The sequence below is a fragment of the Lissotriton helveticus genome, chromosome 1_1 (genome assembly GCF_964261635.1).
Source record: "Lissotriton helveticus chromosome 1_1, aLisHel1.1, whole genome shotgun sequence".
NCBI lineage: Eukaryota > Metazoa > Chordata > Amphibia > Caudata > Salamandridae > Lissotriton > Lissotriton helveticus.
The window spans coordinates 1,609,224,747-1,609,296,835 of record NC_136057.1 but is presented as its reverse complement, the minus strand read 5'-3'; the positions used below and the strand labels follow the sequence as shown (position 1 = coordinate 1,609,296,835).

Below are 72,089 nucleotides of genomic sequence, written 5' to 3'. Positions count from 1 at the left end.
AGGTAGACTCGCGCCTCGTTTTTGTTGGATGTAAATAGATGCAGCCAAGGATCATTTTTTGCTTTGAATTCCCCTTTGCCTGGCTCTCAATCTCCATGCTGATAAAGACATGGTCGCCGTCCCCGCTATGGAGCATTTCAATCTTCGTAGTCAGGGAGTTCTTCACGGCAATCAGCACTCCCCCGGATGCGTGGCCACCCACCTTGGAAGGAGTGGCAATGGATTCTATTACAGTGAAGTCTTCCCAGATGGATTTTCCAGGGCCAGGTTTCTTGTAGCAACAAGGGGTGGTGATGGACAGAGTTTCTAAATTAAGCAGAATACTCTCACCCAGTCAAGAGATCAGGGCTAGATCCAACACCGTTTTTAGCTCACTGCACCATCCCAGTTCAGAACCTGGCTATATGCAAATTAGTCTGTTCCTGTCCCAGTGCATGATGGGAACAGGGCAAACCAAACTACCAAGCCAATTCTTACACTGGGAAGGAAACAAGCTTCCGGGGACCGGTTTCTGGCATTTCAGCCGTCGTCGGCCCGGCTTGCTTGAATCCTGATGGTGCAATGAGCAAGGGACTCACATCTGAGTATACCCTTCCACGCTTAGGGTGGACAAAATATTTAACAACAAGGGGTGGTGATGGACAGAGTTTCTAAATTAAGCAGAATACTCTCACCCAGTCAAGAGATCAGGGCTAGATCCACTGGGTAGGAGTGTTCTGATTAACTCAGATACTCTGTCCATCACCACCCCCTTTTTGAAATTAGGTTTCTTGTAGGGCAAAGATTTTGTGGGTCTTCAACAGACCTGAAGTTAATCGCTCTGTTTTCTCCTGTGTGAGGCCCCGAATATTCCAAGAGCATATGTTTAAATGATTGACCGTCTCATGGTTAGGTTTGTGGCCATACACAGGTATCGGTGCACTACCTAGCACCTGAGAGAGCCAGGACCAGTCTTCCGATTTATGAGATTTTAATATGCATTTTCGTGGGCCGCCAGCTGTAGAGGCGATTACTTGCAGTGGGTTCTCAGTCCATGAAACTGTTTTCGGCTCTTGCCGGAAGCCCCGCAGCATCGAGGATGACTGGGATGTATACTTTGCTTGTTTTTGTTCCGGTCTGGTATTGGCAGACATAGCTATGTCAGAGAGATTTTTTTAAAAGGACGGGTAGTTGGTGTTTATATAAGGGCTAGCCTGGATGCCCCATTCGTTCAGTTGTTTTTTGTTCTTCATTAGCGTGGCCCCACGTTCTGGATTGAAGAAGGTTACCAGTGTGGACTCGTTTCTTTGTCCTAAGACAGGGTCTATGAAGGACACTGTCTCAATATCCGTTGAGTTCACACTTTCTAGACCCGGCAAGTGCAGGCAAAGTCTGAGGATATTGCCTCTATTTAAGATATCCCATTTTCCCTGGGATTCATACTCCGGATAGAGCAATATTTTTCTATGCTATTGTTGTCCAAGGCAAGGGTCTTGAGGCAGAGAAACCGGGTTGATGCTAGGAGCGTCAGAGACAATGCCCGGGGGCTCTGTGTTAGCTTGTGCGCTTGATTTGATCATTAGAGGGCGGGGCATTCTTAGTGGCTCGCCGCACATTGGGGTTCTTAAGGGCTGGGCATTTTACTGTCAGAACTATCTGCATTTGCCTTAACTTCGGGCTGGTTTTGTTCCTCTCCCAGGCAAGTCGATGGGGAGGCGCCCGCAACTATTCCTTCTTTTGGACTTAGGTCCTTGATAGCGGGTTTGTGTACTGCGGCAATTGTAAGCAAGGAACTATTGTCAAAGGGTTTTGTAAGGCCATCATTTTGCTTTGGGCAATTACCGGGAGGCTTGTGATCTACAGTGGCTGTGCACAATTCGGTGGGGTTTCCAAATTTTCTTTTTTTTCTTTTTGAGAGGTTGCCAATTTTTCTGCCTTATTGATCAGCTCAATTGGGGACTTGCCCACTTTCGTTCCAAGCCATTGTGTTAGTGCGTTGCCCTTTTTTTTTGCTTTGTTTAGTTTCTTCAATTTCTTCTTATGAATAGGTAGGTGCTTGCTTTTTGGTCGTTGTCGGCCTTGGTAGCAGGTGTATGGTGATTTGATAGGGTAAGGGGATGTGCTTCAGTATTGGGGTGCGAGGTTATTTTTGTGGCATTCGGTGTTTGTGAACATAGATTGCCAGCAGAGACCGGAGGCTCAAAGGGGAGCTGTTCAGAAGGAGTGTTACCAATTGGTGATGTACCTAAAGTACATGGTGTTGAATTTAGGGAGAGAACAGCAGGCTGTGGGTCTGATTAGCAGGCCCACAGCCACAATAAGTCGAAAACCAGTGAAGCAAAAAGCAAAAATTGGGGTGACCATAGGAAAGCAGACCCTACTCTCCTACATAACCCCTCCCCCCAAACGCAGGGATATTAAACTTAACCTTGACCAGATAAGTCTTTATGTTCTAAGTGGAAATACCTGGAGAGACCATCTGCATTGCCATGGTCAGTCCTTGGTCTGTGCTCCACTGTAAAGTCGATCCCCTGTAGGGAAATGGACCACCTGAGCAGTTTGGGATTTTTACCCTTCATCTGATTTAGCCACAAGAGGGGCTTATGGTCTGTCTGAATCTTGAAGTGAGTGCCAAACAAGTATGGTCTCAACTTCTTCAGGGCCCAAACCACAGCAAAGGCCTCCCTCTCAATAGCTGACCAACGTTTCTCTCTAGGGGTCAGCCTTCTGCTAATAAAAGCAATGGTCTGGTTTTGACCATCTACATTAAGTTGTGAAAGCACAGCTCCCACCCCCAACTCAAAAGCATCTGTTTGGACAATGAACTCTTTGGAGTAGTCAGGACTCTTCAGGATAGGTGCAGAGCACATGGCCTTCTTCAGGCCGTCAAATGCCTTTTGACAGCTAACTGTCCACTGAACCTTTTTTGGCATCTTCTTGGATGTCAGATCATTTAATGGTGTCACAATGGACCCATAATTCTTTAAAAAATGTCTGTAGTACCCAGTCAGGCCCAAGAAAGCTCTGACCTGTGTCTGGGTAGTTGGAGGAGCCCAGTCCTGTATGGTCTGGATCTTACTCTCCAGTGGTTGAACCTGACCCCCACCTACAAGGTGGCCCAGGTACACAACCTTACTCTGCCCTATCTGGCACTTTGTGGCCTTGATAGTTAGGCCTGCCTTTTGCAGGGCCTCTAAAACCTTCTTCAGGTGGATTAGGTGATCCTCCCAGGTGGAGCTGAAGACAGCAATATCATCAAGATAAGCTGCACAAAAGTCATCCAACCCAGCAAGGACTTCGTTCACCAACCTTTGGAAAGTGGCAGGTGCATTCTTCAAACCAAAGGGCATCACCACAAACTGATAATGACCTCAAGGGGTTGAGAAAGCTGTTTTGGCCTTAGACTCCTCAGTTAGCCTGATTTGCCAATAGCCAGCTGTCAGATCAAATGTGCTCAGAAATTTGGCAGAAGCCAATTTATCTATGAGCTCATCTGCTCTTGGAATAGGGTGAGCATCTGTTCTAGTGACAGCATTGAGACCTCTATAGTCCACACAGAACCTCATTTGTCTCTTTCCATCTTTGGTATGAGGTTTTGGCACAAGGACTACTGGGCTGGCCCAGGGGCTCTCTGATGGCTCAATCACTCCAAGCTCAGGCATTTTCTGCACCTCAGTCTTTATACAATCCCTGACATGGTCAGGTTGCCTGTAGATTTTATTCTTCACAGGCAGACTGTCACCAGTGTCCACCTCATGGGTGCATCAGTTAGTTTGACTGGGTGTTAATGAAAACATATGTCTGTGAGCCTGCAGAACCCGTCTGCAGTCCCATTGCTGCTGGTCAGAGAGGCTGCCTGCCAAGGCTACTCCATCCACTGAACCATCTTCAGGGTTTTGGGATAACAGGTCTGGGAGAGGGTCACTCTCTTCCTCCTGGTCCCCATCTGTTGCCATGAGCAAGCCCATGTTTGCCCTGTCCACATATGCCTTCAATCTATTGACATGGAGCACCCTGTGGGGGCTCCTAGGGGTGCCAAGGTACACCAAGTAGGTGACCTCTCCCTTTTTCTCAAGTATGGTGTGGGGTCCAGACCATTTGTCTTGGAGAGCTGCTGGGGCCACTGCCTCCAACACCCACACCTTCTATCCTGGCTGGTACTCAGTCAGCACAGCCTTTTGGTCATGCCAAGCTTTCTGTAATTCTTGACTGGCCTCAAGGTTTTTGGTAGCCTTCTCCATGTATTCAGCCATCCTGGAGCGGAGACCAAGTACATAGTCCACTATATCAAGTTTAGGCTTTTTGAGAGGTAACTCCCATCCTTCCTTCACAAGACACAGGGGACCCCTTACAGGGTGTCCAAACAAAAGCTCAAAAGGGCTGTAGCCAACCCCCTTTTGTGGGACCTCTCTGTAAGCAAAGAGTAGGCAGGGTAAAAGGATGTCCCATCTTCGCCTAAGCTTTTCAGGTAACCCTTTTATCATCCCTTTCAGGGTCTTGTTGAACCTTTCAACAAGCCCATTGTACTGTAGATGGTAGGGTGTGGTGAACTTATAGTTCACTCCACACTCTTTCCACATTGCTTTCAAATATCCAGACATGAAGTTGGTACCTCTGTCTGAAAGTACCTCCTTTGGAAAGCCCACTCTGGATAAGACTCCAAGTAGGGCCCTTGCCACAACAGGAGCTGTTGTGGTCCTCAGGGGAATTGCCTCTGGATACCTGGTGGCATGATCCACTACCACCAGTATCAATCTGTGCCCAGATGCTGTTTGGGGATCCATTGGTCCAACAATGTCTATCCCAACTCTATCAAAGGGCACCCCCACCACAGGTAGTGGTATCAGGGGGGCCTTTGTAGTTCCACCTGACTTGCCACTGGCTTGGCAGGTGTCACAGGAGCGACAAAACTCCTCGGTATCTTCTGACATGTGAGGCCAGTGAAAGTGAGGGACAAGCCTGTCCCAAGTCTTGTTCTGGCCTAAGTGTCCTGCTAGGGGAATTTCATGTGCCAAGGTTAGAAGGAAGCCCCTAAATTGCAGAGGTATGACCAACCTCCTGGTAGCACCAGGCTTGGGGTCTCTACCCTCTGAATAAAGGAGCCCATCATCCCAATATACTGTATGGGTACCTTGAGCATTCCCGGCAGCCTCAGCAGCAGCTTGCTGTCTGAAGGGTTCAAGAGAAGGACAAGTTAACTGAGACTGCCCCAGATCTGCCCTTGAGGGTCCCCCTGTCCCCAGAAACTCAACCTGATCAGGTTCAAGTTCTTCCAGGACAGTCTCCTTTTGGATCACAGAATCATCCTCCTGAGAGGGCTGATCCTCAACCTGGGGCAAGGTGGAAGGCACTGCCTTAACCCTCTTGCTCTTCCTCTTGGGTTGTGCTTGGTCTATAGTTTCAAGATCCAGCACAGGTTCAGGTAGGCACCTCTTTGCCTGGGACCTGGTTACAGCAAGGACATGTGCTGAAATACCTAACATCTCTGCATGAGTCCTATACTCCACTTCTGACCATACTGAGTCCTCTAGATCATTGCCCAAAAGACAATCCACTGGGAGGTCTGCACTTACCAGAACTCTTTTGAGGCCAGTTACCCCTCCCCAGGAGAAATTAACAACTGCCACACTATGTATAGTAGTGACATTGCTAGCATTGGTCACTAGGTAATTATCACCCAGTACAATTTGGTCAGGGTCCACAAAGTTAGGTGTCACCATAGTGGTACTGGCACAAGTGTCCCTGTAGGCCTGAGCCAGCTTGTCATTAATCAAAGGCGTCTGCCTGTACTTACCCAAAGTATTGGGACTCATAGTAGTGGACATGGCCATGTCCACATCACAGATCAGAACAGCCTGTGTGGGGATCCTGACTAGGCCAGAATCCACCTCAGTACCCAGGGTTAACCCCACTATAGCCTTGGGCTGTGCACTACCACTGCTGACTGTACTAGGCGGTGCAGGTGCCTTAGGGGCTGCAGTGGTAGGGCCTGTACCTTTCTTAGTGCACTCACTACCCCAGTGAGAAACTGATTTACAGGTATTGCACCAAGGTTTCTTTGGCCCATCATTCTTCTTCTTTTTCTTTCCAGTTTGGGACCCCCCCTCATTAGAAGTATTTGGGGGGCCTGAAGAAGACTTCTGGTCCTTTTGTTTTTGATCTGCACCCTTCTGGTCTGCCTTTTTCTGATCACCTCCATGGTTCTGGGGTTTCTGCTTAACCCTGGTTCTGACCCGTTTGTCTGCCTTCTTTCCTAATTCTTGGGGAGAGGTCAGATCTGAGTCAATCAGGTGTTGATGCAACAACTGGTTCTGGCAAATATTAAGGATCTGTTCTCTCATTATTAGATTGTACAATCCTGTATAGTCTGTAACTTTACTTCCCAGCAACCAACCTTCCAGAGCCTTAGTGGCACAATCAACAAAATCAGTCCAGTCCTGAGTCTGAGCTTTTTGGGTATCTCTGAACAGCAACCTGTATTGCTCAGTGGTTAGGCCAAACCCATCAATAAGAGCACTCTTCGAGACAGTGTAGTTTTTAGCATCCCCAGGACTAACTGTGAGGAGCTTATCTCTCCCTTTCTCAGAAAAGGAGAGCCACAAGATTGCTGCCCACTGATCTTGGGGGACCTGCTGTACCATGCAGGCCCTCTCCAGTGCAGTCATCCATTTGTGGATGTCATCCCCATCTCTGTCGTGGGGCACAATCTTACTCAGGTTCTTATGATCACAGGACCTGTCTTTATCCTTAGGGATATTGCTGCCACCAGTGGAATCTAATCCACTCAATTTTTGTTCCCTTGCTAAAGCAAGTTTAGCTTGGGCTGGGGCTATCTCTTCTCTCTCTATCTGGAGTTGGACAGCTTTCATCCTAGCCTTATGCTCTTTTCTCTGAGGGGACGTCATTCCCCTTTGAGAAGCCCTTGAGGCATTAGAAATGTTAGATTCCCTGGAAAGGGATCTCTCTCTTCTATTGTCAGGGAGTATTCTACTATTAGGTCTGGAAAGGTGGTTCACCTCTCCATTCCCAGGTAAGCTTAGGTTAGCCTGGCTAAGCCCTCTGACCTGGACCTGGCTATCCCCCTGATTATCCGAATCTAGATCTCCATCTACCTCCTCCTCATCTACTTCTGGGGAGATGGTTTCAGGGTCTATGGGGGTTTCTCCTTCTCCTGTAGCACCTGAGGGGCCTGGAACAGACTTCTCGAGATCAGCTGTCTCTAGGACATTTATCAGGATTGGGATGGTAGGGTTGTGACCCTTTTTCAGCCCCCTTGCAGTGCACAAGGCACTCAAGTCTCTGAAGCTGAGTTTTTCATAGCTGGAAGGTGCCTTGGGGAGGTTACCTGTCACAGGTAGAGAACTGGACTGTTCACCTGTGCCAGACATGACTAGTGAGGTGTGGATGTATGCACCTACCTACGTGTTTACCTACTAGAACCTTGCTAGTGAGTTGTAGTCAGGGTGCGCTAAGCCCTTTGGTCTACAACTACTAAGTTCAGTAGAACTTAAGTATTTTAGCTTTGTTTATATGTACCTATGGTACTTAATGTGATCTTTCAAATGATATCAAATATTACAATTGGTAAAACAACAGCAAGCTCAAATCCCAACCGCTGCACACCAATGTGAGAAGTTGACCTGATGTATGATGTTCACTATTCTAGTGATCACTTTGTATCAGTCCAAACAACCCTTATGGTGGGTGGTTGTAAGTCAACCTTATAGACAAGCTATCCTAGGGGTAGCATGGACTAAGCAGTCTTAGGCTTAACTCAAGAGGGCATGTGAAGCCTGCTGTTTTACCATATGCAATCCTTTTAATACCAAATGTAAGGACACCACACAAGTTATATATTATAAAAATATATGTATTTATTACTAGAATAATCCTCTGTACTCTTTATGAGGACAGAGGCACAAGCGTTTAAACAAAAGCCCAGTTAAAGATACAAAAGTTGCACAGTTATGGATAGGCCCGGTGGCCACTTAAACCATATACTAAATAAGTGGTATAAGAACCACGTCACAAACAATGGTAAGGCCTGGGGCCTTGGGAATCGCTGGGACTACACTGGACTAACTGTGGTTAGGACGGGAGCAGCCCGCGGGATTCTGGTGCAGTGCCTAAAGCACACGCAGGCACCAATGCAAAGTCAATGGTGCAGAAAAAATTACAATGTTACTGTTTTGGAAGTCTTCCGACTGGACTAGAACTTAGCCACTTTAAACTAGGACACTAGAGGTGTAAACCACTACAGGAGCACTGGTGTTTGATCGTTACCTCACCCACAGGAAGCGGGTGCATAGGTGCCAAAGTGTGTCGGGTTTCGCCGTGGAGTTCTATGGAGCCTGGAGAAGAAGATGCTGCAGGCAGCCAGGAGAGAAGAGTCCGGTTGGATCCAAGGGTGGATCGAAGATGTAGAGTACCTGAAAGCAGAGGGGACAGAGTCTGGGTCACTAGCCAGTGACCAGGATGGAACCAGGAAGGAACCAGGCGATGTCGGGCTCAATCAGGTGGTTGTCGAGAAGCTTGTCTCCGCTGCCACATAGACTCGGGGGCATCGACGATGACCAGGAGTGGAACACGAGCTGTCCCACGAAGGCTCTCACTTTCGGCGGTGTCGGCTTCCGGATCAGAGTCAACAGGCCTTGGCAAATGCAACCCATGCAGGATTTGAAGATCGCTTCTTACTCGGACCAGCAAGGTCAGAGATGCTGCTCCTTTTCAGGGGAGCGAGGGCCAGTCCGGAGCAACCAGACCAGCAGAGTAAATTTGAAGTTTCGTCGTCGTGGAGGCCACTAGCCAACAGGCAAGTGACTGGACAGACGCGTCGAGCAGAAAAATGCAAAAGGGCCCCACGCAGCACTCGGCGAGTGTGGAGGGGTGATCTTCGGTGCACAAGCTGCTCAGGGCTGGGGCTTCTCTGTCCCCAATGCACAGCTTCGAGGGTGCCTCGAGAGCTGCACAGGAAGCACTTCGCAATCTTTTCAAGATGGCCGGTCCCACGTCTCACGTTGCCTTCACGGGTCTCAGCTTTGCTGTGGCTGTGGATCGAGCTGTTGGATGTCTGGGAATCCGGTTCTTGTCAATCTCTGTCGCTCGAGCTCCGGCGGGAGCTGCAACAAAGCAAACTGTTGGGCGCTTGATGGTGCCTGTTTGCACAGGGTGGTCACTCCTTGACCACAAGGGAGATTCTTCAGTCTTCTACGTCAAGTAGGATGTCGAAGGGTCCAGAGTTATGTATCAAAGTTTCAGTCAGGATTATCTAAAGTCTATGGACACAGCTCCTACCTTTATTCCAAATCAAGGGCTGGATTACCTGCTAGGTCCCTCCTATGGGTAGGACCCAGGAAGGGGGTGGTTACACCTCTTTCCCTTTGTCCAGTTTCGCGCCAGAGCTGGGGCTGGAGTGCCCCAGCACCGGTTTGAACTGGGCTATGCATGGGGAGCCTTGTGCGCCCCAGGCAGTGTCTAGTTTCACTCGCCCTGCCTGCCTCAATCCACTATCTCCTGTCTGGGGTGGTGTAACACCTCCCTGTGACAGGATACCATTTGTCCAGGCCTTCCCTGCCAGAGTTTCGGTCAGCAGCAGGAGGCCAGACTTGTGTCTGTGGCAGCAGCACCCATTTTGTGATGCTGAGGCTCTGGTTAGTTGTAACCGCGTTTACTGTTACCCACATGTCTTACCCCTCTAGAAGGGTGGAATGCTACCCCCGTCGACAGAACTGGCGAGGGGGTAGTATTCCAAAGCGTATGACACCTTACACGATATGTTTTGATAAAGCCAAACCAAAGTTAGCAATAACCTCGAGGATTATAATGCACTTAAGAGTATATGGTATGGCAATATCCCAGAACAGCTATAAGGACATGGTTCCGAAAGCTGCAGTCAGGCTCAGCTCATGCTAGAGCACCATCTCACATAAAACCAAGCACCCTGCCTGCAGGATTGTTAAGGCCTGCCATAGGAGTGACTTATAGGTGTATATGTGTCCAGATATAGGTTTAGATATAGGTATACTATATCTAAGCAAGGGGTGATTACACGACCTTGCCCCAGCTGAGTGATCAGCCAGTTGTGTCTGTTTGGATGGCCAGCCAGGGGTGGCAAAAGATATGCTGCAGCCCCTGGTGGGCCTTGGATGCACCTATGCCCTGGGTACCTATAGTACACTGTACAGGGGCTCATAAGGTGACCCAATACCCAATTGGTGATGTACCTAAATTACATGGTGTTGAATTTAGAGAGAGAACAGCAGGCTGTGGGTCTGATTAGCAGGCCCACAGCCACATTAAGTCGAAAACCAGTGAAGCAAAAAGCAAAAATTGGGGTGACCATAGGAAAGCAGACCCTACTCTCCTACACATGTTCTCCTAATCATTGCCTTAAATGCTTCCCAAAGTGTACCTGCCTAATTTTCCAGACAGAAAGCTCAATGGCCTACCACACCCCTTTCCTAAAAACTGGATCCAGCAGCGACGTCGGCTGAAGTCACCATTGAAAAGGTTGGGTGTGTTGTGTAGGGGATGCTCACATCCAATATCACAGGGGAAGGATCTGGTAGATGCACCACCCTGTTAGCCCAGGTAGTAGCTGATCCGGACACCAGCCAGTAGTCCAATCTGGACAATGATTTATGTACAGATGAAATGTGCGTGCCCTCTCCTGTCGTCGGATTTCGTGGCCTCCAGATATCAATGAGCTTATGGGTGTGCGTGATGTCATGCATGAATTGTGCTGCCCGTGTTCCCTGCCAGGAGGGCTCCGCACTTCGATCAATGCTAGGGTCTGAGTATGTATTCAGATCGCACCCCCCTCCCCCAGTACCATTTCTGGTTGAAGGAAATTTACCCTCCAGTCTACGATAAAATTCAGGATCATCAACATTTGGGCCATATGTTGTAATAATTTTAAGGTTCATGCCACAGAAGTTCCCCTGTATAAGTGTAAACCGGCCCAAGTCATCTGATTGAGTGAAAATGAGCCTGAAGTGAGTGCCCATTTTCACTAAAATCATGGCCCCCCGGGCATATGATGAGTATGATGATGCTGCCTTTACCACTGCCCGTTTTTCTCCCACCCTCCCCTCTCCAACTCTAGTGAGGTGGGTCTCCTGCAATAGGGCCAATTGTATCTGATGTCTGTCTAAATAAGCCAACACCTGGCTGATTTTTTCGGGATTATTCAGCCGCTTGAGATTCCATGTCATAAGCCTAACTTCACCTACCATTTACATGTTGTATAGATGTAAATGGTAGGCTCAACTAGTTGTACCTGTATAACCAGTGTGTCTACCTGTCAGCGATGTACCATGCTTAAACATACATTCAACAACCCAACAACCCCCCTCCCACTTTAGCATCCTAAACATGCCAAAGACACATCCAAGAAAAAACATAAACAGCATTGAAACCAGATTGGGGTATACCCGCATGGAGCGACCAGATGCTCGTACTCCCACCCGCGGCGCGGGTGTGGCCGGAATGACAGTTTTTTGGGAACATCCTAGTACAATGTTTAGCTTACATTAACATCAATAGGGAATACAATTGCTGTTAGAAATGGGGGTCTCTAGTTGGCAATGGATTGCACCTTTGTCCAAATAGGGACCCTTGCTTCTGTCAGGGTAAGGGACTACACTTCTAAAATAACCCCTACTCACCCCCTTGGTAGCTTGCCACGAGCAGACAGGCTTATCTCAGAGGCAGTGTGTAAAGCATTTGTGAACACATACAGTTATACAGTGAAACACTACAAAAGGACACCACACCAGTTAAAAAAAATAAGTAATCTTTACTAGACTTAACACAAGACCAAACAACAAAAATACACAATACTGTAATCAAAAATAAGACTTTAAAATGGTAGAAATAGCTTAGTTCAATGTAGATGGTAAAAGCAACACTTTACTCTAAAAGTACATTGGATGCTTCACGCAAAACAAACAAAAGGGTTGCAGGGAAGTTGATGCGTTGTTCCTTACACTCAGCGGAGTGGATGCGTTGGTTCCTTACTGCAGCGCCGGGGAGGTGATGCGTCGCTTCCTTACTGCGTGGGGAGTTGATGGATCGTTTCTTACTTCGGCCAAGTGACGATGCGACAAGATGGCGCCTCGATGCCATGTGACGATCCAGTGCGATGCGACAAAATGCCGTCTTGGATGCGATGCGACAACAGGGATGCGATGCGTGCATGCCGGCCGGCCGTGCGGCGAAATCGATGATCTTTGGAGTCGCGACAGGCCCTGCGACGTTGACTACTGCTGCGGCGGCATGCTTCTCCGGTGATGCACCACGCTTTGTCTGCGATGCGACGGCGAACAGCTGCAGCGGCGGCACGCTTCTTCGGCGATGCGACGGCAACTGCTGCGGCGGCGAAACGCTTCTCCTTGTTGCGTTGCGCTTCCACCTCCTAGCGAAACGAAGACACTAGAGGCACCCAGAACAACAGCAGGCACCTCTCTGCAGGTAGAATTCCCAGCAAGGGAATTCAGGGGAACTGGTGGTGAAGTCTTGTATCCCTGAGACTTCAAGCAGGAGGCAAGCATACTTCAAGCCGTTGGAGATTCTTCTTCAAGATGATGAAAGTTCACAACATTCCTTTTCACCTTTCCTTGGCAAATAAGTAACCACTGCAGGCCAACCCCAGAAATAGCACAGCACAGGGGCAGTCTCCTCCTTCAGCTTCTTTGGTTCTTCTCCTTGGCAAAGGGTTTGTCTTGATCCCCAGAAGTGATCTAAAGTTCTGGGGTCTGGGCCCCTATATTTATACTGCAAAATCCTTTGTACTCTGAAGGCAGAGGGTGTCAGTGCTCAGCCAAAACCAGTTGTGTCCTCCTGGGTGTGGCTTCCTGGCAGGAGGTGGAGACAGCATTGTTTGAGAGCAGACCTGGCCCAGGTAGCTGATAGGAAATCTCCTACCCCTACTCTCTATTCTATGAGGGCTCAGGTCAGTGAAAGGAAATATCCCACTACTCTCTATTCAATGCAAGTCATATTCAGGCCCAGCCCTAACCCATCAGACTGCTGGAGCCAAGACCCTCTCCAGCCCCCTGTCACTCACAAACCAGACATGAAATACACAAACCTAGCAGAGACAACTGGATGGTTAGGCAAGAAAATACCTACTTTCTAAAAGTGGTATTTTCAAACACAGAATGTAAAAATCACCCTCACTAAAAGATGTATTTTAACATTCTGATTTCAGGCATACTAAACTTTAATTTCTACCTTGTTCCCTGAGTCAGTTAGGATTATAAGATGTTATAATCAAACTGTCCATTCTGGCCTATGGGAACAGGTAGTCTTCCAATAGTGAAAAACGAAATTGGCTTTAATTCACTATCAGGACATGCCACACACATCAGGGCATGTCCGACCTTTTACATACAATGCATCCTGCCTTTGGGCCTAACTTAGGGGTAACTAATATGTAGAAAAGGGAAGGTTTGGGGACTGGAAAGTGTGTGAACTTGCCAAGTCGACATGGCAGTCCCTGACTGCACCCAGGCTCTGCAATGGCAGGCCCGAGCCACACTTTACAAGCTACTTCTGTGGGTGGCACAACCAGTGCTGCAAGCCCACCAGCAGCATTTTATTTACAGGCCCTGGGTATACATGGTGCCCTGTATTAGGGTCTGAAAAGTAAATCAAATAGCCAATCATGGAGTCACTAATCCATTATAATAATTTACAATAGGGAGTACTTGCACTTTGGCACTGAATAGCAGTGGAAAGTGCCCAAAGCATCTAGACCAGCAAAAACATAGCAAAAACACAGGAGGCAACAGCAAAAAATGGAAGGGAGACCCAGGCCAATGGTGCAAGGTTTAACAATTGCTCAATCACGCAGCTTGATCCATACCCTTAACTTTACGCAACATGTACATGACAAAGTACAGTGCCCCAATAACAACAGCATCATGCCACCACTTCATTTAATACCACCCACCGATATTTTGATCAAACAACATGCCTACCACAATTTCTTATGGTACCATGTGGCTTACAATTCCACCATTAACCATATTACTTTCACTACAGGAACAGGTCAGAGGGCTACCCGATGACCTAAGATCCTAATCAACACAATTCAGACACATTCTACATTCCACCATTCATGTATGTCCTGAGATGTGGTTCTATGTCCACCAACATAGACATCCATATCTTCACATGTGAACAGAGACCACATTGCCAACTACCTGATGCATTTCAAATGCATCCGTCCAGCAGTCAAGACTCAGAATGCAAAGGGAGGGTGATCACCTTGGGCTCTTCTGCTTAGATTGCACCTGCTTCAAAAAATCTAAAGCTGCTCTCTGTGTTGTAAAGAATTTCATCTTGCCCTCATGCGTAACCCGCAGACACGTGTGATACAGCATCGCATAAGGAATTTCTAACTTGCAGTTTCTTCTTGACAGGTGCAAACTGAAACGCTACAGTGAAATCCAGAGAAAAAGATACTAAATTTCCTTGATAGCTAGTGTTCTGCTTCTCCCTCGCCAGTCGTAGAACAGCATCACGATCCCGATAATTCAAAAGTCAGGCTATGATAGGCCGTGGCGGGGCACCTGGTGGTGGTTTAGGAGCCAATGATCTATGCGCCCTCTCAATAATGAGCACTTGTGAGAGATTCTCTGCACCAAACATATCTTTGAGCATTAATTCTGTGTCGTCTGCGAAGCGGCCTAAATTGGTGCTTTCTGGGACCCTTATTATTCACAGGTTGTTGCGCTGGGAGCGCGTCTCCAAATCTTCATTCTTCGCTCCTATAACCTCAAAAATCTTCCCTATATTGTGGCATTTGCCCACTGTGGCAGGTGACTCGAGCTAAACCGAGGAAATGAGCTGTCCATGACGTTTAAGCACGCCTCCTGTTTGTCCAGCTTGGCAGCCATACTGTCCATCCTGAGAGTAAGGGTGCCTATTTTTCTCTCTATGTCCGCAGACTCTGCTGCATCGCCAGCTAATGGATTCCAATGATGATGTACTCGATTGCCCCACCTCCAGCTCAGTATCTGAATGGACCATTGCAGGGCGCGACGATCTGCGAGATTCAAAGGACAGTTTAGACTGTTGTTTATCCATCTTGCGGATCTTTGCCATTCCTGTAGAGCAACCCGACAGCGGAGGGAAGGGGCACTTCACACAGCTGACCAGTGGCTGCAACGTCACCACGCACCCCCAGACCCCAGCTCACAAATTGTGGTGCCCACACGTGGGCACTCCGCCAAAGGTAACCAGGAATGTTCATACTCGAGGCTGTGCCCTGATGCGAGCTGCCACACACACAGGGAGCTAGGTTCCTTGCTAGCGTGCTAGGCCTCGTGCTGCCACTACTCCCTTTCACGTGCCCTTGCCACACACTGATAGCGCCGGTATGGGGGAGAATCACACTGTCATATCCTGTGTGGCTCAGGCGTTCCGCAATCTGTGATGGCCTTACCTCGCAACCAGACCAGCAGCAGAGCTACCCTGCACCGTGAGAGTTTGCCGCTAAGTTCAGATGAATTCCACTCCGAAGCAGGCTCACAACGTGTTTCACTGCAGTCGTGCACCACTGGGCTAGCGCAGGACACGCACTGGGGGGCCCAACTGACTCCTACCTTCTCTCCGATGACATGGGCTTCCCGTTGCCTCTCTTCCACCAACAGTGGCACCTTGACCGCGGGGGCCGCCTCACAGATCACCCTGGATGCGACTCTCGTTCAATACTGCCAGGCAGGAGCGCGCCCCCGGGCACATGCTGCACACGAATATGTAGGCCTCAGTCCTTCCCCCAACCGTGCCTGGCCCGCCTCACAGCCGGTTGGGCACTGGAAGCACGATCCACGCCGCCAGCGGGGCCTGGCTCTTGTCCCAAGCCGCCATCTTGTTGTAGTGCAGGCCGCAATCCCGCACGCCTCGACTGCTTAATTTCCTGCTTGCAGCTGTCATTACCGGTCCAAACAGGCGTCCTTTATTTTCCCCTACATGCCTCTACGTAACGCAGTTGTTTATTCTCACAGATGGGTGCCCATAATGCCGATAAGTGCTAGATTCTTTATTCAGGCCGGCAAAGCAGCACTAAAGTGCGGCCATCTTGCCGTGGGCTCTCTAGCGCCCCCTATATATGATTCTATGTATGTGCCAGACCAAAACATATGCAATGGGTCTGTCTTTTGCGACTATTAGCTCGAGCACCTGTCTGGCACACCTGCAAACATTTTGTGGAGTCATTTAGGTGTCAAATATGATCCATGCAATTTGTTAAACAGAATAATTGGAAATCTTGTGTTCCTTGAGCCCCTTGCCAGATAACCTATTGCGTTCGGCCATTCTCCATCGGTTGGCTTCCCCCCCACATGCCTCGCCCACTCCCTTCTCAGAGTTGACAGTGTCTTCTTGGCCATCTCTAGCATCAGTGAATATAACTATCACCGTACTCACTAAATATTCTGCAAGGTGAGTTTTTAACCTCAGCAAAGTAAGAAGTCTATATTTCTACTGTAAACTATGGATCAAATGTAGTTCATCTACTCTCAGTATTCAACCCAGTGTCTCTATTCTCGCACAATCCCATGCCGCCCAGCCTGTGTTTAGCTTATACCTCTAACTCAGGCAGGTCCCACAGGGGCAGCTCAGAAGCAATGCTACTTTTGTGTGGGTTTCTGAAAGCATTCTGTGCCAGTGGCTCCTCTCATCTGCCTACCATGGGACTTGTATCTACACTGGGGACTACACAGGTGCATCAGCATTTCATTCTTTCCATTTGCTCCATGTTCATCTCCCCCTCACAACCATAGAGACGCACTGAACTTGCACCACCAAATCGTATATCTCAAAATTAGCAGCGCTTATCCCCTCTACAAGCCCAGTCAGTTGCATTTTATGTAGCAAAGTTCTGTCTCTTACCCCGATGTAAATGATTGACTAATACACTGTTTCCCTATCCAAAGATTCTCACTTGCAGACACACAGGTAGCCTGGCAAAAACATAAAGAAGGAATGGCAGTATGATCATTTTGGCTATAGCCAGCAGGAGCATTTTCCAGAATTCTACCGACTCACTTCTGTTGCCCACAATCTTACATATGTCTACTCCTGTTAGTCCTGAGTCATTATGATGTATTTGGACACCTAGCTAATAGAGCATGACAACTTCCCAGACCAGCAAAAACTCAAGGAGTACGGCTATCTCAGAGTGTTTATAAACCTCCAGTGGCAGTCGCTATTTACCGAGGAAGGGGGGGGGCAGGGGGAGGAGGGGTTGTAAATGAAAAAAATAACACTTACCTTCAGACCGGCCATCTGGCCGGCCCCGCCTCTCAGTCCGCTCGCCGCAGTCTCGGAAGCAGGAATCAGGAAACGCCCAGGCTCCTGAAAAATAATGTTCCTGGGTATAGATGATGGATATAATCATCAATTGTGCTCTCTCGCCATTTCATGGAAACACAGACATTTTATAATTAGTTAGCCTACCTGTGCTACCTCAGGAAACTGTAATTTGGGGGAAATTTAGCTAAACAGGGACTCAAAGCTCAGCACGTAGCACAACATCACAATCTGTGGCAACAAAGATTTATGCATATCTCACTGAAGGGGCAGATGACTTTCCCCGTGTTCCAAGACCAGTTTCACTCCTACAAACACTTGCACCCAATCTTCTTACAGCGCGATGGGGAGTGGTCTTGTAGTGCTCGCCAGAAAACTTCAATTACTCAAATCTGCAACTATTTGAATTACTGCATGCCTGCTCTGCTTGCCCGCGTGGAAAATGCCCTCGCTTAAAATGCCCTCGCACGTTATATTGGGCCTTCCCAGCATGCAACGGGAGGAGTGCATCAGAAGAAAAGAAGGACTTGAGCGGTGCAGCCCCAGAGTGTGCCTGGAGCTGGCGCGTGCACGTCGCTGCTTGCTGGCAGCAGGAGGACGGCTGTAAATCAGGAGTGATGTGTGCGTGACAGCTGGAGAGAGGCCAGGTGAATAAATGTTAAACACCAGTAATGGCGAGAGAGGGACAGGGATTATAAACTATAGCTTTTTTTATGATATTTTCCCTCTTGTTTACTGTTCTGCACTGTAAACCCCAGCAGATGAAGTGCTAGAAGAGCACAGAGGGGAGGCGAGGATATTGGTAGCCGCGAGGGAGCGGGTGTGCGGGGACTTCGATGGCTGTCGCAGCCTGTAACGGCCTTTTACTTCACTAGAATTGATTTCGGGGGTGGATTTTGCCAGAAATGCCACATACTTTGTCTTCTGAGATTAAAAACAGTTACTGTTGGAATTGGTGATAAAACTGCCAGCCAAAGATTCTCTTTTATGCTCCCTAGGCCTTGGTCCTTTCTGTGTAGCAGTGCTAGAATTTCTTATGGGGTTGCTCCAGATATTGAGCAGGAGGTAGGTAATGTTAGATGGTCAAGGCAAGAGTAGGTGCCTTTGGAGAATTTTGTGTCTACAAATACTAAACTTCAAGGGTGCATTGTGGTAGATGAGCACTACGGTGTTGTAGGTGGGTAGTTTAGGGGCTATGGGGGTCATTGGCATCATAATAGAGAGTGATCTGTTAATTCTGCTTTTGCTCTTCGTAAGAAGTGCTGCGGATCAGGACACAGACCTGGCTTTGGCATGTCGTGCTCGAGACTCGGAGGCAAAAGCTTCACCTTAAGTTGAAGTGCTAGAGAGCAGAGCTCTTCTCTTTGTGGCGGCCTCTTGCACTTTTAGGGGCAGGTGTATCAAGCGTTTTTTTGTCGCAAACGCTGCGAATCGCAAAATAGCAGCGTTTGCGACCAAAAAAACGGGAAAATTCGATGTATTAAAAAAATCGCATCGCAAAATTAAGGAATCGCAAAATTCGCGATTCCTTAATATTGCGCTACCAATTAAGGAATCACAAAAAGCAATTCCTTAAATGGTATGTAAGAAAGAAGAAAGTTTAGCGATTTCACTCTAAGAAATCGCAAATTACCACCAACTTGTAGTTGGTGGTAATTTGCGAATTCTTCTACAAATGCACTTTTTGCAATTTGTAAAGGTGGCATGTGACGCTCATACATGCCCTTAGGGCATGTAAGTACGCCATATGCGCACACATGTCAATTTCAGGGGGGGTGCAGCAGGGTGTCCTCAAGACACCCTTCCACCCTTGAAATTATTCTCAATTTGCGATTAGCAAATTGCGAATCGCAAATTGAGAATAATTTCACATTCATTCCTATGGGCCTCCTGGCCCATAGAAATGAATGGGAAATTATTCCTTCTAATCGCAATTAAGGAATTTTAAGAAATCGCAAAAAAAATAGCGAATTTTTACATACATACCATTTTGCAATTCTCAAATAGCGATTCCTTAAAAATCGCTATTTGAGAATCGCAGAAGGGTATCTTGATACATCTGGCCCTTGGTGTTCCTGCTGCTACCGATCCTATGCTACGTTGCTTCAGCTACTCCATCTGCGTCCCTGAGTTTTTTGTATGTTTAATAGTGGTCGCAAAGTCTCTGCAGGTGGTTAGAGCATTGTCATGGAGGAACCTTGCTAAACTGCCTTAAGCTGCAAAAGTGCGATCCATAAGGATTTTCTGAAAACCACCTTGAACACCGCTGAGTTTTTTTTTTTATTTAGAAGTTTTGGATGATGCTACATGCCACATAGGCTTCTTCAGAACCATGAAACAGAAAAGCAAAAACATGAAAATGAGACGTCTCGGGCACAGGAGAGAGTCCAGCTTGGTGTGTAGAATGAAAGGAAAAATGGCATTCTTTGGGCATTTCCCCATCATGAAGTGGGAAGTAGATGAATGCCTGTTTGAAAATCTTCATTCGGTCGAGACGGTATATCCCACGAAATGCATCACACCAATATATGTGGAAAAGATCATTTTAATGAGCCAGGTGCACAGCACAATATCAATACAATACAATGCCCGTTGCCTTACAGACTATTAATGTCTCACTAACATGTTTAAACCTGAACAATACACACTCCCTCTCTTAAGGCCCTCCCTTGAATAGAACATTTACAACAACTCCCCCCAACCTTGCCTCATACCTCCTCCCTCTAGGTCCAGATACAGCCATTGTATCATATCCGAAGTCATTCAAAATTCGCAACCCCTCACCCGAAACCCTTCCATGAGCTGATCCGCCTGCTCAGCAGCGTTAGCAACCTTGTTGTGACCTGTAAACTGTCACCATACCTGCTCATCTTCCGCCAATTGCTGCAGCTGCTCATCAGTAAAAATTACAAAAAGAACCCTTGCAGATCTGACTTGCCTCAGCACACCTTGACCACACACACCCGCCTAAACGTATTCAGGTGAGGGAGGGCCTACACAACGAAACCTGTCCTATCCAATTGATTGCTGTTGTCACCTCGAACAAAATGGTGACAACGTTTATCCCCAGTGACAAATGTGCCCTTACACCCATCTTACCCCAGACCCTGAACCATTTGACAGCCCTACTACCATTCCCGAAAAGCTACCTTGTCACCTGCCCACCAGACCCCTATCAGGTGAGATGGCATATCCTAAGAAAATCATAATTCCAATGTATGTGGAACAGGATCCTTTAATGAGGCAGGTGTAAATCGGAATATTATGGCTGTAGCTTTACAGTCTAACAATGCCTCACTAACATGTTTAAACCTAAGCAATACACTCCTACTCCCTTAAGGCTCACACTTGAAAATTTCCAACAACTCAAATAACTCCCTCAACAGTTCTCCCAACCATGCTTTATGACTCCTTTCTCTTAGCCCCACAACTATAATTGCTTCATATCTGAAGTCATAAACTCCCAACCACTCACCCTAAACCCTCACCCGAGCTGATTCACCAAACCAGCAGTGTAAGCAACCTTTTTGTGGTATACAAACCATCACCATATATGCCACGCATGCATGCAGGCGTTTTTGTACCCCGCAAAACAGACACTCATCTCTGCAACGGTTTCCCCCCCCCAACAAACTAGCTAACGTCAATCTAATCTGCATCAGATATAACTCCATCCACGTTAAAGAGAGATGTGCCCCGTCATCCCTAAATAAATGCTAGCCTTCAAAAAAAGTCAGAATACTCCAGTTTCGATATGCCCTCAGGAAGATAAAAATTGGACATATCCCTGAAAGGCTTCCTGTTTGCCGTGCCAACTGCCGCTGATTCCCTTGTCCCTCTACAGTTCTTTTGTGCCACTAAAGCCATCCAAACCAATGTCATTCTGGACCACAACCCCTAGAACTACTCTTTCAAATCTCTCTTCATGCTATTTATGAGAGCCTATTACTTTCATTGAACCAGATCATTCTGCCCTAAATGGATCAGAAGAACATCCTGACAACCCTGACCTTTGAACAAATCTGCCAAATATGTGAGCAATTCCCCCAACGAACCCCCTTTACCCCACCCCACCCCTTAAACTGAAACAGAAGGTCATTAAAAAGAGCTGGATACCAAAAGATCTCAGTTATGCCTGATAGACTGCCCACTTAATGAAAGAATGCCTGCAGATTGACACTATTTACTGTCGTGCTGGGCCAGGAACTCAACCTGTAACGAAACAACACAAAAACAGACTTAATAGCAAGCTACAACAAAACCAACTTAGGTCACACATAACAGCTGTAGCTCCTGACCTCCTTCTGCCTAACGCATTCTCCACCCCTACTTGCTGACGTGCCCCTGCTACTGTAAAATAATGTGTGCCAAACTCCATCCGTGGGAAACTCAGCCTCTGTAGTTTACTGTGCAAGACAAAAAGCAACTGAGCACTCAGTCCTTGTCCCCCTAACATGTTCAAATATCCACTCATCTTCCCCAGACACTTTCTGACGAATTCTCTCCACCACCCATCTGGGCACACATCTCTCAAGATGTTTTTTTCCAAAAACTACAACTTTCCCTCTACCTCTTTGGTCTGTCTTTGACTTCCTTATGAAGATCGCAGTCCTTGCACTAATCACATTTACATAATTTCTCTGTAAACTACTGTAGTGTAGTTCCTATTTTCCCAATAGGCTCTGCGCATTGGAATAATATCTTCAATAGTATAGACGTAGGACAGAGGTTAACTAGGTCTTCTACTGACGATATTAGACTTAAGTTTTGTGTGCCAGCTAGCTCAGAGTTCACTAGAAACTTTCTCGAATAGGCGAGGAGGATTTTAACCTCCCTGGATAGACAAGAAGGGATTTAGTTTCTGACAACCATAGAACATGACAACTTTGCTCTCCCTGATCAAGAGTATATCTCTAGAGTCATGTGAAAACAAAAGACAGCTATTTTACTCAGTCAATACGTGCATACTTAGTTTCACCAGATTGTAGAGAAAAGAAGAGACGGGCGTTTTCAATAAAAGGTGTTATTTATTGATCAGTCTCTTTTCTCATACAAGAGAAAGGAATCGCTACAATTGCAATACTTAGGGTTAAGTAGAATGCATATAGTAAAAGCAGGATTATAAAATAATACTGTAAAAGCATTGATATGGTTTCTTAGCCATATGATACTTTAAAATGGATAAAAGATATACATACATATATATATATTGACTAATCGTACTCAACTGGTGCTTCTAACTACGCCTACCCCGGTGTACCTGACCTAAGCCTAATACATGGGAGGGAGTAAGTAAGTAGCAGTTTAAGTTAAGTTTGTTTTGCCAAGAATCTCACTCAAGAATTCTCTGTAAGGGCTTAGTCAGTTCAGTACCTGGGATTTAGAAGGCAGGAGGGCTGGTATCTCTTTCTCAGGACTCGGTATCCCAGTCACCCGCGAAGGTGGGCTGGAAACGCTGGAGGCTGGATTTCTCGGCAAGAGAAAAGACAGCGTCTTCCTCAGCGCGTCAAAAGGGGAGGGGTAGCGTCCGTGGGCTCTCGCATCAGCTGGGCTCTCCGGCAAGTAGTCACTGCTCCAGGTTCATCACCACCGTGTCTTTGCTTAGGGCAGCGTTGGTATATTTATACCTGAGAGGTGCTGGGTTTGACGTAAGGATGGACATAAGACGTCAATAAAGATGTCACTAAGAACTGATCGTTCTTGCAGTGCTTTACAGGAGTTCTCGGACTAAATGAAAACATAGCAGGCGGGGATTTCCCAGGTTGCTGGAGGCTTGGATTTGTTTAAGAACTCTGTGTGCTTTCTAGGGGGCTGGAGGAATAGTTCTTGCTTAATGTGACAGCATGCGCTATGACTAATTTATGAAACGGGTTTCTGTGCCGTTGTATGGATATTAGTGATTTATAACCGGACAAGGGTCAGGAATAGGAGTATCGATACAGGTCCCTAGATAAACATACTACACCCACTCCACGAATTCATGTCCATATTTACTAACCTAAGCAATAGGAAACATAACTAATAGTGCATGTGTATACCGGACCACCCCAAAATACATTTTTTGCATTTGAAAAATGGCATATGCGAAATACATGAAAATGAGTATAGGTACTGTATGCATTCAAGCAGTGTAATCAGTCAAGAAAAGGATGCACATTTATATCAGCATGAATGATTTGCGAAAATAACACATGAAATGGCTCTTAATACAGAAAAAAAAGTGTGAGACCACTTCATCACATATAAATACAATTATTTGTAAATATGCTAGAGGCTGAGGTAATGTATTGTCTCTAGAGTTCCTAAAAATAGAAGCTCTGTTCTCTAAGAATAGTTCTACTTTAAGCAGAAGATAAGTGCCAAAAAAAAGGTAAATATTTTGGATTTGGGAAAAAAGTTTTTTCGTTTCCAGGGGAAGAAGAAAAAATAGTTCCAAATTGTCTCAGTAGCTTTGTTTTTTAAAGCTGAAGGCCAAATTCAGAGTTCAGGGAACGCTGTGTGCTCGTTTGCTTAAAGTTATTCTTTCTGTTCGGGTGAAAACATCATATCAGACAGACTTTCAAAAAAACAGTTTACTGCCTCAGGTGAAAGTTTGACCAAGTTGGAGAATGTCGCTATCATGCAGGCGTGCGCATGATCGCTTTCAATGATGGTTTGATCAGCATTGCTTACAGAAGGTCGTACCTGGTTGATGCTGCTCTCATCTTGTACTTCACTACCCTTTAATCGTAGTGGTGAAGTTTCCACGAATGCCGTCATCAGGATAGGTAACCGCTGGGGACAACACGATGCATGGGCCTTTACTGGACCCAACAAAGTATCCGTATCCAATGGTACTTCTGATTGTAGTGTAAGACAGGTGTCCAACACGCATTCTTCGCCGCATAGCATACATCTTAACACAGGTAGGACACAATTCTGCCATATGGGTCTGAATGAAAGAAACCAGGTCATATTCAGATCTCTTAGCCGGGCTAATCCAAGGACGTTAGTTATGCGGTCCCGATAGCGTATAGCTAGGATCGTTTCTTCCATTGTTGCTGGAGTCTTGTCTGTGACATGGCTTGCCATAACGAAGCAGGAGTAGCAAAAATAAGATGCCTGCTACGAGTCCCAACCGGAGTGGAAGTCCGCCAAAGACAGAATGGACAAAATTGGGAAAAATACCCAGGACTGCTTTGAATGGTGTTAATAGTCCCGAAAAAACAGTCTTAAATACACTCGCGATACCATTCGTATCAGAAATATTTAAGATTTCGTTTAGCATTTCTGCGAAGTGTAGGGGGCAATTTGTTGATAATAATGTGTGTATCTCTGCAGTTGTCCTTGCAACTTGGAGATCATACGTTTCTTTTGATGACGTCAAGTGTACTGGCGTCTGTAGGAGCACAGTCTTCATTCTGCTTAAAGTATCAATTCGAATAGAAGAGATTTTTAAACTTGCCCAAATTTTTCCCTCCCTGTCTGGAGTGTCATTCGGAAACAATACTCGCTCACAGCAAGTGACCATGGAACTCACGCTTACTAGAAAAGGTTTTCCTGGCAGCAAGCCACAACATCTGTGATCCACAATTAGAATGTAGCTCCCGTTAGAAAGCCGTCTAAAGAATGGCTCTATTCGCGTAGCAGGTGTGCCGAGCTGGTGACATGAAAGGTTATTTGAAGTCCCCTCACAGGCCCCATGTAAACTTATACCCTGACACAGAAGTATACCACTTAGTGATTTTTCACAATTATTACCACTAAGAAATACACTCTGTCCTTTTTTACTATAACATGTGTGTGTATAAGGTAGGTTCCATGTTGACTTAATGTATCCTTTACCCGACCTTTCATACTGGCCTGCCTGTATATATTTTTGGCAGTATCGAAATTGGAAAGTTGTTATCGGAATAGTTATGATTCCGTGTATTATCCATTCAATGACAGGTCGTTCTGACATTGTCAATGGTAATCTCTCAAGTTTTTCAATGCTCAGAATTGTATACTCTGCACCCTTTTGTGCCAAGCTGATTTGTGTATCAGTAAGGTTAAAGATAGTGAATAATGACGTTGTGTTGATTAAATGCCAAGGCACGTAGCCTGAACGCAGATTTTGTAACGTCCAGCCAAGCTGTACAATAGAACGCAATTGGGACTGACCGTGTTGCAACATCAGTAAGTCTTGCTCTATTATATCGATTGCAGATGATACAATACTGTCCAGTGAATATATTCTGGAAGACAGAGTCATTAACCCATTGTCCACAACAGAAAGTGATTTTTCCAAATTAACACGGTCAATTTCCCGTATTTTCTCTGCTGTCTCAATTTGAGTTTCTTTCCAAGCTTCGTTGTAAGCTGCATATATAGAGGCCGCTATGAAACGTTTTTGACGCTGTTTGCGTGGTCCCATAATGAAATCACGCAAGTCAGCACCTTCTTTAAGTAAAGTCAAGTGTTGCTTAATTTCAACCAGTGTGGATGTTTGTAGCCATTCGAGGCAGAGTTTTCCTACACTGTAAGTTGTTACAATCCCTGGATGTTGTCTCTGGGAGTATCTAGGGTCTGGCCTGGTCAATTTGAACCCCTGTATTTTGTTCAGGAATCTATCTTGACAGTTATTTGTGTCTGTGGGCCAGATCAACCATTTTTTCCAATCAGGATGTGTTCTGTTTTGGTTTAAAATATGGGATACGTCTATCTCAACATCTGTAGTGCTATTACTCTCATGTGTTGGCTTTGGAATAGACGGCTTGTTTTAAGTCTTTAATTTTGGCTAGGCCAAGACAGGTTGTCTGTTGAATTGTATCATTCAAAAACATAATTTGTTCTGGGATCATACAGGCTCTAAATAATGATTCTAAACCTTGGACCTGCCAATCTTTTGTGCCCCAGATTATTTTCGTTTCAATATTATTGTTCCAGAAATCAAAACCAAATGTCTTCATTTTTTCCAAAAATGTCTCTGAATAGATTAATTTTGTGTTTGTAAGCATTGTTTTCATTCCTGTCTTATTTAACATTCTGAAATAAAATGTTTCTGCATTACTTGTGTTAAACCCTGAGAAGTATGAAAATTTATCATAAAATGTTTTTGAACTGCCTTTTGGTGGAGTTGCACAATGTTCCCATTGATTATAATTAAAAACATTTCTAGGTTGAGCAGATTTATGCAGATAATGGTTACCATAGTGGTTGTAACAGTACATCTGGTCATAATTAGATGAACCTTGTAAATAATCATGTTCTGTAAATTTAGCTGACATCACTAGGTCTGACATCATATCTTTAATACTTTCAAAGTCCCAATCATCCGAGAAAGTGCTCGGTTTTACAAAGTCACTTAATGAAACTTTAAATTGATGAGGATACTTCAAGAGCTCGACCGAGCCATAGATTTCGTAATCTGTTTTGTCCCATGCTACCCCACCGGGTTTGGATTGGCTGTGAAGTTTACTGAAGAAAGTTCTCTTTTCTCGATGTGTGAAGACTTGTGTGGTTTCAGGACCAAGTTGATATTCTGACTTGCTGTATCCATTGTAACATATTTTTCCTCAATGAAATGTCCCAAGCTTAGTACCATGATGAGCCAAAGTATGAGGACAAATACACCTTGTGCCACCCAAAATTCAATCCATGGAGAAATCAGTTAGGTTTCTTGTCTTCAAAAGTCTTCGATGTTGTTGGCTGTTCCTCAGGTTCGCTCGGATCCTCAGAAAAATCATCGAAGTTGATGAAGTAGCCTGATGCAGTTCTGTCAATTGTTTCAATTGCTTCTGGATTTATTTTTGCTTTTGGAATTTGCTTTGTTTCATTAGCATAGTCAGTGGTTACATCATTGTAGATTGGTGTTTCTTGATGCATTATTGTGATTTGGGTTTCAAGAGGTTTAAGTTCCATGGCTTTGTTGCATAGTCCTTGTTGATTCACTGTAGGTTTATCAAATGTGATTAGTCTCTCAGTTTGAACCTCTGTGTTTGTAGCAAACTTTGGTGTTCTGCTACTTCTTGGGAGTCCACTTGGCCTACTACTTATTATCGGCCACATGATTGTGGTTTAACCAGGTCGATGGATACAACTCGGTTCTCCTTTTTACCAGTAAGGGGCGGTAATACAACTGATCTTGTCCCGTTAATAGCCAAGACAGGTACTGCTTTTCTGTAAGAAGGCCCAAATTCCTTCTTTACCGCGATCTTCTCTCTGACTAGATCCCCGATTTTTGGAATCCAGACAGACCTTGCTGGGACAGGTGGTTTCTCTTCAGTGGTTGTTGGCTGTTGTTTCAACTTTATGTTGCTCAGGTCTTTTCTTTTTTCGTTTAAGTCCTGTAAAATAGCCAAACGATCTTTGATATCAAAGTATTTTTCTTTTACCACTGAAGTTTGACTATCGAGGTCCTGGATTAACATTCTAGTCCTGAACAATAGTTCGTACGGACTGAGACCTCTCAGAGAATTTCTTGGCAGATTATTAAGACTACGTTGGACATTTATTAAATGTTTGACCCACCCAGCCCCCGAACCTAATACCTTTACCATTATAGATTGCTCTATGCCTTGGTTTTTTCTTTACACCATCCCGTTTCCCTCAAGAATGAAGTGATAAGAGTCCCGCAATGCAATGCCCATGCTGGCTATGCCCCCCTATAAGCTCGAGAGCTAAAAGCAGGACACTGGTCAGAATGTAGCATGCCCCTTGCGTATATGCCATTATAGACTCTCAAATCTTTTTATAACAGTTTAGACGTCAGCCGAGAGCTGGGGTCTACATTTTAAGTGAAGATAGTCTCTATATGTTAATGTGATGCATTATTCATACTGGGTGTTTTTATATTTATTGCTTAATCCCATTTTGAGCGAAATGCCATGGTAGTACACCGTCTCGGTCGCCACTGCGATCTCTGTTGCAGTCTGGGCAGTTTTTCGCAAAACTGTGATGTTGCAGGCTCATTCCTGGCCACCAGTATATTGATTGTAATTCTTATAGAGAATCCTTAAGCTTAAGGTGTCTAAGACCCTCACCCATATGTGCGCCTGCTATTAACAAGACTCTCCTGTTCGTGTTTGGAATTACTCTATCCCCCACTCCAGGGATTTGAGCAAAAGGAACGGAGTTTGCATCGATTATGTATGTATAATTGAGTGGATAGTTGATGGGTAGTGCTGAGCAGTCGCCTTTTGATGACGTTTTCACCGCCAACATTGTTTCCCCGTCAATGTATTTTTCCGAACGCTTTTTTGTAGCTGCGGAAGCCGATTTTGTTGCTTCCGCTGTGGCTGTCTCAGCCAATGAATTCCCTGCAACGTGAACGCCATCACGCTGATGACTCAGTGAGTGTATCACGTGAGTCTTTGGTAGTTCTTTCTGTAAAAGAACTACTTGTTCCCAAAGCGGTTTTTGCTTGATTGTGGCACCTGTGTCATCTTTGTAACCGTTTTGAATCCATTTCTGTAAATCGTTATTGTATGATTTGACGCAGTAATACGAATCGCACACTATTAGTGTCGGGAATTCGCGATCGGCATTATCTAGCGCCATTTTTAACGCTATTATTTCAGTTTGTTGTTCTGAATTATTTTCCACTGAGTGTGTTTTCGTTAATAGAGGTCTCAATTTACCTCTGCGCCACACGTTTTTTACAATCTCGCATGTGGCGTTATAGGCTTGCTTTCCCCAAACTGAGGGTTGAGCATGTCCGTCTGTATATATTACACAGGCGTACTGTCGTATGGGCAGAATGTCGATTGGCAGAGGATATTCTCTTTCGTATTCTAGATTTTTTAATTATTTCATGTTCGGTCCAAAGTAGTAATTTACTTTGTCTGTAGCAAGGGAATTTTCCCATTGTATCCATTTTGGATTTAATGCCACGGTAGTTAGATTACACGGGCTTGTTAATGCCTCAAAGGCTGATTCTGCTGTTATAACAGTAATCCGTCTGCCTTGGGCCTGGGCTCTTTCCTTTGCTATAGCTGTTTGAACCGCATGTACAATGTTTTCTTTTATACTGAATGTTTTTTTCAGCTTCTGTGTACAAATGTGATTTGTATGCTATTGGTACCGTTTCTCCCTCATTAGAGGTTAGGTATGTGAATCCGCATCTTCCTGGGATGACTCGAATCACAAGGTTGCGTGTGTAATCGCGTGTTTGCAGTTTTGTTTTAGCTAACATGTCTGTTTGTAACGATCTCAAAATTTCTGTGTGTTTTTGAGTCCAAATGATTGTTTTAAAATCTGGTCTTGTTAAGTCGTAGAGAGGTTTAACCCTCTCTACATAATTTATAATGTAAGTTCTTCAGAAATTCAGGAAACCTAGAATTGATTGTACGTTTTTCAGCGTTCTTGGTGCTTGGATTACAGCGCATTTCTCTAGGAAATTGTCAGCCAGGATTTTGCCTTCACTTGATAATTCATATCCTAAAAACAGGACAGTTAGATGGGCAATTCTTGACTTTCTGAAGTTGAATTTGTAACCCTCTGCTGCGAAACCAAGTATTATGGTGTTCACTCTTTTCAAGTGAGTATCCAAGTCATCATCTGTTAGATAGATGTCATCGACATAGGATAATGCCTCATCATCATATATTTGTAGTAACTCTGTTAATCTCGCAAGGAATAATCCTGGGCTGTTCTTGAACCCCTGTGGCAAACAACAGAAATTTTTCTGCGAGCCATTTATTGAGAACGCGGTCAAATATCTGCTTTCAGGTGCTATATTTTGACAAAAGAATCCATTAGAAATGTCTAATGTTGTTTTGTATTTTTTGCGCACTATGCTATTCATTAGTGCTGCACTGTGTGAGTTTTGTACTGCAAAAAGTTTTGCAACATGAGTTTAGGTGTCTGTAGTCCAAAACTAGACAATATGAATTGTCTGGCTTGGAGACAGGAAACAAAGGATTGTTCATTTGTGAGGTGCAAGTCTCAATCACCCCCTGGTATTCAAGTTGATCTAAGATCTCCCTGACCTGTTTTTTAGCTTCTTGCTTAATTGGGTACTGCCTCTGTGCAGTTGGTTGAGATTTTAACTGGATTTTGTGAGGAGGAGAGTCCTCATCCCATCCCACATGGTTTTTTATATAATGCAGGAGCCTGGGCTACTGCCCACTTTCTTGCAAGTGTATATTTTTTATGAATTGGAATGTGATTTGAGAAGGCAGGCATAATCATTTCTTCGCCATGAGGGCACTCCCTGACAAACTCCGGTGGCCAGTCTTTTTCAGCTAAAAGGATGTCATAGCCTTTGGAGAGATTATCCCAAAATAGACCCCTTATTTTCCTAGTCTTATCTCCCTCTATACGTAATATTATTTCGTATATTTTATGAGGTTTGCTAACTCTGGTATCTGCAGTTTCCACCTGAATGTATTCATTCGTGTCCACTGTCTCCAGATGATTCATCAGGATCTTGCGAGCTATGCTCACTTCTGCTGCGCTGTCTAGCATTGTCTGAGCCCACTCTCCGTTTTTCAGCTGTGTCCTCAGTATCTTCGGCATGTTTGATTACTTTAATACTGGCTACCTTCTTCTTTGGGAATTGTAATTTTTTACTTTGATGAGCAGGTTCTTTGTCTTTCGACTTGACGTGCTCTTCCCTGTGTCCTGACCGTCCTCTTCTTTCCGATTTCTGCGAGGAAGTCTGAAAAGATTGAGAGGGACGTGTATCAATATCTTGATATTTATCAGGTTTCTTCAAATTATCCCTATTTCTAAGGTTGTATCTTTTCTCAGAGGGCTCCCTTTGGGGAGACTTGTGTCCTTGGTCTGGAGATCTCTCTCTCCGCCGAGGAGACCTTCCTCTGGACTGGAATCTTTTTTCTTTGGGAGTGGATTGTTTATTTCCATCCCAGCTCTTTTTTGGAGTGTTTAGATTATTTTTAATAAATACCTTTTCAGGATTTTCAGTTAGTTGGGGTTTCACTGGTTTCCCACCCAAACTATCTCTTCCTAGTTCTTCATAGGATTTTTCTATGATTCTGGCAAGTTCAAATGGCTGGTCTGCTATATCTGTTTCTTTCAACTTCTGGAGGAAAGTTATATCCTCAGTTGCATATTGAACCAATTCTCTGTATGCCTGTGTTAATTCTTTTATTTTAACTAAGAGTTCTTTGCTTGACATTCTATTAATGTCAGCATGTGATGTGTAGCTGGCTAGAACCGGCCACGTTCCTCCTGGTGTACCTAGTGGACCGAGCCTGGTGATGTGATCATTATGTTTTAGGGCGCCTTTAAACAAGAGGAGATGCTCTTGGTATTTTAATGGTATTTCCACCTCCTCGAAAGGAGTGTACTCATTCGGAGGTTCCTCTATTTTGTAATAGTGGAACTCCTTTGTTATAGCGTTTGCTGCTGGAAAATTTATCCATGAATAGAATACCTCTGTCTGCCGATATTCATGTGCCTCAATTACGAATATGACTGTACCACCTCTCGATGTCAGTCCATTTTCTATAAGTTTTAAAGTTATAGTTTTTCTTATGTTGACCGGGATGAGTATTGCCTCCGGGTCAGTTTGTAGGAGAATTGTGTCTTTCGTTAGGAGTTGAGCTGCTAGTCTAGCTGCCTCCCTTTCTCCTTCGTTGTCTGACATTTTACTGACAGGAAGGTTTTTTGTTGCAGATCAGGTTTCCAAGGAAACAAAGATTAGGTGCGCAATATTTTGGAACACTGTATCCTTCAACATTGAATAAACCAAAAACCATACATAGGAGTCTCATCCTGCTAAGTTTGGCGGATTTTAACCTTTGACCCACTCCAGACGTCTTTGGAGCATTTACGGGAGAAAGGGTCTGTGTGAAAAAGCACGACTGAGTTACTCTAATGTCTTGCGTTAGATTTATCGCCTTACCAAACCGTTGGGCGCCATGTAGTGTAGTTCCTATTTTCCCAATAGGCTCTGCGCATTGGAATAATATCTTCAATAGTATAGACGTAGGACAGAGTTTAACTAGGTCTTCTACTGACGCTATTAGACTTAAGTTTTGTGTGCCAGCTAGCTCAGAGTTCACTAGAAACTTTCTCGAAGAGGCGAGGAGGATTTTAACCTCCCTGGATAGACAAGAAGGGATTTAGTTTCTGACAACCATAGAACATGACAACGTTGCTCTCCCTGATCAAGAGTATATCTCTAGAGTTGTGTGAAAACAAAAGACAGCTATTTTACTCAGTCAATACGTGCATACTTAGTTTCACCAGATTGTAGAGAAAAGAAGAGACGGGCGTTTTCAATGAAAGGTGTTATTTATTGATCAGTCTCTTTTCTCATACAAGAGAAATGAATCGCTACAATTGCAATACTTAGGGTTAAGTAGAATGCATATAGTAAAAGCAGGATTATAAAATAATACTGTAAAAGCATTGATATGGTTTCTTAGCCATATGATACTTTAAAATGGATAAAAGATATACATAATCAATCAATCAATCAAGATATTTATAGAGCGCACTACTCACCCGTAGGGTCTCAAGGCGCTGGGAGGGGGGGGGTGCCGTTACTGCTCGAACAGCCAGGTCTTGAGCTTCTTCCTGAAGGAGAGGTGGTCTTGGGTCAGGCGCAGGTCGGTCGGGAGGGAGTTCCAGGTCTTGGCGGCCAGGTAGGAGAAGGACCTTCCTCCTGTTGTCGCTCTTCGGCTGCGGGGGACGGCGGCGAGGGCGTGGCTGGTTGATCTGAGGTGGCGCTTGCGAGCGTAGAAGTTGATTCGGTTGTTGAGGTAGCTCGGGCCTTGGTCGTGTAGGGCTTTGTGTGCGTGGGTGAGGAGACGGAAGGTGATTCTTTTGTTGACTGGGAGCCAGTGCAGGTCTCTCAGATGTCCGGAGATGTGGCTGTTTCGTGGGATGTCGAGGATGAGTCTGGCTGAGGCGTTCTGGATCCGCTGGAGTCTCTTCTGGAGCTTGGCGGTGGTTCCGGCGTAGAGGGCGTTGCCGTAGTCCAGTCCGCTGGTGACGAGGGCCTGGGTGACAGTCTTCCTGGTCTCGGTGGGTATCCACCAGAAGATCTTCCGTAGCATGCGCAGGATGTTGAAGCATGATGAGGAGACGGCGTTGACTTGTCTGGTCATGGAGAGGGAGGAGTCCAGGATGAAGCCCAGGTTGCGTGCGTGGTCCGTCGGTTTGGGTGCAGTGCCCAGGGCGGGGGGCCACCAGGAGTCATCCCAGGCGGAGGGCGAGGAGCCCAGGATGAGGACCTCCGTCTTGTCTGAGTTCAGTTTCAGGCGGCTGGTCGTCATCCACTCGGCTACATCTCTCATCCCTTCGTGTAGGTTGGCTCTGGCGGCGGCGGGGTCGTTGGTCAGGGAGAGGATCAGCTGGGTGTCTTCGGCGTAGGAGATTATGTTGAGGTTGTGTTGGCGTGCAATGGCCGCGAGGGGGCTCATGTAGACGTTGAAGAGGGTGGGACTCAACGAGGATCCTTGAGGGACGCCGCAGATGACTTCGGCGGCCTCTGACTTGTACGGTGGTAGGCGGACTCTCTGTGTTCTTCCGTCGAGGAAGGAGGTGATCCATTCCAGTGCCTTCTCCTGGATACCGACGTTGCCGAGGCGCTGCACTAGGGTGCGGTGGCAGACAGTGTCGAATGCCGCGGAGAGGTCCAGGAGGATGAGGGCCGCTGTTTCTCCGTTGTCCATCAGGGTTCGGATGTCATCGGTGGCAGCGATGAGGGCGGTCTCGGTGCTGTGGTTGGCTCGGAAGCCAGACTGTGAGGGGTCGAGGGATCCATTCGTCTCGAGGAAGGCGGCCAGCTGTTTGTTGACGGTCTGACATACATATATACATTGACTAATCGTACTCAACTGGTGCTTCTAACTACGCCTACCCCGGTGTACCTGACCTAAGCCTAATACATGGGAGGGAGTAAGTAAGTAGCAGTTTAAGTTAAGTTTGTTTTGCCAAGAATCTGACTCAAGAATTCTCTGTAAGGGTTTAGTCAGTTCAGTACCTGGGATTTAGAAGGCAGGAGGGCTGGTATCTCTTTCTCAGGACTCGATATCCCAGTCACCCGCGAAGGTGGGCTGGAAACGCTGGAGGCTGGATTTCTCGGCAAGAGAAAAGATAGCGTCTTCCTCAGCGCGTCAAAAGGGGAGGGGCAGCGTCCGTGGGCTCTCGCATCAGCTGGGCTCTCCGGCAAGTAGTCACTGCTCCAGGTTCATCACCACCGTGTCTTTGCTTAGGGCAGCGTTGGTATATTTATACCTGAGAGGTGCTGGGTTTGACGTAAGGATGGACATAAGACGTCAATAAAGATGTCACTAAGAACTGATCGTTCTTGCAGTGCTTTACAGGAGTTCTCGGACTAAATCAAAACATAGCAGGCGGGGATTTCCCAGGTTGCTGGAGGCTTGGATTTGTTTAAGAACTCGGTGTGCTTTCTAAGGGGCTGGAGGAATAGTGCTTGCTTAATGTGACAGCATGCGCGATGACTAATTTATGAAACGGGTTTCTGTGCCGTTGTATGGATATTAGTGATTTATAACCGGACAAGGGTCAGGAATAGGAGTATCGATACAGGTCCCTAGATAAACATACTACACTACCTGACTGCCTACACCTAGAAGCTCTGAAACCCGAAAGGCTCCAAAAAACAAGCACACTATTGAAAACGAAGACAAACACCTTTCAGTACTTTCATGACATACCGATTGTAAAATAGGTAGCAACCTCCTTAGTAGTGATAATGTGATCCACCATCTAGTTCCTTCCCTCTTCTTCCTCTCTTGACCAGCCTTCCAATATCCTCTGGCCTAACTCCTTCACCAGAGGCTCGTAACCCCACCAAAATTTCCCAACGAAAACTATCCCAGCTAACTTCCCCGCAGTAGTAACCAGAGATAAACTTCTTTTAATCTACGTCATGATAAAATGTAACACCCAGGACATTCTGGTACCCAAAAACTATGTTGAACTTTAAGCACCCCAACACAAACACTCTCAACAGGCGCAGAACATACACATCCCTAGCGGATTGCCTATTAACAATATTTACAACAGCCATATTGTTCTCGTTAAATGCCCCTTTCTTATTTTCACAACACCAAAGCCACTAACAAAGGAAAAAACGCAAGGAATGTAGTGCTTCTCCCCCAACTCTCTGGCCATTGTTCAGTGCACCACATCCATTGCCAGTATAGTCCAAAACGATCACTGCCTGCCATGTCAGAAAACATTTGAATGACCATTTAGCATCCTCACCCAACCCAAGTAAAGAAAAGCAATTTAGATTTTTCAAAAAAGCCTACACATCTGTAAATCAGCTTGCACCCCAGGTGACCTTCGAACCGCATGGTGTGGTAATGATACACCTGCCAAAGCCAAACCCAGTTGCCTACAAAAGTTCCTCCCTGCACTCACCACCCTGCAGGCAAAATTCAAGTGGTCCACTAATACCACATCTCTCACCAAAACCTTCTGTTTCTTACCAAATCTCAAAGTAAATCCAGCACTTTATGCTTTTTGTCCACTGGTATCCTGGCCTACATGCTGATGGAGTCAATTTCAATACCCAAAAAAGTCAAAACTAAGGCCGGACCAATTGTTTAATCCACTTCTAAAGGCACACAAACATTGTCCATCTTATCATGGAATGTATTTAAAGATTGTTGACAACTACTGCATTGGATTTACCTAATGATGGTCTTGCACTCGTACCAGGGGAGCTGCTGGCCTTATGCACTGGGAACTCCAAATCCCAGCATCAACCAGGGTGAGGAGGAGCCCTGACTCAACCCACACCTTAGCTGATCCCAGAGTGCTATTAAAGCACACTCTGTCACCCGCGGCACGGGCAGCGCCTGAGCAAAGCCTGGGCCAAGGGCTGGCCCGTCCTGAGCCAGTTAGCGCCAAGAAAAGCCAGGGCGGGGCTGTTCCCCTTTTATCGCTCATGTTACTGGGGTAAGATCTGTGCTCTTTTATTTTTGGGAGGACTTTTAAAGATTTCGATTCTTCTTTTGCATTTACCTTATCCGCCTTGCATCAAGAATAGTTTCCCTTGTGCCTGGAACAGCGGACATTTGTTTGTTGTGTGAGGCCCTAATTACATTACATTTGGCTTATCTTTGCATTAATGATGCCTAATTGTCACTTAGACACTATGCAGTCATCCTGCAAATTAAGCCATGGACAACCGAAAGCAACGGACTCCCCTCAGGGAAAGAGGTCTAAAAATCGCAAGCCATCTTCTCCAGTTACAAGAAATAACTTAGTAAATAATGCCACACTAAAAGATATTGATACAGTCATTGAGGAATTTGAAACTCTTTTGGGGGAGGGTAAAGGGTCTGTCACATATTCCTCCACCAACTCGAAGAAAGTTCCCTCTATCTTTCTATAGAAATAGAAAATTGAAACAAAAATATCAATAGCTCGACAGGTTTGTTTGAACCCCACTCCAGATGGTTCTACTTTGGTTTGTCCTAGAAATTACCCACCCCTTCCTCACTTAAATGCCCTACTGGTGTTAAAATACCGATATCATTGCCCCCATTAATTGTAGGTGCCAATAGATCTGCAACCCTGGCCTCCCCTGTTCCTGATTTTGGATTATCCATGATTGCATCTAAAACTGGGGATCCATTGTTGCTGTCCCCCTTCCAAGCGCCTTCTATAGTGTGATCGCACACCAATTTAAGCACACACACCTGTAGTGAGGATAGTCAAATCCTCAACCTGGTACGTAGTCTGCAGTTAGAGAGTGGTGATTTGTAGTCCCAATTAGCATCCCTAGCTGCCCAACTCGAAGAGTTAAGATTAGCGAGGAGCAACACGAAAAAAAATCCCTCAATCTGTCCAATGTGCTGCTGTTTATACCACACTAATTAATGAGAGGAATAGTGTAAGAAATATAATGGTTATAAATTGCTCCACGTCTGCTACTAATTTTCGTCCATGCACTGGTCCACCGTTGGTTCCCAAATCTGCACTTCACATAGTTTTTCCTTCCCAGGCACTGGTCGAAGGTTTTCTAACATCGATTACAAAAATAGGAATAGGCTAATGCAGCCTCACATCCATGTTGCCCGAGAAGTAGCTCCAGTGGTTCCCCTTGTATAGCCAGGTTGGCCCAGACGAGAAATAATAATAATAATAATCCACATTTGTAAAGCGCACAATCACCCGTAAGGGTCTCTAGGCGCTGGGGGCCGTCAGGAAGATTAAGCAAGGTATTGCCCAGAGTCACATGGTGCTGGGCTAATCTGCCGCCAGTGCCGGGGATCGAACCGTGATCCCCATATTCCGGAGTCAGTCGCCCTAGCCGCGGCGCCATATGCTAACCGTCCCTGTTTAAATTGAATCCTCTGGTCTATTGTGGTCCAATGACGCCCTAATAGGAAAGCATCATGATCAGGCCAAGTCTTTGGGCACAAGAATGGTTGTTTGACTGAATGAAGTACCCATAATTCCCAGTACTAGTAGTGGGAATTATTGCCTTGATTTAGACCCAGTTTGTCTAGATAGTAGGGTTACCCCACTGGTATAATCACCACTTCCCTTTATTCCATTTCCTGTCTTTCTACCACCTTTAATATTCTTTCTTGGAATATTGCAGGAATTAAGCGTAAACTGGATCACCTGTTCTGGGGGAATTTCATTGACCAATTTAATCTGTATCTTTTTCAGGAAACTTGGGCTATCTACCCACCACACAGATCATGATATATGACTTATCATGTACCTGCCTGTAGTGTTAGTAAGAGCCATCCATCAGGAGGTCTTCTTATTTGTGCCAAAATAAATATTAATGCCAAAATACAGACCCTTCCCTTCATCTAACATGTCATCTTGGACATATCCATCATCAGAACCGACACACAAACCTATTACTTGTATAATGTTTATAATAAGATGACCTGGGGGATGCGGGATCTTGTCCAACATAGAGCCTCGTTTGACTATCACAATACTGCTATTTTTGCGGACGACTTCAATGCCTCATATGAACCTTGTGATAATGAGGTGTGGGGGATACCTGCCCTTAATGTTGTTCCAGTAAAGCGCTGGACTGGAGCTCAGTATCAGCTCCTCGTTTTAAGCCTAACGTGGGCGTGAGGGCATGTAATGGCTGCCTGATTTCCTATCCCAATGCCGCACATACCTTTACCCGTCCAGGCCTCTCCAGTAGAATTGATTACATCTTAATTTCCATGCAGCTCTGGCGGCACATGGCCGATTTTAAGATAACTAGGGACAATAGTGATCGCAATGCCCTCCATTGTACACTGAATGGCCTGTTCTGTCTTCTGTGAGAAGTCCCCATATCTCTTGGTGCCTCCAATATACAGCCATCTAATGATAGGCATAGGATTAAATGGAGTCATGTAATCCATGATAAGTGCACAAGAGAATGTTTGAATGGGGCCCTTATGGAACCGACGCTATAGTTAGATAGTCTAAGCATCCACCATCCTAGGGACCTTCCTTGGTCCACTAGTGTAACCAGGATAAATGAAGGCCTAGGCAAGTGCTTCAGATGTGTTCTTAAGTCTACTTGGGCTCACTCTAAACCCACACGCTCTTGGTATAACAAACTGTGCAATGATACAAAAAGAACGAACTACGACAGACACTTGCTCTGGGTGCATACTTCTAATTTGACTAAAAATAAATAAATATAACTGACCCAAGCTAAAGCACTTAGGAATGAGATACAAAGATATGGGAGGCTCTTTATGAGGCAACTATATAAAAAAATACTAAATCCTTCTGGAAGCAGTTAGCAAATTGCAATGAAAGCCATCCAAGGCTTTTGCCAAACACAATCTCCCCAGAGGTTTGGCATACACACTTTATAGAATTATACAGGTCACAACAAAGGCCCACTGGCTGATAACGCTATGCTGCAACAAGATGTAACTAACCTGTCCTCTAGGCCTTTTGGTGATAGAGATAACGGATACAATTTAGGGAAGGCTATTGGCCCCTGGAAAAGCAGCTGATCCAGATGGGGTCCCGGGCAACATTTCCTGGCTGAAATTGCGTTTTGAGCCTTATACTTTTATAAATTGTCAAATCATATTTTGGAAGGGGCAAGTATCCCTGCTAGCTGGAAAGCTGCTCAAATTGTGCCATCTATAAAAAAGAACTCTCACTAAAGACCTCTTTCCGGACCTATATTACTTCTTATGTGACCTATACAGGTTCTACTATGCCAACACCCACAAATATCATCCAATATCTATAAATTGAAAACTGTCAGTATTTTAACATTTTTTATTTTGTTTTTAACATGTTTTCTTTATGCAATAAGAAAATATTTATATTCAGTTTACATTGCAATCTTATTGATTTTTAGTATACTTTTGAAAAGGAAAAAATCACAGAAACATACATAAAAACAACACAATGTTCATTTCTTCAAAACGTTTGAATCAAAGTTCATAGCTAGTACATATAAATATACTAAAAATGTCAATACTGGCAGCAACCTATCATTCATTCGTACTACGCATTCATACTCATACTGACTACAATCATACTATAAATACACATAATTAGAGATTCTGCCCTCTGAGAGGCTCCGCATTGTTATTAAGAGATCTGTATTTGTAGTTAGCAACAAACACAGCTTGTGATGGAATTATAGCTCCCGGACCACTTCTCAGGGGCATGCTTGGTTTACGCGCGTTTCAGTGGCAACGCCACCTTCCTCAGGACCACAGCTAGTGAAGTAGGAATCTCTCCCTCCAAACAGGTTGTCTGCCACTAGGATGTCTGTTTTTCTAAGGACCGTCTATTGGCACAAGTGCCACAGTACACCTGAGTGCTGGTACACAATTTCTATTTATCACGATCTGGTGTCCTATATTTTCCTCCTTCTTGTTAGGACCATCTCCTATATTGCCCACACATTGAAACATTGTCTATTCCGGCATTTCAATTTTTGCTTACAATATCTTCTTTAAATAGGTTTGTTCCTCACTTCCGGCCCGTATACAGCATTCACCTGATCAGGAGATTATGTCAAATCCGTATTTGCAAGGAGATATCCAGAGAGGGGAGACCAGAAGTCTTTTTGTGGGGATACTTCAGGCAGCTCTTCCGCATATATTTCCAGTTGGTCCCATCCCGCGCGGCAGCGCCACCTCAGATGGGTCCCGAGTCCCGACTCCCGCCGTCCTGCATTTTCCAGGAGGGGCCTATTTCTCTATAGCCATCTTTTAAAAAAGGCCTGCAGGATTCCTCATTAAACTATAGGCCCATTAGCCTTATAGATGTAGCCCAAAAAGTCTTCGCTAGACAAGTACTTTCGAAAACTGGATTCTTGGACAGAGGACCATCAGGCTCTTTACCCATTGCAGGCTAGTTCCTTTTAGATGAGGAATTAGAATGATTATTAGATCTTTAGATTTTTATTAATTTATTGGAAAACCAGGCTCATCTCTACTTGGTCTTTGTTGACCTAAAGTAATACATTCAGCTTAGTGCCTAGAGCCAAACTGTGATTAGGTAAAAATGGGGTAATCCTGTGTCCCTCAGACCCTGGGTAAGTTTCAATTAAACAAAAAATTGGTTCTGTTGGGTAGAAAGTATGTTAGTTAAAGTTGCTCTTAGTGCAATTGTAATAACTTGGCGCAACCTCTAGAACACGCCTGTGGATTGAAGAATATATGTCACTTATTGAATAAGGACAGAGATAAAGTGCTTGGTACTGTTACTTCTATCAGAATTAATTCATTTGTTGATATTCACAGTAAACAAAAACTGTCAACACAAGATATTTACATGGATGCAGGGTGATTAAAGTGACAATAGTGCTCAGTGCTCAAAGGTGTACAATATATATAGTGTGGTCATGATTGTCTATGTACAAATGAGTGGTAGGCCAGATAACGCTTTTGCTTCAGAGACTCCTATCTCTCGTTGTATGGAATCCTGGTAGTTCTGGACCTGAAGTGTGCATTGACATTTCATCCCTAGTAGTGCCCCGGTTGGTGGTCACGGCGGGTCTTCATCAGGACAAGGTGGGGGGCTGAGGGAATGGGTTGACAGCCCTTAGTCGGCCGGAGCCGTCTCAGCCGGTGGTGTGGAGACTCGAGGATAGTTCAGGTCGGGTCCAAATAGGTATTGTTCTGTACATTTCAGGAATAAATCAAGATTGGGAGGATGAACAGACGGGCCGTAGTACCGTCTGTCTACTGCATCTAGTCAGAGCCAAACTGTGGGCTGTCTTGAGGAATAGTGGGATTCCACCTGATTTTGTGGATATACTGGCTCGTCTTCACCAGGATACTGATGCTCAAGTGAGATGGGGAGGAGAGTTAATTTAACGTATTGAGATTAAGAACGGAGTCCGGCAAGGCTGTGTCCTTGCACCAACTCTCTTCTCTTTGTATCTTAATGATGTGATATGTTATGTGGAGGATAGCCTAAATGACGCCCTTTACTTGGGTGGCCGGAAAACTTTGTTCTGCTATTTGCAGATAATACTCTCTTGATCTCTAAGGTCCCCAGTGGCATACAGCATTTGGTGAGTTAATTTTAAGATTTTTGCGCTGAACGTGGCCTTGTAATAAATCATTCTAAAACCAAGTTCATGACTATTAGTCCTCACAAAACATTTAGGGGTCGGATAGAGTTGGGGGGCTCCATTTTAGAAAGGGTTAGTGAGTTTGATTATTTGGGAGTTATTTTAAATATGGGCCTTAATTCAATAACACACGGCCCAACTTAAGACGCTACTACTTCATAATGTGACCGAGGGGTCACTTACTTCCCTCTTTTTAGATTTTAAATCTGATTTCCAATGGGAGCCCTTTTTTGGATTTTATTAACCTCTTAGGTGCAAAGTGTCTCTTTCTTAAATTTCGCTATGGCACCATACTACTACTGTCTTTGTTAGCAAAGTGGAATCATTCAACCTCAATAAGTACTGTAGGCCCTGTTTGCCCACAGTCAGAAAAATCACTACTGCATTTAATTTTTTTCTGCCCGGGCTGTATTCACCCTAGGAAAGCATGGATTATTCCTCTATGTAAGCAACTTGGCTGCCGTAAACTTGAGGTCGCAATACAGCTCCTCCACAAAGAATCCAAGCAGATACTGTGCAGTATCCAAGTTCCTCCACTGTAGCTAGTTTATGAGAAATAAGGCGCTGAAGTGAATAACAAGGTTGACTTATTCACCTTGTAGCTCCCTCTTCCAGCCCCTCAAATCCCGGGTGATTGAAATATGATATTTACATATTCTGGATTTTACCTGGTGCACTTTTTAACATAATTTAAAATATTTTTATTGATACATTTTAAAGGGATACCCTGTTATTTATTTTCTATAGGTACTCTTTTATTGTATTGACTATTGGGCATTGGGTATTTTATGGTATGATATAAGAACTGTGTATTTTATTTCCTGTGTTTTTTTAAACTTAATATATGTATTCTATTTGTTTGTGTACTTTTATGGACAAAAAGCCTGAACAAAGTATTTCATGATGACACGTAAGAATTGAGTGGACAGGGAAGACCTCTCAAGAGCTCTGCATTACTCTTTACTGGAGGTTGGAATAGAAGATCCTATACCTATTTGGTGCTGTCATAACACTCAGTACTCACCAATTACCTTTACTTCACAGGAGCGGAATTATGCTAATTTCCCAAATCCCTACCCTAGATTCCACTCGTACGTCAAACAATGCTGAGGGTCTAAGCGAACCCAGAGGGGGAAGGGTATGGGAATAGAGAAGAGGCTGCCTTGTTTTGCTCTTCTTAGGTTCACTGCTACACTCCCATGTAGATATATGACTTGTTGCATTCAAATCGTTCTCTTGGGAACTTAGAGGTGAACTGTAATATAAATATAACACCACTAAGTTATAACGTTCTCCTGAACGTTTCTTCTTAGTTTATTTGTATTTCTTTTCATTCAAACTATTACCCTCTAAACTAGGCCTTTTACTTCTCTTCTTAAATGTGTAATTTTGTAAAATATCTCTAAATTCAATTTAAGCTTTGTTGCCTTTTTTCTTCCTATTCTTTTAATAATATTTTTTTTTTCTTTATCTTCAATTCATGTGCAAACTAATTTAGAATATCATCTTAATTCTATACTTTTGTTTTTCTTTGTTTTCTAGGTTGTATACTTGCGGTTACGCAGTCTTCAGGAACAGAATTTGCCTCCTGCCAACGAGCATGGGGAATAAAGGTAAGAATTGATTTTACATTGATTTTGTAGCTGATTATCTTGTGTCTTCAACTGAATTTTCTGGAACTGCACTATTGGTACTCTAAACTCCCTAAGTAACTTTTCCGCCATACTCTGACGATTCTACCCTAAGCCAATCTCTATGAGCATTTACAAAATACACTAACTCCTTGACTAACTAGAACATAAGCACCAAGCAACAACACACTCGATGAAGAAACTCAGTGAAGTGTGCGGTTCCGGACGTTATGCGAGCACTTCACGGCATTCTCTGTCCTTGCGGTTTCTGCACTGTGCAAGTTAAATCAGTCAGTAGTAGGACAGTAGTTAGGGTTGTGCCATAAATTGATTAAGGAGTGTGGGGATTGCATGTTTCGTTGCTCTTGATACCATCTGTGATGGTCTGAAAACATTTCTTGTTGAGTGCAGCTGACCATGGTTCACCTGTGGGCGTTTGAAGGATTCATTTTTTTAGCCAAATGTACTTCCTTTCTTGACATTAAAGAAGGAAACGAGGTAATTGGAGCGCTGAGATGATGAAGACTATGATGTGTTGGTGCTGATGAATTCACATACATTTTAGACTAGACATTTGAATTATTTTACCGGCAAGGGAACTACTTTTCAAATGCATAGGATATTTTGTTGTGAATGAGAGTAAGCAAGGACTCCAGATCAAATGTGCTTTAGGTCTGCTGTGTTAAAAACCTTGCTGAACTCTTCTTCCCATACATTGTTGAATTTCTTGATTGGAAAGGGTGTTGTCTTTGAATTATGAGCCACAGCTGATACCTTTAAGAATCATCTATCCAGGCTTGTGTTTGCACAATTAACAATCTATTTTCAATGATACCAGTGAACATAAGGTGCAGAGCATGAACATCAAAGACTAGAGTGAGTATTCATAGCCCTGTGTTGATCAGGGAAAACGAACTATTCAGCTTGACTGTGCAGTATGATATTACAGACTTAAAGAATTGAAAAACTCAGGTCTGGGACTATTGTGTCTGTCAGGGCTAAGGCGTAAATACTGCCATTCCCTTCCCTCGAATTTCCTATTTTTTTATGGAAGATGTTGTATCCAGAGAGGAAGAAAGTTGTCAGAAGCGATGATTGAATGGCCCTTGTACCAAGCCTCCATACTGTGCGTCCAGACATGTGCCTCTGCTGAGTGTGTGATGAAACCTAATTTAGCAAAAAGGTTGAAGTCTAGTTTACTTTTAGGATGAGCAAGGAATAAATTTAACCATATAGCTGGAGTGGTCAAGTTCACATTCCAGTAAACAAAGGGTATGTGAAAGTACAGGTTTTTGTGTTTTGTGGGTTAGATAGTTGTTATCAGACAGCTTTTTTGTGGGTTAGATACAAGGTCTGACTCACAATGGTGAGATGATGTGCTCCACTTTTGAAAGGGGTCACTGGAAGAGCCTTCTTACCCACGCACACAAGGCCCTTTATAATCTAGGACCCGAATGCCTCAACACCCGACTGTCCTTCTACTATCCCACCCGCCAACTAAGATCATCCAATCAAGCCCTCGCCGCAGTCCCGCGCATCCGAAAAACCACCATGGGTGGCAGATCCTTCTCCTTCCTGGCTGCCAAGACCTGGAACTCACTCCCCACCCACCTCCGCCCTACTCAGAATCACATCTCCTTCAGAAAAGAACTGAAAACATGGCTATTCGATAAACAGTGAACCCCTCCCTCTAGCGCCTTGAGACCCTCTGGGTGAGTAGTGCACTTTACAAATGCCTGAACTTGAACTTGAACTTGAAGAGTAATCTCTGGTCACATTTTTAGATCTTCGATTTGTGAGATTCACATGATGCTGAGGCATTGGTGGTCATCATATGAGGGAAGCCAACATGTGATTTTTGATTGTGTGCGGAATATGGAAAGGCTCTTCAAATAATCTCAGGTTCATGTTGTTGCCTTGGATGATGATGGTGCATTGACATTAATTATAATTTCTTATTTTTTACAATAGTAGGTGCTATCTTGGTGATCATGAGTTTCAAAATGAATGTCTTTTGCGTACTTTCAGGGTTGTAGGTGCAAAATAAGAAGGCTATTCGGGAGATGCTAGTTTTAATGCTTATGTATTACACTGTAATGTGAGTCTATAGGAATTATTGGGGCATATTTGCAATGCTTCTTGGCATTATTAGCTATGGCAAAAAATTGTATATTAGGAATATAAATGGCGCAAATGCCAACTGGACAAAATATCATGGACAAAATAGCAATTGGCAGAATATTGTGCAGGTAACTGTATATTTGTAGGCAAAGATTTATAATTCTTGACTTCACATCTACGTACCTTGAACATATTTATTACCAGGGCCGACTTTAGTGCTGGCGGTGACCCCCAGATTCCCTCACCACCACCCTTTAACGGTGCCCTTTAAGTTTACATAATCACTCTCTCTCTCATGCATTTCTTTTGTTTCATAGCTCCAATCATACCAGCGTAGGGTGTCAGAGCACTTTACATCCCACAAACATTGGAGACACAATGAATCATACATGCGTAAATCAGTGTATAGGAAATGTAACGTGAGGCAGAGACTACAAGGTATAGGAGTCACATATCATCCATACTGGTATACAGTATAGTTTAAGAATGCTTTGTCTGGAGAAGCATAAACTCAGAATTTGAAATGTAACACAATGTTATGTGTGTTGTCTTTACGAATATGAATTGATCTATACCCAAAGGAACCCTTTTTACAACATTTGGATGATGAAAGACTAGGGAAAAATCATAACGCTCTAATCTGTACTTTGCAGTTTGCATGCAGCTCTTTGATGACACTTAATAGCTAACTGTTATATTACAGCATTTTAACCTATAAATTGTGAGTAACAAAAGGATTGTTCTGACAAAAGCAGTAATCCACTGATCTAGCTACATTATTTGCACTTTGTGACTTGTATGGTATATGTACTTTGCAACTTGGCATATTAACCCTCTGCACTACCTTATGAGGAGTCAAAACTGCCAATAGACAAAACTCTGATCTCTTTACAGGAAGAACATTAATCACCGAAGTTATTTTGACACTTCTATTGTTGCCTGAACATTGCTGGAGGCCAGGAATGCAGCAGCAGGTGCTTTTAAAATCAAAATGCACTTGAAAACATGGCGCCTCCCGAAGTCAGCGCCCGACGTGGTTGCACCGGTCGCACCGCCATAGAGCCAGGCTTGTCTATTAAATCACGGTACATGTTAATGGATTCAAGTATACTAAACATGTACTAATCTATATTAATTTCATATTTCACTATACTAATTCACCACTAATCCTTTATGGGTTCCGGAGCGTGCTACTAGCTGAAAAAGCACTGCAACATCTCATCAGGAGTAGCAAGCTCTATATAAATGCAAACCTTTTTACCTCTTCTACCCCTTTGCTATCCTTCAAAATCCAAAGCAACTGACTAACATATCCATCACTCAAATTACTTTCATATTTCACTATACTAATTCACCACTAACACTGAATGGGTTCCAGAGTAGCTTGCTACTCACCGAAAAAGCACTTCAACACCCCATCAGGGGTAGCAAGCGCTATATAAATGCAAACCTTTTCCCCCCTTCTATCCCTCCACTATCCTTATCTAGCCAAATAACTGACTAACATATCCCCCACTCAAATTACTTTTGTATTTTCACTGTACTAATTCACCACTAATCCTTTATGGGTTCCAGAGTAGCGTGCTACTTGCTGAAAAAGCTCTTTGACGCCTCGTCAGAGGTAGAAAGCACTATATAAATGCAATTACAATACAATATATGGTCTCCATTGCTTTCTTACTAGAAACGCTTGTGTAGAGGGACTGTGTGCCTAAATTGCAGAAGAGGAGGCGGGTACAACTATACTCCACTTCCTATTCCGGATTTGCGAGTGGAGTCATGATAGGGGTGTTGCCTGGGGACCCATTCTGTTACAGGAGCCATACGCTTGACCCTGAGGGCAGATACTTGTTCCTACATGAGGTGCTGGATGGTAGGGATATATGCTTACTTAATGTGTATGCACCCTGTATTGATTGCCAAGCCTTCTATGGTCAGAAGACCAAGGCGGCAGCTGAATTTCTGGACAGGGATGTAATAATGGCAGGTGACTGAAATTGTGTCCTTAGTGGTGTATTAGACCGCAAGCCCCCTAAGTTGTATACTTGGCCAGCCATGATGGGGCACCGTGCGCCCTACTAACGGGGCTGGGGATGGTGGATATCTGGAGGGAGAGACACTGAGGTGGAAAGGTATACTCATGTTATATGCTTGCTTAGGGAGAGGATGTGACCAAATGGCCAGAGCTGTTGACTTTGGAGATGGAGATCCAGGTTCAAGTCTCGGCATTGGCTCAACATTTCATTTAATTTCATCTGGTACCTATAGTCAGCTTGATTATTGCTTTCTAGCTGCAACTCTGGCCCAAAATGTATGAGATGTGCCGTACTTAGCCTAATACTTGTCAGATCACTTCGCCTTGTTAATGAGCTATGCGGGCTTGGGGCTGCCGACCAGCTATCCCGCTCTGGAGGCGCAAAGCGGAGGTACTCTTTGATCCTGTGTTTGCTGCGCCCGTTGATGGGATGTTGGCATACTACTTTGAGGAAAATTGGGCAGTACCGGAAGTAGAACTATAGACCGGGAAGCTATGAAAGTGGTGCTCAGAGGCAAATGCCTGAAGACCGCATACCGGTTAAGCGACAACTGGAGCAGGATATTGCTATGCATGAGAGGAAGTTACGCAGCCATGAGAGTGATCTGCCAGCAGACTGTAGCAAGCTCCCTTGCCTGGGAGTAATGCCGGAGAAAGCTCCTGAATGACAGGTGCCATTTCGAACGATTTGTGCATACTGCTTACCTCCAGAGGCTCCATGCCAAGGATGATCAGGCAGGACGATCCCAGCATGTTCTGATATTGTCGGTGAAGAGAGATAGCTATATGCAGTATGAAGTCAGTGAAGACCCCGGGGTGTGGGGGTGGTTATCTAGCTAGACAACATCCTTATCATGGCACAATGCCCACACAAGCTTGCGCGCCAGCTTCAGATGGCAGTGGACCTCCACCTCCCACACCCCGGGGTCGTCGCTGACTTCATACTGCATATAGCTGTCTCTCGTCACTGACAATATCAGAATGTGCTGGGCACCCTGCCCAATCAACCAGGCAAGCAGCGCCCCGCCCCGCCTGATCACTCTCAACATGGAACCACCTGTTTCCCATGCAGAGCTAGGTGCCCGTTTTTAACTGACTTGATCATACAACCCATTTTACTGTGGCAAATATTTGGACTAGTGATTTCACTATTTTAAATCGTGTGATTTTTAATGACTGTTTAAACATAACTTCTTCTGGCTCTTTTTCTTGGTTTACATTTTTTTAATTGTTCTTCAGGAATCTGGGTCATCCTGAATATTTTGATACACCAATGTCTTATCTAAAGTAAGCAGAAGAGACCTAAAAAACCACTGTTTGTCCTTTATCCCTGATCAAAGATTCTGTAAAGAAATGGCCAAACTGAGTGTTATTAAGAACCAATTGACACTAGTTACTGATATGACTCGGCCATACCTTACTGCTGTCCATAACCGACTTCATCGGTATCTTCTGACATGCTTTAGGCTTGATATTAATCCCCATTTAATCACCTTTCCAGCCATTAATGATTGGTCATCGGCCCTGATGTATTGCCCTTGCGATGGCCTCTTGACTCAGTGCACCTTGCACTTTGTTTTTCTGCCCCCTGTACCAATTAAACGAAATACTTTACCTATTCTTTTAAATTTTAAGCAATGTCTGCCTGCTTTGCTGTTTCTGCAACAATTGAAATTCCCTGGCGATTTGATGTGAGGTTCCTGCTTTTTATGGTCAATGATACTGTTTAGGAAAAACATTAGAATCTCTTGATGATGTCTTTTTTGTCTTCATTTTTTAAAATCTGGTTTTATCATGTACCTTTTATCAACTGTTTTTTGATGATGTCTTTTTTATTTTATTTCTGTGTTTGCTTTTATGCTTTTTAAAGAAAGAAATAGACTAAAGCTGAGATGAAGATGACCGTTGGGAGCTTTGGGTGCAGTCCCGGCCACCCAGCTGCCACGGGTGGGGATATCTTGGGAGCAGCGGAGTATGAGATATCTGGGCATCCGGATCACCTATGACGAGCAGGATTCCACCAATCTTCTATAGGTAGAGTGGCAGAGGGACTGAGTGTTCGGTTCTGGAAGACACTTGCCCCATCCATGATAGGTGAGGTTGAATTCGTTAAAATGGTACTGTAGTCACAATGTTTATACATTCTGCAGGGCACTACTTATGAAATCCCACGTCAAAACTGTATCAAGATTGATAAGCTTATCAAGGAGCAGCTGTGGGCAGATAAAAGACACCGGGTTAGCCACTGGGTTAGCCTCGTAACATTCAAATGGCATTGGCAGATGGAAGGGTGGAATTGCGGGTTATGGAGTTATACTATATGGTGGCGCATTTGCCGCACGCGGTGCACTGATTGGATTCGGAGGACAACTGGGAAAGACACCTTTTTTAGGGCATTAGCGACATGGAGGAGCTGCCTGTACTGCAGATGAAGGGTGCGGCCGTGCCCTCTGATGTACCATACTTGGTCTGCCAGGTTTGCAGCATGTGGGTCTTGGCGATGAAAGAGATGCTACATCGTGCCCTGTATGTGGCTGACTTGAAAATATGGTCTCTATAAGCCTTGCTAAAGATAACCCAAGCTATGTCAGTGGACTGGTGGCATTGAGACTGCTAGACATTGGATGAACTCTATCTAAATGGCCGCTTTCTCACTAGGGAGGAGGCTATTGCAATATGCTAAACTCTCGACTACCATGCTCAAGATATGGCCGACCTTCCCAGGCGTCACATGTACTGTCCATTCTGTTGCTGATGGCTGGTGGGAGACATCTGATTTCAATTCTATATAGAGCATTGCACAAAGACCGGCCACTGCTACCGCTCAAAATACATACCAAGTGGGAAGGGGCTGCTCTGCTGTGGAGTGGGTGGTGATTCATGTAGAAGTACGGACTATATCCTCAAATGCCCGCTTCAAACTGACTCAATATAACTAAGTCCATCAGGTGTACCTAACACCCATTTACTTTGCCTGCTCGTCTGCCTGCACTCGATGCAGCGGGGATGGGGCTGACTTTCTTCATGTGGCCTGGTCCTGCCGGACACCGACACCTTATTGGCGACAAGTCCTTTATAGACTTAATTATGACACAGAGTCGACTATACAGCTCAATGTCAAGCAGGTGCTACTGGGTGCGATCCCCTCCCAGACTGGAAAGAAGTTGAGCAGAAAGTTTCTGCTTCTGGGGTTGGTGTTGGCAAAGCGACACATTGCTATTCGTTTGCTGGCGCCGGATCCACCGCACTATGATGAATAGCTGGGGAATTTCTCTGAGTGGGCTGTGACAGAGGAGTATGAAACACACATGGACAGATGAGAAGTTGGAAGATGACTCACCGGCGTGGGCGGTCATGCTGGAGGCATGCGGGATACTCCGGGTGCCCAACCCCCGGGAGGGGCCACAATACAACAAACAATAAAATGTAGGGTGTGTCACATGAAAGTATGATTGCAGCATGCGTTGACTGAATGGCGCTGTCGTGTGGACCCCGAGCTGTTGAAGCTGGGTACTTGGGGCCCTTGGGATGGAGGCTGGGAGGCTATGGTATGTGGCGGAAAAGTTGATGTCCAACCTGGTGCAACAAACAAATGCTTTCGTTAAAGTTATAGAATGTTTATTCTGGGAGTGCACTAGTAGGAGCAGAGGTGGATGGGGGGGTTGTTGGGGAATGTTTGCACACTGAAACTGAACAGAACTTAAATGTTGCATAGGTGGTGTTCTGTGTATTACCTGCAAAAACCAATAAAGATTATATAATAAAAAAAAGTGTTAAAAAGCTATATATATTCTGGTAGTTGATATTTTGGCCACAACAGTTTGCCAGATTCAGATTTTAATATTGATATTCTTGGAGTAAACCTTGCCAATTGTTACGTGAATGTTTGCAAATCTTATTGTGCCTGATTTGCGCAGGGTGTTACCCTCTTTCCCCCTCTATCAGTTGAGTTTGGATGGGTTTAGAGGAAGAAGTAGATGCTAAAGTGTAAATGATTCTGCTGGATAGTCCTTGCAAGTTATGACTCCATATGAGGTGAATTGAATTCTGAGGAATGATACACAACCTTTTTGCCTACACCTTTTGTTGCACCGTGTTTGGAAGGGCCTTACCTAGACATCAGCGGGGGGGCTGATGACTTAGTTGTCAGCTACATCTGAGTGTTTAGTCAGGAAGTGATTGTAGGTAAGAAAATCCTGGACACAAAACGGCAGAACCTGCAAAGGTGGTGTATTGAAAAAAGCAGGAACAGTGATGCAGAGATCTCAAATCAGTAGCTCAGGAGAGGCGTATAACGAAAGAGATGGGAACCCTTCTTTACTAAGACCAATGCAGCAGAGAATAGTATGCGTTAGGAAGAGTTAGTTAGGTCTCTGAAGAACTTAACATGGGAGGGAGTAATTGAAACAGCTTAAGTAAATTAGTACTCACTGTCTAAGCATGGGGAGAATGGTTTTATAAGTTTGCTGCACTATCCTAAAGTGTATGCAGAGCAGATAACAAAATGGAACGTTTCAGGCTATAATGCATGTGTGAGAATAAAGATATATAATGCTCCTGCATATGTGACGAGATATACATATTTAAAAGAACCAGAAATGAGGAGGCAGTAACCTCACCCAGAAACCTTGGTAATGGAGGTTCAAGTTACAAGTAGGTTCACATGGGGTTAGTCATTTATAATTTTTAAAAAGTGGTTATTTAAGTTAGAATGATGCACAAAAGGTACACAGGGATAATATCTGCAGATGAAGGAACTGAATTCGTATATTGAACTGTAAGAGGCTCAATTTGAATGTACAAAGATAGTCCAGTGTTAGATACATACACATTTTATTAACATTTTTAGATGAGTACATAACAAATACAGCTACTACTGTGTCTTAGATTCAAAACAAGTATTTATTCTGAAACGCCTTTTGAATTTAAGTTCTGGTTTGCATAAGTAGTATCAAATTCTATATTCCATCTAAACTACAAACCAAACACATGATTCGTCTTATGATGGAGACTTTCACTAATCTGTAAACATACCTGCATTGACTCAAGATAATTTCTTAAAGCCTAAGGCATCATTTAACATAAGTGAAGGTTTGAATCAGTCTTCCCCCAAAACAGCTCATGCCAACCCTCTCAGATTAAAAGCTATAGATGCTCATTTAAAAACTTTAACATGACTAGGATGTGCAACTAACATCCACTAGTCATTATACATGTACTCGGATTGTTAATATCCACACCTGGGACGACAGGACTTATGTTAGTTTACACTCCAGTTCTGATATTTCCTTATTGTTGAACAGCTCGACATTGCATGACCTTAACATACACTGCATAGTGAGCATGGAGAAAGACCTATGTTGTTGCTCATGTTGCTCTCTGCCTGCTCAAACTGCATGTGCTTTGGACTCATAGATAAAGGTCCTGTCATTTTAATGTTGCACATGAAGGAAGTACCTAATATTATGCCATAAGTTGAGACAAGTGGACGTGAGATTCCCTAAACAGAGCGAGGTGATAGATATAAAGACAGGCCATAGTCTAAGATGCCTGACCTTACTTTCAGAAGAGTTCTTCATAGATCCCATTAGGAGGCTTTTATGAGTGGTCATGTAGTGGAGAAGCGTGGCTCAGTGGTTAGAGGCGGCAGACCTGGAAGCTGAGATCAGCCGTGGACCAGGGTTTGATTCCCCGCCTCGGCGGGTCTCGGGCTCAAAAATTCCACGGGCTCGATAATTCTCGTTCCGGTGCCTACTCAACTCACGGGGTCACACTCTGCGACTCTGGGCAATAGCTTGCTTAATCTCCACTACGGCCCCTCGCGGCGGGATGCCTGGCTTTCACCTTGTGGACACCCTGCCGGGGTATCTCACAGGGGAATACCAGGACGGGTTCCCTAAGCAAGCGCCGAGATGCCTACGGGTAGTCGTGCGCTATACAAGAGCGTAATCATTTCATTTCATTTCATTCATTTTTAATGGGCGGGCATTTTGGAACATACCTGCCGCTCTTGCCAGGGACTCTCAGCCATGTGATTGAGATGGGCATGATTGGGTGAAAGACATAACTCCTCTCTTGGATGTAGGTGATGCAAAGGGGAGTTGGTGTCAAAGGTGCTAGCCAAGAGCCTGGAATCCGCATGAAAGTGTTGCTGCATCCGCTCAGTGGTGGAATGCAACATGATGGTGCCCCCTGCAGACTGTGATGAGGGTTCCCTAAGTCTCCCATATCTCACAGATATTCATTGACTGTGGCTGATTGTGTATTTCAAAAGGGGGTGGTGATGGACAGAGTATCTGAGTTAATCAGAACACTCCTACCCAGTCAACAGATCAGGGCTAGATCCATCACCGTTTTTTAGCTCACTGCACCATCCCAGTTCAGAACCTGGCTATATGCAAATTAGTCTGTCCCTGGCCCAGTGCATCATGGGAACAGGGCAGACCAAACTACCAAGCCAATTCTTCACTGGAAAGGAAACAAGCTTCCGGGGACCGGTTTATGGCATTACAGCCGTCTTCGGCCCGGCTTGCTTGAATCCTGATGGTGCAGTGAGCAAGGGACTCATGTCTGAGCATGTGGGCCATCTCAAGGGTCAGGGATCTCTGAGGCGTGGGGCCCCCCTGCGCTGCAGGGGCTTGTGTTACGCCCCATACCCAGCTCTCCTCTCTCCCTCATTAATGGTAGCTGAAGCATAGCCTCCTTGATGAAGGGATACACTTTGGAAGCTGTTCTGAACTCAGTGATTCAATGAGATATGTTTCAGTTGAAGCAGGTGGAAAAGTGAAGCAATTGCCGAGATGCCTGACTACGTCATAATTAAGGGTACGAGACCTGTAAGAATATAACTGATTTTAGTTCTTCTTCAATATAGTGAGAAAAGCTGTAAGTTTAAGTGATATTTATGGAGTCTGCAAGATTCAAAAAAGGCTGAAAGAATAAGGCCTGAAAAATCAGTCTTCCCAGAACATAAAGCATAATATTTTCTTTAAGATAGCCTCTTTTACATCTGCTGAATTTTCTTATGTTTCCAAGTTGTCTTATAGCAAAATGTGTCCATAGTTTTATAAAGCTCATGTCATTAAGCCAGATTTGCATTATTTGTTGCTTATTGTTCTTGACAAATAACAGTAATTCTGCGTTGATGGGGTTGAACTTCATGTAGGCGCTGAACATCCAGTTTTGCATGAGGTGCTTTGAGGAGTTGGTTGTCTGGAGCGGAGGAGACTATCAAATAGAGTTGTGTATCACCAGCGTAATGGTGAATTTTGCTGCTGTTATGTGTGACTGAAGCCTCAAGAGCCAGGAAGAGTCTGAAGATGACAGGGGACAGTTTGGAACACTGCGGACTTCGTAGGTGATAGGAAACTTATAAGATCTGGAGGTGTCCAAGGAAATAAACTGATGTTTTTTGAAAAGGTAGGAGGAAACCAATAAGGACATTGCGAGTGAATCACATTTGAGACTCCAGGGGAAGGATGAAGGCGAGATGGAACAAAATTGTGTGAAAAGCAGCTGAGAGATCCCGCAATGCTCAATATACTCCACAGTTCTTCAGGCCCATATTCCACAAATCCAATACCGATCAAGTATGCAAAATCTTAAAAACTGTATTGAATGTTTGTGCATTGTCAGTGCTGCGCAAAAGAAATAGGATAAGGTACTGCTGGCAGAGAATGGATTGGAGACCAGCCGAAATCTTTTATACATGCTTTTACTGAGCTTCTGCAGTACTCAGGGCAGGATGGTTCTCCAGAGACAAACCAGTATCTCTTTTGAAGTATCCATGGACCAACCTTTACTAGCGTCAGGACAAGCTCAAGATCTGCTCTTATTAGGCTTCAAGTGATGCAAGGATCAACAATTCAATATGCTATACACTTAGAAGACACAAGAATGTAAATTAAGATCCAAACTAGGTTTGAAAAAAAAATTCAAATGTACTAACTAATCACCACTAAATGGTCAGGTAATTTAAAATGGGAAGAAATAGATATAATTCTTTTCTATAAAAGTAAGTGTTGGTAAGTCTACGAGAAACAGTGGAAAAATCACAAAGCTGCTGTGGGTCTTTATAGCAAGATTAAGGTGTAGGGTTACACTGACTTCTGAGTCAACAAGACTGATGGGTGAGGGGTGGTTTCCTGCAGCAGACAATTACCTTTGGATTCAGAACTATGTTCTGAGCTTAGCCTTCTCCAACTGTCTATGGCAAAGCCTTTAATAATTTAGATAGCCTATTTGACTTGGAGGTCAATTTCTTTGCTTGGTTCCGTTGTAAAGGTGATAGGGCATGTTCTTTAGGACAGACTTCAAACATGGGTGGCTGATAATAACGACTTATCCAACATGCAGTATAGTTTCCGCCTTCGGCGTTCTACAATCAACCAATGTTTCAATCTATATTTGGTATTAAGCAAACATACTGTTGCCCCCTCCGGTTCTATCCACTTGGTATTCATGGATTTGTTGTCTGCCTTTGATTGTGTGAACAGATCCAAACTTTGGCAGATCATGCTATCCATGGGGGTAGACTGAGATATTGTCCATTTAAGGTATCTACATAGGGATACCGTGGCAGTGGTACGCTATTTAACAGACTTAAAAGTCTCCCATCAATTCTCGATACAGAGAGGGGTCCGGCAGGGCTGCATTTTGGCCCCATTTCTTTTTCATCTTTAAGTTAAAAATCTGTGGGGTAGCGCTGTCTACCAGTATCATTATATTTAGATGACGCGGTTTTAATGGCCAGGACTGCCAGGGTATTGTAAGCCTTGGGAAATTATTTCACCCATTTCATGAAGTATTTGGATTTATCCATTAAGGACAAAAAATCTTAGTAGGATAAATAGGGGCCATATCTTCTTGCCCTGTGGCTGCGACTGTAGTTCTCCACAGGACATGCTACATTTTATCATGTTTTTTAGTTTTTATGCTGAGCCCAGGAAGATTTTTATTCGCCCCATTTTAAAAAGGGTCAACATTACCGAGGTCCGTCTAGCTCTTGTCTACCTAGAAGTGCTCTCTGGGGACATTGTTCTTAATGTTCTTAGCTTTTCAAAAGTTGCTGTGAGGCTCAGAAAAAGTTGTGATTAATATTACCAGTTACTGGAGCACTGATTCACAGCCAGTTTTTGTAAATGTTTCTCCTTAGGGTCTATTTGATTTTAAACTTATATTGATAGCTTTTTTATGGGATCTCTACCTAATTTTACTGATGTTATGTATTCTTTTCTAACAGATGTGTATATTGTGATTTGTTGTACTTTTATTGTTTTTTTTTACCAAAAGCCGATTCAAGTTCATATTGATTGATTGACTTGGAGGCTTGATAAACAGAAAGATAGCATTAAGTGGGAGCTTGGCACCTCAGATAGATAATGCTGGATACAATATCATGTTTGATGAAGCAAGATTCTCGTTGGCATGTGATGATTGCCAGAAGAGCTTTACGTTTCAAAGCCCTTCGAATCGAAGACACTTGTGGTGAATTTTTTTGTATAGAAATGGAAGCGCTCCGAGTAGTACAATGTGCATTGGTGGCTGATAAAGATGCACAAAAAATGGGCACAGACTGGAGCATCATCCCATTCCAGTTCAGTAGAGCTAGAATTCTTCACAGTGGGTTTTCAGATTTTGTGTTCTACAAATCCGGTTCAGCAGTGTAGAGCGTGCCCAAAATCTCTAGTAGCTCATCTTCCTACTAAGCTCAAAATTGTGAAGTGCCACCAAGTCAGTGGTATAACATAGGTCCCCGTGGGGGGGCTGAGCTCCAGGGGGACCCTCAGGACAGGACTCTGGCCTGCGAGCTCCTGACTGACTCTGTAGTGGAGCCTCTTCTTGTACTTTGCAGGCCCCCCTCAAGTTTCGTTACACCACTGTACCAAGTGTGTGCCAAATTCTCTTTCTGGAACCTGCTAGGTGTGTACTTTGAAAGAAGCAGACTTCTGGTGTCAAGGAGCTACTTATGTAAGCCATTCTGGCCCCCTCTGTCCTCCTTTATTCCACAGTGACAACCACTGGCATTGGGTTCCCAAAAGGTGGCAGACCAAAGTCCAAACAGTTTGTGGAGCGACCTACTAGGGATTAATCAGGAATCTGGATGCATCAGATCCTGTAGGCAAGTTCTACAGTTGAGGTTGTACATTGCTGTTGATAGGAAGCTCTTCTTGGGTAGAGAGTCAGGAATTCGTCTTCTCCAAAGCATATTACATGGTTTGTGATTTCAACTAGGCCTTTTTGTTTTATTTTGAATGTTTAAAAACATGCAAAACTTCACACAACTACATTCTTTATCAACAAAAACAACAAAAAATCAATTGGGTCTAGAAATTTCTTGTATTTGTTTTGCAACAATTTCGAAGATTAGCAAGTATTAATTAATCGCATAATTTTAAATAAATGTAATGCGTAGTATTTGTAATGCCCATTTCTAAAAGTATCAAAAATGAGTATGCAAATTATTAAAGTTATTGTGCATGGTTACAGGGAGGTTCAGAAAACGAATAAAAAATTATTTCATCTATCGAACGCTAAGGTACAAAACAGCACTTTTAGAATATAAATGATATGGTTTTTAGTGGGCCTCTACTAAACTGTAGACCAAAAAAGAGGGTACGCAGTTGCCCAGGTTAAAAAGGGAAAAAAAAGACGGATGAACCAAAGTGAGTTTAAGGCAAACAGGAGGGGAGTCCTCCTTGTTGGAACTAGAGTCCTCACACACCCAGCAAGCTAGGTGTCATGCTTCATCATATGGGCTTGCTCCTCCTCGGGTCGGAGGTGCAATACCCGACGAGCACCCATAAAGGGGCTCTTTAGCAGAGATCTTTTGTTCCTGCCGTATAGTGCCGTGGATGTTAGGGCCCTAAGGGAGGGGTGGGAGTTTGTGCGTGTGTGTAGATGTGCGTAAGTGGTTAAAAAAGGTTGGGTAGTCCACAGAGGAACTTTAATAAAGTGGTAACCCACCTTACTAAAAACAAACAGAGTGGAGGCTCTCTGGCTTAAGGGTCCAGGGGAACCAGTCCCTACTCTATATCCATGGTCAACATGTTTCATGCAAAAGTGTTCGAAGCGATAAAGTGCATTTCATCAGGACCTAAAGACTATCTACACTAAGTGCTATGGGTGGAAGTGTGCCTACCCACTGCAAAAACAAGGTGCATGTATGTAGTCCCACCCAGTTATGTTGAAACCTAAGGGAGGGGGATGACATAAAAAGATAATACACAGGAGGTCAGTTATGTCATAGCGTATTAACTCACACAATAAGGTTCATCCATCACAGTAAGAGACAGTATTCTATACGCTCTACATTGTAAATAATACAAAGGTGGGAAGGACAAGTTAAAAGGAAGAAGCCAAATGACTGGTTAAAAACACAAACAAAGCGTAATGACGTAAGACCTGTCTCACCTAGAAATGATGGAGCGCTTGCTCCTGTCGTCTCCCCGGCGAAGGACACCTCAAGGTGGTTGTCTTGGAGAAAGGGAGAAGAGGTAAACATGGAGAGGGAGAAGAGGTAAACATGGAGAGGCACCAGCAAAATGTGGAGAAGTGGCCCGCTCGGTAAGGTTAAGAACTGGGAGACACAGGAGGCATGTTGCCGAACCCAGCAAGGTAAGGAAAAGGTACGTGGGTCCCAAGCCCAAGGGGTAGCCTGCGTGTGGCTCAACAGTCGCCAAAGCGTCCCCAGAGCGTGGCCCGTTACAGCAGGCTGGGGTAATTCCAACGAACACTGACCTTGTTAATGGTGCTACGGGCCGACTTAGGACTATGCCCCTCCATGTGAGAGGACACGTCCCAAATTGTGCTCCGCTGCACACATAGTCGAAGGCAGTATTGTGATAGTGTCCCCCGCAAGCAGTAATTGAGAACGCAGAGGGCACTCGGTAGAAGGCGAGCCCACCCGCTCTGCTGTCCCGTAAGCGGTGTAGGCTCCACGTCGGTGCAGTTTAGACTCAGAGTTCAGTCGAGGCACCTCCCACCACAATCCGACCCCGTGCAAGCACTCACCTGTCCTCAGTCGAACGAGCGCTGGAAACCTACCCACGCGCTAAGTCTGGGGAGCCGGGGCAGTCACTGGTTCGGGAGAATGCCATTTAAATGTAAAGTGCAATCCGCTCCAACTCCCGCGAGACAGCTTGCGTTTCGGCTACGTGGGTCATGTGGTGACAGACGGGGAGGTAGAATGCACACCAGAGTAAGGCTCTAAAAGGAGGCGGCCATCTTGGAGTGTATGACCTGGCATTAAGAAATAATCCAGCTAAGTGGAAATGGATAAAGAATATGCCAGGTGATAGAATTATCGGGGGCGGGTGGAGATATTATGTTTCTCAACAAGGGGCCGGGATACGTTTAAAAAATGTAGTCTGGGAAATGTGTGGGCTAGAGGTGCGTGCAAGGTATCCAGATGTACGGTGGAGTTTGTCCATAAAAAAGCCAAAGTTGTAACGAAGTACACACCTGGTGGTGTGGGAGGGGTCAAGGAAGCCATGCTGTGTTGACCTAAAAAGGTGGTTAGTTTTAACCCTAGGACAGCAAAGTGGTAATGTCAAAGGAAGTAGAAACCCAAGTCATAGAAGTGCACTAACGGGACCTATCGGGTTAAAGCAAACAGAGACACACACTGTCCAGGGCCACTCCGGGGGTCAGTGATTAGGAGTTGGAAGGGCTGGACTTGGTGACAGGTCGCCAAAACACTAATTAGTGGCCAAGGCTGCCCGGGGTATGTTGTCATTGAGGCCAATACTGTCTGTGGCAAGGCGGTGCACCCACCTCTATTTAATCCTGAACAGGGTTTGCTTCTTGATGTTCACGTGAGCCTCAAGTATCAACCACTTGAGATCGTCTGCTTTGTGTTGGAACTCCTTACAATGTGTGTACAGTTTAGTAGTGGTTTTCATACATCTCACATTGCTCTTGTGTTCAGTAATCCGCACCTTCACCTGTCTCATAGTCATACCAATATATTTCTTGTCGCACGGACAAGTCAGAAGGTAGATGCATTGTGCTGTGTTGCAATTTGTGTGCCTCTTTAGATGCCAAGTAAATATGTCAGAGAGTCGTACTTCTTTATAGGCGCTAGTCTGGTTACAGACTGAACAGCCCCCGCAAGGGTAGTGGCCGACCACAGGTGGTAGGTCCCAGAGAGTTCTTTGGACACCAGGTAACTTGGTCCTGGGTCTGGTATGTACTAGTGTATCCTTGAGGTTGGGTGTGCGTTTGAACGCAAACATGGGTTTGGGGATCCACGGCACCATTGGGCAGGAACAAAAGATCTCCGCTAAAAAACCCCTTTGTGGGTGCCCGTCGGGTATTGCACCGACGAGGCGCGAGCCCATATGATGAAGCATGACACCTAGCTTGCTGGGTGTGTGAGGACTCCAGTTCCAACAGGGAGAACTCCCCTCTTGTTTGCCTTCCACTCACGTTGGTACAGCCGTCTTTTTTTCCCCTTATTAACCTGGGGAACTGCGTACCCTCTTTTTTGGTCTACTGTCTTCAGGGCACATACGCTGAACCCTGGTAAACAGCCCTTTCTGTCCCTCCCTTTGATAGGAACCTCTACTAAACTGACAATGAAAGCCTTTGGATCAGACCTTTCCCGCTGTGCTTTCATTTGGTTGTTAACATGGTATTCAAACCTTCGGGAGGTATTTATCAAAGGTAATATAAATCACACGAAACAAACGCATGTTTGCGTAGACCTCATTGAATTTTGAGGCTGCACTATTTGGAATAATTAGCATTTGTAACCCATTTTTTGCTTTTGAGTTGATCACATTTTCCTCATTATCCTTACACTTTACTTGCTCCATTAAAAACATTGACATATAGACCAACAACCAGAGACTTTTAAGGCATGGGCAAAGTGGGCAACAGCCCAGGTCTCCACCTTGCAAGAGGCCCCAGTGAAAGTTATTTTTTTCTTGATTTTACTTTTATCCATTTCTCTGTCTCAACCTTTAACATATGATTACATTTTGTTTACCATCATGGGGCTAGAATTAGAAAAAAATAGGTAATACAATTGTTCCTAACAGGGGCCCAAAAATAGTTTTGTCTGGGCCCCCAAAACCCTTAAGACAGCACTGACAGCTACTTGCACTAGATGGCCTGAGTTACTGACAAAGCAGAACGAGACAGTAGCTTACCTAATTTCACAGCAGAGACTGACTGTGCTTCGTTAATTTAATTGATGACCTAAATCTTTCATGATTCAAGTGCTTGAAAAAAAGCTTCCAGGCATACATTCCTAGGCGGAAAAGGTGTCAACTTATCATGTTTATACATGTGTACCTGTCAAAAACTCAATTGAGAATATGCAAACTAACTAGCGGATAATAGAAGATTTATTTAAAGCCATTAAACTCAATAACAAGCAGTGTTTGATTTAATACTATGAGACATTCATATTTGAACTTAGAAAGTGTAGGATGTTCCCTTTTTTTAATTATAAAAATTAATTCAGTTATTTTCACGAATGCTCACTGCGAGAATTTGCAATCACGGTCTATTCTCACAATTAAGCTGATAATGTCACACAGGTACAATTTTAACTTGAAAACAAACAAGAGGAGCAAAGTTATAAACACCAAAATGTATGCTGAAACTCATCAATATGCTGTACTAAACATGTCCACTCTGTTATTTAACGTCTATATGAGACCAATCACTAATATAATCAAGTCTCATAGAGCAGAGGTGCTGTCCTATGCGAATTCCCCCCAGCTAATTTTAAGGATGGACAAACCAATCAATCCGTTGCAGGAATATCTTAATGGCTGTCTCTTTGACCCATTAAAATGGATGAAATCACGTTTTCTGAAGCTCATTACTTCCAAAACGGAAGATCGTGTCTGTGGGAAAGAGTTGGCTTGGTCATCAGTATCCTGGCCACCTAGTATGGGCATGGCACCAACCCATTCGGACTCCATGAAGAGCCTTGGGCTCAACAGAGATATGGAGCTGAATTTCAATAGACGAATTCTATGGGGGCTCCTCTTGTTACTTTCAGATGAAACCACTGAAAAAATATGTCTGTTTATCTCTATTACCGTGAGAGTTTTAGTGGTTGGTGTCGCAATCATCTCCAAACTTAACTACACCAATCTTTGCTGCTTCAGTGTTCCTGGTGGCTCCATCAATAAGCTCCAGAGAAATCAAATCAAAACTTGCTGTGCAGTTTTATTTAGTTATTAATTTTATGTATGCATTTTTTATAGCGATTACAGTACCCAAAGGTGCTAGAGAACTTTGCAATTGAAATGGGTAATTACATAAAGTAAAAATGTACACTATTCGAAGATGTAGTTAAAAATCCATGAACATTGATGTGTAGTATATGTTGCAGCAGGAATAAACTAATAGGATGTCGACTCGTGCCTCGTTCAAGATGGAATCTAATGAAATGGAGGTAGTGTAGTGAATCCCGAAGCACCTATCTGTGCGCAGACTAAACCTGAGAGGTCAGAACTGGAGAGGAGAGATTACCCAAAATGTCTTAGAAGGAGGGCATTCAGCTTCGATTTGAAGATATCCTTCGAAGTTGTGGTGCACAGTTTTAGAGTTAAAGAGTTCCATATTCTGCTCATGCTTCCTGAGAAGGATTGAGCAACGAGTCGTTAATTTTTAAAGCTCAGGGGTTCTAGCAACAATGCTTTGGCATTTCGCGATGGTCTGGTGTCCCCAGTAGCTTAAGAATGTCAATCACGTTATGGGGAGTGGATGTGTGTAGGACCTTATGAGTCATATAAGCCAACTTGTATATGGCCCTGGCTTCAGTGGGCAGCCACTTCAGTGTAACTAGTTTAAGTAAAAGTGGTCATTCATTTTGGCCCATAGAAAAAAACATACTGTTGAATGTAGGATTTAATTAAGAGGAGTAAGATGAGTCTTGGGAGACCAGTCAAGAGAGTTACAGTGGTCAGTTCTGGAAATCACCAGTGATTGAACACAAATTTTCTGATCTTGCCCTGGAATGTAACAGCACATTACCAAGAGAAGATGTAATTGATATTGTGGATTTCTGGCCATGGTATTGATTTGCGATTGTAAGTTGAGCCTTTTTATCAAGCATGACTTCTAGAGATTTGGCACTGTCAACAATGGTGGATTCGTTTTTAAGGCTGTTGAGTGTATCCGCCCTAGATTGCCCTGGAAGTGGTGATTTCGATGAGGAATAATTGAGTCCTGGAAAGGTTCAGTTTTAAATGGTTTGATGTTATCCAGTCTTGTACTGTGTTTAGAGTGTGGGAAAGGTGCACCATGCCATTTGGAGAGGAAATCTATAAGTACAGTTTGGTGTCACCCGCGTATTGATAATGGAAGATCCCTGATTTTCTTAGTAAGATTCCAGGAAGCTCGAAATAAAGGTTGAATAACATTGGAGTAAGGATAGATCCTAAGAGACCCCTTGAATTATGCCCATTAGTGTTAAGAAACAATCATCAGTTTTTATGCTCTGTGTTCCGGCCGATGAGGAATGATTCAAACCATTCAAATAGTTACGGAAAACAGACATAATATCTGCAGCACGAAAGAAGCTGCTCTAGCTTGCAATTCCTCATCAAAGTCAGTACAAGACTTTTTCATCCACGGAGTTGGTATTCACAAGATCCCAATATACTCTACAGAAAACTAATAAAATATATTCCTAATCACTCTTTTCACTCGCGTGCCTCGCTCATGTTAACTGTTACACGTTTTTAACATACATGAAGAGTTTTTTTCTTTTTTTTTTTGTAATTGCACCTTCCCCATTCCGCTCCAGCTAAACCGTATTCAGAATTAATAATGCATTCAGGAAAGCACTTAAGTCTTACCTGCATAGCTGCCTTCTTAAACTGCATTTGACCTTTCACAGTCATGCAAGCATACATTGTGCTTTATAAAAACAGTTTGTTTATTCCACAATAATGTCATATCAGATCTAACCCCTAATATTGTGAAATAGTCAAGCCAATCACATTTTTAAACCATGTTTTCCTCTTACCTATGTGGAGGAGGACGGTGAGGCAAAGAGGCCAGTTATGCACATGCTTTTTGAATCTCCATTCTACTTTTAGTTTGGCTGATAGAGGATTATTGTAGTTGGAGGTTTTGGGCATCAGTGTGGATCACGGTATTTTAAGCTACTGCCTACTCAGGGACATGTATTGTATTGTATTGTAATTGCATTTATATAGTGCTTACTACCCCAGACGAGGCGTCAAATCGCTTTTTCGGCGAGTAGCACACTACTCCGGGACCCAAAGAGGATTAGTGTTGAATTAGTATAGTGAAACATGCAAGTACATTTTGAGTGGTGAATAGGTTAGTCAGTTATTTGGATTTGGAATGATAGCAGAAGGATAGAGGAGGAAAATGGTTTGTATTTATATAGCGCTTGTTGACGCACCCTATTCAGGAAGCCTATAAAGGATAAGTGGTGAATTAATATGGTGAAATATGAAGTAATTTCAGTGGTGGATATTAGTCAGTTATTTGAAATGTGAGAAGGATAGTGGAGGGATAAAAGGGGAAGACAGGTTTGCATTCATATAGCACTTGTTACCCCTGATGGGTGTTGAAGCGCTTTTCTGGAGAGTAGCGCGCAACTCCGGAACCCATAAAGGATTACTGTTGAAAATTAGTATAGTAAAATATGAAGTAATTTGAGTAGTGGATATGTTATTCAGTTAGTTGGGTAGAGAAGGGTAGGTGGCAGGATAGAAGAGGGAAAGCGGTTTGTATTTATATAGCGCTTGCTACCCCTGATGGGGTTTTGAAGCGCATTAGCACGCTACTCTGGAACTCATCAGGATTAGTGTTGAATTAGTATGGTGAAACATGAAAGTAATTTTAGTGGTGGATATGTTAGTCAGTTACTTGGATTGAGAAGGGTTGGGGAGGGGTAGAAAAGGGAAAAGGTTTGCATTTATATAGCGCTTGTAACCTTTGGTCAATGAGCTAGTGAGTTACTTTGTATAATATATATATATAGAGAGATTAAATACTTACCTCACCATTGTGTGTTAATTGATCGGTTCCTGCATCTTTTCCCACCATGATTACTGAATGTCCCTCTACCTTGGCCTTCTACATCAATCTATCTCCATGCTGCAAAAGCTTTACAACAAGGTGATATGACTTGCGAAAGGCCTTGGGGAATTCAATTATGTTCTCAAGCATGAGAAACCCTCAGCTGGCGTCCTCTTAATCAGAAGATCCACCGTAAAATACTCTCTTACCCACAGGGCCTTCTTCAAAACAATTGCCTGCCCGGATGTCTGGTTACTAATGTCTAGTTTGCCTTATGTCTTAGACTGCCCCGATTTATACAGAGTAAAGTGTACAAAAAAGTGATGAATGGATGCTTGAATTAAGCTCAGACACTGGCATCTACTCGGGCTGCATCACGGTCCATCGTTATTTTGCAGACCATGTCACCATGTTCCCATGAGGAGCAGGGTCAAGACTGATTTGCATATGGCTGGGTCCAAATCAAGGTAACATGGGCAAAAACCAATGGATCGGGATGCTGCCCTGAGCGCTTGCCAGTGACTGAGATTACTTCAAGCATTCCATTTATCACCTGTGACCTTTGTTGTTTTTGCATATGTTTAAATTGGCAAATGCCGTGTGGAGGCCGAGCCTTTCGTGGTCTAGCCCGTAAACTGTGGAATGATCTACCTGAGGACTTGTGCAGTATTTCAAATTGTAGCTTATAAATACACTGTTAAAGCCTATTTTCTCTCACAACTCTAGACTTGCCTTGGCTGTACAGTCATTATTTATTATATGTTTTACTTCTGTTCGTAGCACCAAATTCCCCCAGGGTAAATTGTGATTAATAATTAGTAATAATAATCATCATAATAATACAATTTAAAAAAAATCCACATCACTTTAAAATGTTGTGCGAATCCTATCAACAAAATAAAAATACGTTGTACAGCACTGTTTCTCCTCTGGGCTCCAAAAACACTACATAAAAACAAATAACTATATAAAAAATGCTATCCCCATCCTTGGTCATGACTTGACCTATTATTTGCCTCCTATTTGCGAATAAACCGGTAATAACAAACCAAAGATTGAGTCTAAGCGGAATCTTATTTTTTTTTTTTTTTTTGGCGAACCTTTATTGTTCTTTCAAGCAAGTACATGCAGAGGCCTACAACCACCCTGGCCGGCCACTAAATAAGTCATGAGTATCGCAAGTCAATTACAAGAAAACAGGGCAACACAATGTCAGGAATTCTAACAAAGGTTCAGGATATAGCATGTGTTCAGGTGTGTTTGTAGACAATCAGGATCAAAGAAGGTTCTTTTTATGATATCAAAGTAACAGGATCAATGCCATACGATCATACCAGGTCCTACCAGTAGCAAACATAGAGCGGAAGGTCAACAAGCAATGCGATCACAGAGGGAGCGATGGAGATGAAGTATACAATCAGGATAAACGTCAACACAATCACGTATCAGAGCAAATCAGCGCCCCATCCCTCGAAGCTGGATGCACTGCAAGACCCACAGGAAACTATAACACCACCACAGAAAAGAGAAAAAAAGGGCCATAGAACCAATGAGGAAACAAAAGAAATTAAAAGAAGAAAAGAACCCCCTCCCCCACCCCCCACCCCGCACCCCTGCAGAAGGCCACGGCCTACCCCCCCAGCAGTGTGCCTGTCGCCCTAAATAAGAGACCCGAAATACAGCAAGAAGAGAAGTAATGAAGACGGAGGAGAAGAAATCACTATACGAGCTCCCTGCCAACGACCCCCCCCTCCCCCCCCGAGCCCCGGACTGTCAAACCTACACAGAAGTAGAAAAGGAAATGGGAAAAAAAAGAATCGTGGAGGAGAGCTGTCGAACAGGCTCTCGGCCTCTCCCTCCTGCAAACTACAAGCCCCCCCCCCCGGTAGTCATCAATCTCGGGAATAATAGTCAATTAACACATAGTAATGCAAGTCGTACATTGCCACATGATGCTAGTCGTTATACTCGTTATAATGCGTGTCCCACTTTGTCACCAGCCAAACAAACACCAGAAAGCACCAAAACATCCTCAGCCCTGGCCCGTGCGAACAAGTGTACATGCAGAGTTCAGCTGGCCAGCCGCCATTTTAGGTGGTTTGGGAGACCAGGGTGACCAGGATAATCCGTTGGACTGCCCATGAAAGCCGGTTGGAAACAACAATGTGTAGTCAAAGGCAGTGTGGGAAAGTTCCATGCATGACCGTAAGTCCCCAGTGCATGTTATCTGGCTCAGTAATACCAACTCCGGGAGAAGAGGGAGGGCCACCCCATCGATCCACAGCTGGAATGTCGGAAGCAGCATCCGGAGCCGAATCTCCACCCACGGTGCAGGTCCAAAACCCCCGGACCCCTCCTTACCGGCAGCAATCAGCCCAGTAGCTATTGTGTGGTCCTGGTACTTCAGCATCACCATGTCCGCCGGAGCAATCAATACACTCCGCTCGGGTGCAGGGTGTGGCCCAGTGCCCTGCACCCGAGAACAATCCCGTATAGCGCGTCCCGCAACGTGAGTCATGGCGTCCAATCTTCTCCCCAGGTCGCGGGCGGTGCAATCCAGTCTAAGCGGAATCTTGATATGTTGCAGGAGTGTGCTGGATGGATCAGTCATCATTGAAAAAAGCAGAAAATTCGGTGTGAAGCAGCTCCTGAGGTACACTTTACTTAAGTGGTAATGTAGGTGGCGTCCACAAGAAAATCAGTTGTCTCAATGCTTTTCGTAACTCATTCAGGTAGTGTTACTGATGTTCAATCCATCTAGATGCAGCAGTTTCAAATGATCATGAACACTGTTGTAATTGGTTGAAATTATAAAACAGTATGCCACATAGTGTATAAATATATGATGATAACAAGTATAATTCCTTATGACAATGGTATGTTTACAATATTGGCGATGATCTGGAGCTGCGCTGGGGACAGTTCAGTCATTGCCCCTTTGTGCATGCTCTCTCCTTGATAAATTTCCTCTACGTGCAGCGTCTCTCATCATATTCGAACCCCAGAGGAGAAGTGCTCTGTGTGGCTACTCTGCAAAACACAAGTATTCTCAGCTGATTTGATGAAGGACCAGCAACTTCAGTGCCTGTGGGCTTTGTAACAGGAGGAGCCTTTCTTGTGTGCTCTCTCGTTGTTATTTTTCCTCTGCCTGCAGAATGCTGTGTGGTTGAGAAGAGGGTTTCTCTCAAATCTTTCTCTGTCTTCACATCATCTCTATTTTCCTTACTGTGGGTTCATGTGGTAGACTTTTCCATACTGAATCTTTTATTAGGGGGGGTTATGTCACTGGACAGCCTTTTCTGACTGCTGAAGGAGTGTAGTGAATGATTGAGCTTTGAAGCGTTGAGAAAGTAGTTGAGAGGCATATGATATGTTGTAACAGGGAGTCGCTCAACCCTGTTTTGAACGTAAAGTGGATGGGATGAATACTGACATTTTAACAGATCATAATCCCAGAAGAGAAGCGTTAATAATGTAGGGATATTCAACCCCCCAAACGTTTGTTAGTACTTGAAACAACAGGGCATACTGACGGTCAACAAGGGATGTGTAAATACATGTTAAAAGGTATGTGGAGGGGTAGCTAAAATATTTAATAGGAAGCTAAGTTCTTCATTGTTAATGTGTTTTTATGCTACAATTTACTGTTGAAATTTAGTTTGAAGATATGTTTTAGATTTTCCTGTAGTCTGCATTAACACCTGTCTTGATCTAGCAGCCTTTGTACATCTTTTGCGTAATCATTACTATTCAGAACCCTAATATTGCATGGACCTGCCTGCACATGACCAGTCTGAAATCACAACACATCATAAGTCTGGATCTGTGGTTACATGGAAGGATTTTTCCTGTCAAGAAATGAACCGGACCTGTCAACAGAACCATCCTGGCACCCACTGGCCAGGCCCAGAGAACCTCATTCTTGGAGGCTCAGATAACCTGTAGGGAGAGATCCTCAACAATCCTGAACACTTTAATATATTCCAGTCAAGCGATTCCTGTGCACTGTTTTTGTGCCATCCAAATGAAGTGGCATTAAGCGACAAAGCCATATAGCTTTTCATAAGCTTCTTCCCAAAGACCCAAATATGTTGGCGCCTTCCTGCCACAGCATCAAGGATCTCATGGGCAATTACTTGTAGATCTTCCAACTGAGGTATAGGGATGCCAAACTATTCCTTGTTTGGTGCTGCTTTACTTCTAACCCATCACCCTTAATGATGATTACCAGGTCCACTTTGCTAAGGGCAGCCACCTGAGCCCAGAGCTCATACAAGACAGAACATGAGACACACTAGTGAGCCATGAAAAAGTAGAGGGCAAATCCAGACGTTTATTGCTGCTAATTCAGGGGTCTTCTTAGTGATCTTGAGGAAAAGAAGCCGTATAGTAGGCAGCTCTGACCCGCAGCCAAAGGAGCCATGGGAAAAGAATGTTGCGCTCCTTGCCTGTTTCTCTTTTCACACTCCCCTCTCTACCTGTGCTTTTGTCCAGTTGTCACCCTTTACCACCCTCCTCACTCTTATGCATCTAGTGACACCCACTCCACCTGCATTGTTAAGTAGATGCGATTCTAGGTTTGCGCTTATGAATCGCATACACACATACATACCAGGAACTCACAGTGGGCTTACATGTCATTGTGCGAACATGTCTGCTCACAATCATGGTCATCAAGGACAGGCCCATAGAAAATGGAAAAGGAATGCCTAAAACCAACAAAGATTTTCAACGCCTTCTCCTTGCGCCATATGCCAAAGCAGGGAGGTCGTACTCAGTTTTCTTCCGGGCTTTTTATAGATTATAATATGAAGATAGGGCTTCAACATTTAGTTTGATTACATTTTATATATTTCAAGGTACCTTTAACAAAAATGTAGAAATATTTTTTTGAGCATAAAACTGGTACCCCTGGCACTCAGAACTCAGATCTTAACTGGACTGGAAGAAGGACTGCCTTCTACTGCAAGGACCTGGCAAAGAGAGGCTGAACCGACGTGGACTGCACCTGCTGATCCTGGTGGCCAGCAAAGGAGAAGGGACTGTGCTTGCTGTGTCCTGCTCATGCAGAAGTCATGCCCTGAGCCAAAGCAAGAAATACCAAGTGTCAGTTGGCTGATCTCTTGTTCTTAGCACAGGGTTGTAAAAGTCGAAGAAGCCTGACTTTGGGCCAGTAGGGTTGGCTAAGTATTCTGTAAATGCTACACATGTGGTGATGCAAGCGTAGAGTTTAGCAGGAATGTCTTCAATAACAAATATAAACTACAGCGTACTTATTTTTTGGATAAGTAAAAATTTTATTTAGTCACGATAATACAATTCCCACTGAAATGTTTTATGTGTACCATACATGGCTACTAATAAGCTTATATATATATACCACGGTTAAGTGTTTCGTTCACTAAATTCTGTGATTTTAACTTGAAATATCAATATGACTTCGGGTAGAGCCCATCTTTGTCTTCGTCGGTGCTCATCACAAGCCCTACCAAGGATGTCTATTCATCAAAACTGCAGGGGGTACCAGAAGTGACATCATGCACTCTGTGACACCTTATAACATCACAAGTCTGGCTCCTTGTCCTACACTTTGCCCTTCCACACCTCCTTTTTTTTCGGCAGCTGAGAGGTTGGGATGAAGGGCTGGGCAAGGAGTTAAAACTTCAGAAATAAATATAGCTCTCTGCTGTAGCTATTCTGTTTACTTTCTCTTCTCACTACTGCCTTCATGGCCCGGCACCATGGATACCAGGGTCATTGCCAGGGGGTATAAAATAGCAAAGCAGGGGTAGCAGTTATTCCCTCTGGAGGCCCTAAAAATGGCATCCATGATCCCCATTGAATATTGTTTCATTCCGAGGTGTTGAGTTTAGAGGCATCTTAATATTTCGCATAGTGAACACTAAGCATGCTGCCTCGTAAGAAGTTAATTACCTGTGCGTGTTGAGTTGTTGTATTTTATGGCACTTAACCTTCAGAAGGCATCATAAATCTGTGACACAGATGTACACAAACACAAGTCACTACCGCAGCAGAATAAACTACCCTGAAGTGGCAAGAAATAAACACATCTTTGAATAAATGTCATTTTTATTGACATAATGCAAAGTCTTTGCAGCACTTCTAATCCACGGTTACAGCCCCTGGCGTTATTATAATGAATTTGTTGATCTTGTGACATACTTTAATTCTTTGCAGCAGATCTGGTTCTTAACTTAAAAATCGTTTGTATTTTACCTATTTTTACACGTCTTCTGGAAATTCTAAAGTATGAGTTTTGCACACAGAGGCAGGCGGCAGTACCTTAGTATGACCGAATGTTTTTAAATGTTCCGTCCTAAGTAGAAGACATGGGCAGGGGGTGTTTGGGTTTTGGTGGAAAATGTGCAAACTTAGGACTTTCATCTCCATGGGGAGGCTGAATTCTGCAACGTTTTGATTTCCATGTAGACATACATCTGACAGTCCTGTTTAAATGTACCTA

At 44.1% G+C, this 72,089-nt stretch overlaps 1 long non-coding RNA gene across 1 annotated transcript; it reads left to right on the top strand.

Moving 5' to 3' along the window:
- The first annotated feature begins 17,840 nt into the window (after positions 1 to 17,840).
- On the top strand, positions 17,841 to 51,296 carry LOC144773678 (uncharacterized). Its single transcript, XR_013600050.1, has 4 exons — positions 17,841 to 17,945; positions 43,340 to 43,410; positions 46,444 to 46,634; positions 49,455 to 51,296. It is a non-coding gene; the product is annotated as an uncharacterized LOC144773678 (long non-coding RNA).
- The last annotated feature ends 20,793 nt before the right edge of the window (positions 51,297 to 72,089 follow it).